Source organism: Oncorhynchus gorbuscha, linkage group LG16 (assembly GCF_021184085.1).
Source record: "Oncorhynchus gorbuscha isolate QuinsamMale2020 ecotype Even-year linkage group LG16, OgorEven_v1.0, whole genome shotgun sequence".
Classification (NCBI taxonomy): Eukaryota; Metazoa; Chordata; class Actinopteri; order Salmoniformes; family Salmonidae; genus Oncorhynchus; species Oncorhynchus gorbuscha.
In genome coordinates, this window is record NC_060188.1 from 82,005,688 (window position 1) to 82,077,776 (window position 72,089).

Here is a 72,089-nt window from a genome sequence, read left to right on the forward strand (position 1 = left end):
CTGCACCCGCATGCCCGACTAGCATCACCACCCTGGATGGTTCCGACCTTGAATATGTGGACATCTATAAGTACCTAGGTGTCTGGCTAGACTGCAAACTCTCCTTCCAGACTCACATCAAACATCTCCAATCGAAAATCAAATCAAGAGTCGGCTTTCTATTCCGCAACAAAGCCTCCTTCACTCACGCTGCCAAGCTTACCCTAGTAAAACTGACTATCCTACCGATCCTCGACTTCGGCGATGTCATCTACAAAATGGCTTCCAACACTCTACTCAGCAAACTGGATGCAGTCTATCACAGTGCCATCCGTTTTGTCACTAAAGCACCTTATACCACCCACCACTGCGACTTGTATGCTCTAGTCGGCTGGCCCTCACTACATATTCGTCGCCAGACCCACTGGCTCCAGGTCATCTACAAGTCCATGCTAGGTAAAGCTCCGCCTTATCTCAGTTCACTGGTCACGATGGCAACACCCATCCGTAGCATGCGCTCCAGCAGGTGTATCTCACTGATCATCCCTAAAGCCAACACCTCATTTGGCCGCCTTTCGTTCCAGTACTCTGCTGCCTGTGACTGGAACGAATTGCAAAAATCGCTGAAGTTGGAGACTTTTATCTCCCTCACCAACTTCAAACATCAGCTATCCGAGCAGCTAACCGATCGCTGCAGCTGTACATAGTCTATAGGAAAATAGCCCACCCATTTTCACTTACCTCATTCCCATACTGTTTTTATACTGTTTTTATTTATTTACTTTTCTGCTCTTTTGCACACCAATATCTCTACCTGTACATGACCATCTGATCATTTATCACTCCAGTGTTAATCTGCAAAATTGTATTATTCGCCTACCTCCTCATGCCTTTTGCACACATTGTATATAGACTGCCCATTTTTTCTACTGTGTTATTGACTTGTTAATGGTTTATTCCATGTGTAACTCTGTGTTGTCTGTTCACACTGCTATGCTTTATCTTGGCCAGGTCGCAGTTGCAAATGAGAACTTGTTCTCAACTAGCCTACCTGGTTAAATAAAGGTGAAATAAAAAAATAAAATAAAAATAAAATGTTAATAAGGGAACATCACAAGACAGAGAACACACCATGCTAACACTGGAACATCACAGGACAGAGAACCTACCATGTTAATAAGGGAACATCACAGGACAGAGAACACACCATGCTAACACTGGAACATCACTGCACAGAGAACACACTATGCTAACACTGGAACATCATAAGACAGAGAACACACTATGCTAACACTGGAACATTAGAGGACAGAGAACACACCATGTTAATAAGGGAACATCACAGGACAGAGAACACACCATGCTAACACTGGAACATCACAGGACAGAGAACACACCATGCTAACACTGGAACATCACAGGACAGAGAACACACCATGCTAACACTGGAACATCACTGAACAGAAAACACACTATGCTAACACTGGAACATCACAGGACAGAGAACCTACCATGTTAATAAGAGAACATCACAGGACAGAGAACACACCATGCTGACACTGGAACATCACAGGACAGAGAACACACTATGCTAACACTGAAACATCACAGGACAGAGAACACACCATGCTAACACTGGAACATCACTGGACAGAGAACACACCATGCTAACACTGGAACATCACAGGACAGAGGACATTCTATGCTAACACTGGAACATCACAGGACAGAGAACACACCATGTTAATAAAGGAATATCACAGGACAGAGAACACACCATGCTAACACTGGAACATCACAGGACAGAGAACCTACCATGTTAATAAGGGAACATCACAGGACAGAGAACACACCATGTTAATAAGGGAACATCACAGGACAGAGGACACACTATGCTAACACTGGAACATCACAGGACAGAGAACACACCATGCTAACACTGGAACATCACTGGACAGAGAACACACCATGCTAACACTGGAACATCACAGGACAGAGAACACACCATGCTAACACTGGAACATCACAGGACAGAGAATACACCATGCTAACACTGGAACATCACTGGACAGAGAACACACCATGCTAACACTGGAACATCACAGGACAGAGAACACACCATGTTAATAAGGGAACATCACAGGACAGAGAACACACCATGCTAACACTGGAACATCACTGGACAGAGAACACACTATGCTAACACTGGAACATAAGGGGACAGAGAACACACCATGATTATTAAATAACACTGGAAGAGTGATTATTCAGATTGCAGCTTCATACACCTCCCACATGTAGGACCTGCTAGTTAGAGGGGACTACAATTCAATTAAAGGCTAATTTACCTCAGAGCTTTGGTTGATAAGCTGTGTGTGTGTGTGTGTGTGTGTGTGTGTGTGTGTGTGTGTGTGTGTGTGTGTGTGTGTGTGTGTGTGTGTGTGTGTGTGTGTGTGTGTGTGTGTGTGTGTGTGTGTGTGTGTGTGTGTGTGTGTGTGTGTGTGTGTGTGTGTGTGTGTGTGTGTGTGTGTGTACTTACTTATACAAATATGGACGTCCTGTCCTTAAGCTCATCATCTTGTTTTTATTACATTAGAAGATAAATACAGAACACTACCATGCATTTGTTACAGAAAATCTCACATTGATATTTATAAATGATTTAAGTAAAAGTCAGAGTTCTACACTCTTATTTCAACTCAGAACCGGCCCTTTACCTGACCCAAGCTAAGAAAAAGGACTTTCGATTCTTATCGTACGTTAACTTTATTTTCTAATCGTAACCTTAAATTAAACCATATGACAATCATAAGGTTGACAGTAAAGTTGATTATATGACATTTTCCAAATGTAGTCCTAAATATCATATGAAAAGAGCAAAATGTCAGCATCCGTCGTTATCCATCCACTAGGGCTGCTAGAGGTCGTAGTTTGTCCGTTAGGGCTGCTAGAGGTCGTAGTTCGTCCACTAGAGTTGCAAGAGGTTGTAGTTGTCCACTAGGGGAGCTAGAGGTTGTAGTTCGTCCACTAGGGGGGCTAGAGGTTGTAGTCTGTCCACTAGGGATGCTAGAGGTTGTAGTTGTCCACTAGGGGAGCTAGAGGTTGTAATCTGTCCACTAGGGAGCTAGAGGTTGTAGTTCGTCCACTAGGGGGGCTAGAGGTTGTAGTCTGTCCACTAGGGATGCTAGAGGTTGTAGTTGTCCACTAGGGGAGCTAGAGGTTGTAGTCTGTCCACTAGGGAGCTAGAGGTTGTAGTCATCCACTAGGGATGCTAGAGGTTGTAGTTGTCCACTAGGGGAGCTAGAGGTTGTAGTCATCCACTAGGGATGCTAGAGGTTGTAGTCTGTCCACTAGGGAGCTAGAGGTTGTAGTTCATCCAGTAGGGGGGCTAGAGATGTAGTCTGCCCACTAGGGAGCTATAGGTTGTAGTCATCCACTAGGGATGCTAGAGGTTGTAGCTGTCCACTAGGGGAGCTAGAGGTTGTAGTTTGTCCACTAGGGGAGCTAGAGGTTGTATGTAGGAGGTCAAGAAGCCTTAGGGTTAGGATGTCCTTTGAGCATCAGCTGCCCTGCCCTTCTCTGACCATGGATGGTGGCCCATCTTTGCTTGCTGGCATGCTCTTCATGAGGGAAGGCAAACACTGTGCGTAGGAGCAATAATGAGCAAAGCCAAGCTGGCTGGGGAAGGCTTTCCTGTGAATACGGAAATGCTGATAGAGGAATGTGTCCGGAGTTTTCAATACCCACAGGGCAGGCGGCTAGGGCCATTACTGTGTTCTGAGTTTACTAATGACCTTCCACTGACCTTGTATAAAGCCTGTGTGCCTATGTATACTGATTACTAAACAGTATACACGTCGACTACGACAGTAAAGTAAATAACTGACACCCTTAACATTATAATGAGTATCTATCAATAGGCAGGTGCAAAATATTTCAAAAACGAAAAGCATCATTTTTGGGACAAATCACTCGCTCAACCCTAAACCTCCTCTGAATATATTATTGAATAATGTGGCGATTGAGCAAGTTGAGGAGACTATACTGCTGGGGGTAACCCGAGATAGCAAGCTGTCATGGTCAAAACATAAAGACTCAATAATTGCTACAATGGCAAGAGGTCTGTCCTGCTTTCTTGACATCTCTGCTTTCTTGACATCTCAGTCGACCAGACAGGTCTTAGAGGCCCTAGTTTTGTCGCACCTCGACTACTGACCTTGACTTCTGCCCAGCTGTGTGGTTATGTGCGGCAAAGAGGGACATACAGTTGAATTTGGTAGTTTACATACACCTTAGCCAAATACATTTCAACTCAGTTTTTCACAATTCCTGACATTTAATCCTAGTAAGAAATCCCTGTCTTAGGTCAGTTAGGATCACCACTTTATTTTAAGAATGTGAAATGTCAGAATAATAGTAGACAGAATGATTTATTTCAGCTTTTATTTCTTTCATCACATTCCCAGTGGGTCAGAAGTTTACATACACTCAATTAGCATTTGGTAGCATTGCCTTGAAATGGTTTAACTTGAGTTGGAAGAATTTTGTCCCATTCCTCCTGACAGAGCTGGTGTAACTGAGTCAGGTTTGTAGGCCTCCTTGCTCACACACACTTTTTCAGTTCGGTCCACAAATGTTTTACGAGATTGAGGTCAGGGCTTTGTGATGGCCACTCCAATACCTTGACTTTGTTGTCCTTAAGCCATTTTGCCACAACTTTGGAAGTATGCTTGGGGTCATTGTCCATTTGGATGACCCATTTGTGACCAAGCTTTAACTTCCTGACTGATGTCTTGAGATGTTGCTTCAATATATCCACATAATTTTCCTCCTTCATGACGCCATCTATTTTCTGTAGTGCACCAGTCCCTCCTGCAGCAAAGCACCCCCACAACATGATGCTGCCACCCCGTGCTTCACGGTTGGGATGGTGTTCTTCGGCTTGCAAGCGTCCCCCTTTTTCCTCCAAACATAACGATGGTCATTATAGCCAAACAGTTCTATTTTTGTTTCATCGGACCAGAGGACAATTCTCCAAAAAGTATGATCTTTGTCCCCATGTGTAGTTGCAAACCATAGTCTGGCTTTTTATGGCGGTTTTGGAGCAGTGGCTTCTTCCTTGCTGAGTGGCCTTTCAGGTTGTGTCGATATATGACTCGTTTTACTGTGGATATAGATATTTCTGTACCTATTTCCTCCAGAATCTTCACAAGTTCCTTTGCTGTTGTTCTGGGATTGATTTGCACTTTTCGCACCAAAGCGGTAGGACGGCTGCGTGGTCCCATGGTGTTTATACTTGCATACTATTGTTTGTACAGATCAACGTGGTACCTTCAGGCGTTTGGAAATTGCTCCCAAGGATGAACCAGACTTGTGGAGGTCTACAATATTTCTTCTGAGGTCTTGGCTGATTTCTTTTGATTTTCCCATGATGTCAAGCAAAGAGGCACTGAGTTTGAAGGTAGATAAAAACGAGTTTTAATGACTCCAACCCAAGTGCTTGTAAACTTCCGACTTCAATTGTCGGTAAATAGCAGTTGGTCCAGAACAAAGCAGCATGTATTGCACTTAGATGCACTCCTCAAAGTTGAAGAGAGATTACATTACTGTTGGTCTTTGTGAGAGGTGTTGATGTGTTAAAGGTACCAAACTGTCTGTTCAAGCAGTTGGCAACACAGTTCGGACATTCATCAGTACCACACAAGACATGCAATCAGAAGTCTCGTCACAGTCCCCAGGTCCAGAACAGAGGCTGGGAAATGCACAGTATTAATTAAAGCCATGAGTACATGGAACTCTCTGCCAGCCAAGGTTTCTCAAGATAACAATAAAACAGATAAAAGAACAGATCAAATAACACCTTATGGTACAACAGGAACTGCAAAGAGACACAGATATTTGATGTATTTTGTAGATAAGTGGCCTTGCACGAACCTTGGCCTGTGCAAGCTGGAACGGCTCATAAGGCAGGGGCCATTTGCTGTTTCTGAAGTGTGATGCAGAGGCAGGAGATGTAGTATTATGAAGTGTTATGTAGGAATATGAAAACTGAGTATACAAAACATTAGGAACACCTAACTAATATTGAGTTGCACCGTTTTTTCCCTTCAGAATTGCCTCCATTTGTTGGATCATGGACCTTACAAGGTGCCAACCCCGTTCAAAGGCACTTCAATCTGTGGTCTTGTCCGTTCACCCTCTGAATGGCACACATACACAATCCATATCTCAACTGTCTCAAGGCTTAGGAAACCTTCTTTAACATCTCTCCTCTCCTTCATCTACACTGGTTGAAGTGGATTTAACAGGTGACATCAATAAGGGATCATAGCTTTCACCTGGATTCACCTGGTCAGTCTGTCATGGAAATAGCAGGTGTTCTTAATGTTTTGTATATATATCATATAATGTTATAACATTCTTTATATTACTTTAGCTATGTTTTGTTTCATGTTTGGAACCCGGGAAGAGTAGCTGCTGCTGCCTTGGCAGAGGATAATTAGGGATCCTAATAAAATACTAAATACCAATTAGACTGTTATGTGAAATAAGTCAGCAGAAATGTGCAAACAGTCTGAGTCTACGGGCTATACAGTATCCACACAGAGTGTAGATTGTAGAACCTGTATCTGAGGCTTGTGGTCTGGGGCTGAGTCTGAAATTTGGGGTGGCAGGTAGCCTAGTGGTTAGAGTGTTGGGCCAGTAATTGAGAGGTTGTGGGTTCAAATACCTGAGCTGACAAAGTGACAAATCTATATATGTGCCCTTAAGCAAGGCACTTAATCCAAATGCACTGTACTACTACAGCTGACCTGTAAAACAACACATTTCACCTATCCAATGTAGATTATAATTGCACCCCTACATAGTGCACTATTTAACACCATAGGATCTGATCCAAAGTAGTGTGCTATATAGAGAATAGCATGCCATTGATGCAGCATGGGTCTTGGTACTACAGTACCACCCCAGAGGGATGTAACATGGGTCTAGGTACTACAGTACCACCCCAGAGTGATGTAGCATGGGTCTTAGTACTACAGTACCACCCCAGAGTGATGCAGCATGGGTCTTAGTACTACAGTACCACCCCAGAGTGATGTAGCATGGGTCTTGGTACTACAGTACCACCCCAGAGTGATGTAGCATGGGTCTTAGTACTACAGTACCACCCCAGAGTGATGTAGCTTGGGTCTTAGTACTACAGTACCACCCCAGAGTGATGTAGCATGGGTCTTAGTACTACAGTACCACCCCAGAGTGATGTAGCATGGGTCTTAGTACCACCTGTTACCCCAGAGTGATGTAACATGGGTCTTAGTACTACAGTACCACCCCAGAGTGATGTAGCATGGGTCTTAGTACTACAGTACCACCCCAGAGTGATGTAGCATGGGTCTTAGTACTACAGTACCACCCCAGAGTGATGTAGCATGGGTCTTAGTACTACAGTACCACCCCAGAGTGATGTAACATGGGTCTTAGTACCACCTGTTACCCCAGAGTGATGCAGCATGGGTCTTAGTACTACAGTACCACCCCAGAGTGATGCAGCATGGGTCTTAGTACTACAGTACCACCCCAGAGTGATGCAGCATGGGTCTTAGTACTACAGTACCACCCCAGAGTGATGCAGCATGGGTCTTAGTACTACAGTACCAACCCAGAGTGATGCAGCATGGGTCTCAGTACTACAGTACCACCCCAGAGTGATGCAGCATGGGTCTTACTACCACCTGTTACCCCAGAGTGATGCAGCATGGGTCTTAGTACTACAGTACCACCCCAGAGTGATGTAACATGGGTCTTAGTACCACCTGTTACCCCAGAGTGATGTAACATGGGTCTTAGTACTACAGTACCACCCCAGAGTGATGTAGCATGGGTCTTAGTACTACAGTACCACCCCAGAGTGATGTAACATGGGTCTTAGTACCACCTGTTACCCCAGAGTGATGCAGTATGGGTCTTAGTACTACAGTACCACCCCAGAGTGATGCAGCATGGGTCTTAGTACTACAGTACCACCCCAGAGTGATGCAGCATGGGTCTTAGTACTACAGTACCACCCCAGAGTGATGCAGCATGGGTCTTACTACCACCTGTTACCCCAGAGTGATGTAGCATGGGTCTTAGTACCACCTGTTACCCCAGAGTGATGCAGCATGGGTCTTAGTACCACCTGTTACCCCAGAGTGATGCAGTATGGGTCTTAGTACTACAGTACCACCCCAGAGTGATGCAGCATGGGTCTTAGTACCACCTGTTACCCCAGAGTGATGCAGCATGGGTCTTAGTACCACCTGTTACCCCAGAGTGATGCAGCATGGGTCTTACTACCACCTGTTACCCCAGAGTGATGTAGCATGGGTCTTAGTACCACCTGTTACCCCAGAGTGATGTAGCATGGGTCTTAGTACCACCTGTTACCCCAGAGTGATGCAGCATGGGTCTTAGTACCACCTGTTACCCCAGAGTGATGCAGCATGGGTCTTAGTACCACCTGTTACCCCAGAGTGATGCAGCATGGGTCTTAGTACCACCTGTTACCCCAGAGTGATGCAGCATGGGTCTTAGTACCACCTGTTACCCCAGAGTGATGCAGCATGGGTCTTAGTACTACAGTACCACCCCAGAGTGATGTAACATGGGTCTTAGTACCACCTGTTACCCCAGAGTGATGCAGTATGGGTCTTAGTACTACAGTACCACCCCAGAGTGATGCAGCATGGGTCTTACTACCACCTGTTACCCCAGAGTGATGTAGCATGGAAGGAGGCTGAGGGGTCGACCAACACAACAGTTTCAGTTTATTATTCTGTGATTGTGAGAAAAATAGTTATCTGATCTGTTTTGTCTTTAAAAAATGTAGTTTTTAGGTGAAATGCTGAAAACAAGTTTTATGAAATAATCAAAAGATACTGCATATTGATTCCCAAAGCAGAGGCTCTGTGTTGGGTGTGATTCTGCATGTCTATCTGGTAGATCATCCTGGTTTGACTGACAGGCTGGCAGGCTTGTGTGTATATGTCCCCTCTGTCCTATTCAGAGTGGGCACAATGGGGAGCTCTGTTGGCATATCTCCAGCAAGCAGTGTGTGTGTGTGTGTGTGTGTGTGTGTGTGTGTGTGTGTGTGTGTGTGTGTGTGTGTGTGTGTGTGTGTGTGTGTGTGTGTGTGTGTGTGTGTGTGTGTGTGTGTGTGTGTGTGTGTGTGTGTGTAGGGACATGAGTCCAGACAATGGGTGAGCGGAGCTGCCCCGTGTGTAGAGCACAGAGCCGACACACACAGTGTGCTGACATATAACCCTCTTCATGTACTGTAATACACACGGACAGGAGCTCAGAACAGGAACATAACATAACCCTCTTCATGTACTGTAATACACACAGACAGGAGCTCAGAACAGGAACATAACCCTCTTCATGTACTGTAATACACACAGACAGGAGCTCAGAACAGGAACATAACCCTCTTCATGTACTGTAATACACACTGACAGGAGCTCAGAACAGGAACATAACCCTCTTCGTGTACTGTAATACACACTGACAGGAGCTCAGAACAGGAACATAACATAACCCTCTTCATGTACTGTAATACACACTGACAGGAGCTCAGAACAGGAACATAACCCTCTTCATGTACTGTAATACACACTGACAGGAGCTCAGAACAGGAACATAACATAACCCTCTTCATGTACTGTAATACACACTGACAGGAGCTCAGAACAGGAACATAACATAACCCTCTTCATGTACTGTAATACACACTGACAGGAGCTCAGAACAGGAACATAACCCTCTTCATGTACTGTAATACACACTGACAGGAGCTCAGAACAGGAACATAACATAACCCTCTTCATGTACTGTAATACACACAGACAGGAGCTCAGAACAGGAACATAACCCTCTTCATGTACTGTAATACACACAGACAGGAGCTCAGAACAGGAACATAACCCTCTTCATGTACTGTAATACACACTGACAGGAGCTCAGAACAGGAACATAACCCTCTTCATGTACTGTAATACACACTGACAGGAGCTCAGAACAGGAACATAACATAACCCTCTTCATGTACTGTAATACACACTGACAGGAGCTCAGAACAGGAACATAACATAACCCTCTTCATGTACTGTAATACACACAGACAGGAGCTCAGAACAGGAACATAACCCTCTTCATGTACTGTAATACACACTGACAGGAGCTCAGAACAGGAACATAACCCTCTTCATGTACTGTAATACACACTGACAGGAGCTCAGAACAGGAACATAACATAACCCTCTTCATGTACTGTAATACACACAGACAGGAGCTCAGAACAGGAACATAACCCTCTTCATGTACTGTAATACACACAGACAGGAGCTCAGAACAGGAACATAACCCTCTTCATGTACTGTAATACACACTGACAGGAGCTCAGAACAGGAACATAACCCTCTTCATGTACTGTAATACACACTGACAGGAGCTCAGAACAGGAACATAACCCTCTTCATGTACTGTAATACACACTGACAGGAGCTCAGAACAGGAACATAACCCTCTTCATGTACTGTAATACACACTGACAGGAGCTCAGAACAGGAACATAACCCTCTTCATGTACTGTAATACACACTGACAGGAGCTCAGAACAGGAACATAACATAACCCTCTTCATGTACTGTAATACACACTGACAGGAGCTCAGAACAGGAACATAACCCTCTTCATGTACTGTAATACACACTGACAGGAGCTCAGAACAGGAACATAACTCTCTTCATGTACTGTAATACACACTGACAGGAGCTCAGAACAGGAACATAACTCTCTGCATGTACTGTAATCAAATTGTCACATACACCGAACACACCTTACAGTGAAATGCTTACTTACAAGCCCCTAACCAACAATGCAGTTAAGAAAAACAAGTTTTAAGAAAGTATTTACTAAAATAAACGTAAGTTTAAAAAAATACAAAAAACCATAAAGAGCAACAGTAAAATAACAATAACGGACCACATCATTATTGAGCAAGTCTCTGGTACTTGCAGCTTAAGTTTGTGCTTGTAAGCAGGAATCAGGAGGATATAATTATGGTCAGATTTTCCAAAAGGAGGGCGAGGGAGAGCTTTGTACGTGTCTCTGTGTGTGGAGTACAGGTGGTCTAGTTTTTATATTCTCTCTTATCGCTCATGTAATGTAGAAATTAGGTAAAAACAGATTTAAGTCTCCCTGCATTAAAGTCCCCGGCCATTAGGAGCGCTGTCTCTGGGTGAACATTTTTTTGTTTGCTTATGGCCTTATACAACTCATTGAGTGCGGTCTTAGTGCCAGCATCGGTTTGTGGTGGTAAATAGACAGCTACAAAATATGAGAGCTCTCTTGGTAAATACTGTGATCTACAGCTTATCATGAGATACTCAGGCAATCAAAACCTTGAGACGTCCTTAATATTAGATTCCGTGCACCAGCTGTTATTAACAAATAGACACAGACCACCACTTACTAGAGGCAGCTGTTCTATCTTGCTGACGCACTGAAAACCCAACCAGCTCTATGTTATCCATGTCGTCATTCAGCCACGACTCGGTGAAACATAAGATATTACAGTTAATGTTCTGTTGGTAGGATAGTCTAGTTCGCAGCTCATCCAGTTTATTATCCAGTGATTGTACGTTGGCTAATAGGATGGAAGGTAGAGGCGTGTTACCCACTCACCATCGGATTCTTACAACGCACCCGACCTACAACCCCTATATCTCCATCTCTTCTTCACGTGAATGATGAGGATTTGAGCATCGTCGGGTGTCTGAAGTAAATCCTTCACGTCAGACTTGTTCAAGAAAAAAATCTTTATCCAGTATGAGGTGAGTAATCGCTGTTCTGATATCCAGACGCTCTATTCAGTCATAAGAGATGGTGGGAGAAACATTATGTATAAAATAAGTTACAAATAATGAGATAAAACACAATAGCACAATTGGTTTGTAGCCCATGAAACCGGACACTGCATTCTGCAAGAGGATAAGATCCTGACAGAACACTTTAGTGGTAGTTCATTTGTGTGTCATAAAGAAGTGGATTATAGAAATGAACCATGAAACCAAGGAATTTAAAGGGTCCACAAGTTTACCCTCTACTGCAGGTGTAGTAATTAAAGAAACATAACTGAAAGTGTGTATGTGGATGTATGTGTGTGTCTGTGTGTAGCTGAAAGTCATTAAAGCCCACACAAGGCATGTTTTCAGAAAAAAGGTGAATTGATCATTCAGGTAATTGAAGAGAAACATGGAGCAAACATGCGCGCACACACACACACAATCTTTTGAAATATATTTTAATTGGCAGATGAGTCAATTCTACTCACTATTTTACCTTCCACACAAAGAGTAATCCACAACAAAACGTTAATAAACCTTCATTGAGGTCTCTGTGTGCAACCTGACAGCCCACCACGCAGCAGGGGTCTCAATACATATGAACTCTGTTTACATCACAGCTGCCGACAGCAGACGGAACCAACAGCTTCCTGCTAATAAACAGAATAAATAAATCATGTCTAAAATGGCCGTGTATCCACACTCACCGATCGAAAGCTGCAAATGAGCTCCAATTTCGCTGACTAGGATACAGAGTGAGTCAACCCAAAATCACACAAGGGTTATTCGAGGCTCAGTACTGCATTAGCCCAAGGCTTTCGGATTACTATATTACCCATAAATCATTGATAGTTATCAGTAAGTCTACAGACTCTATAAAGCATTCTCTCAGAGCATGTATGCGTCACTGTTTAGATATTGGGGTGGGGGGGGTAGAGGCGAAGATGTTCCGTAGGGTCAGAGAAACAACAGAGAGGAGGATGAGGGATGGGTTTGGATGAGAGCGGGCCAGAGAGGGTAGGAAAGAGAGAGAGAGAGAGAGGAAAAAAAAGAGGAAAAATGAAGATAGAGACACGGAGGTGGGTGGGGGTGTAGGAAGGAGAGGAGGTCAGGAGATGGAGAGAGACTGCCTGCACACACTGTCAAGACAGTTAATGTAAGGTGTGGAGATAAGGTCCTGCAGACAAACATTGACCAAATCAGCCATTTCAGCGTGCCAGCCTGAACTGCCAGTCACAATGAGAGACGGCGCAACAATCAGCACTCACACGCAGATAAGAGCTCTACTGGGGCGTGCAGGAAACAGCCAATCTACTGGCTGCCTGGCAAGGAGGGCGTTAGAGAGGTGAAGGAGAGAGGGGGAGAGAGAGAGAGAGAGAGAGAGAGAGAGAGAGAGAGAGAGAGAGAGAGAGAGAGAGAGAGAGAGAGAGAGAGAGAGACAGCGAGAGAGAAATGGGCAATAGACCTACAGAGAAGATGTGGACAAAGAATAAACAGCAAGGTGGAGTGAGAGAACAGTACCAGGGAGAGGGAGAGCGCAAGTGAGGATGGTAGAGAGAGAAGGCAATAAAATGATCTTTCCACCATCCTCACATCCACCCCCACCCCCCCAAAACTATCACACGGAAAGAGACAAGAGGGAAAAAACAGGAGTGGTGTGATATCAGCTCTTAAAATAGTTCCTCTCCCTGGTCTCTGTCACCTGGGAAAAGTTAGGAGAGAGAGAAAGAGCGAGTGTGTGCTCAGACAATGATCCTACAGTTGACTCGCTCATTCTCCAATGCTCTGTTTTCTTGTCTCACACAATAGCATAATTGTATTGCCTCAATTGATTAATGATGCATGCACTTGTGTGTGTGTGCACGCACGTGAGGGGAGGGATAACCCTTCCTATCCATTGATATTGTCTCCTAGGCCAAAGAAATCCACACAAAATAAAATAAGCACATTGGATGCCAGAGTGGATGCCTGAGGGAAGCCAAGCTAACTAACCACTGGGCTGTGATGTGGGACCTTGGAACCATGCTGGCCCCTTCTGGTCAGAGCATGCACTACAGCTGAGACCATCACAGCTGGTTGGGAAACACTGCTCGTCACTTACCTTTGTCAGACACTTCGACTCAGTCGAGCAAAACAGTGGGCAATAGCTAACGCTGGCTTGCTAAAACTATTGGTGTTCCCTTAGAGTCAGAATAGTGGGGGCCTCAGTGGTTGAATCACACAGCTAATATATTCTATTTTTCTGTCCACTGATAATAGTGTGAGTAATTAACACATTGATGTTACTACCATCATGGATGCCTGTGTGTGTGTGTATACGTCTGGGCATGTGTGTATAGAGAGGTAGGTGAAAGGGTTAAGTCCCATGCAGCTTTCCCTTTCTGTGTCAAGCCCCATTAAACCAGCTACACCACAGCAATATGGGGCCATCAATTATACACGTCACACCATCAATGGAGAGAGGGAGAGGGGGAAGAGGGGTAGAGGAGAGGCAGGAACACATAAACAGGACAAACGGCTACATAAAAGACCTGCAGCCTGGCTCGCACACACACACACACACATCCCTCTCGTTGCTGCACCCTAGACAGCTGACGATAAGGCTCTGCTGGGCTTATCTGACGGCAAGCACACACAGACAGATAGAAGGCTGTGCTCCAGTGGGGAATATGACAGGCTGTGTGGAGAGGCAACGGAGTTGAGATCACCTAGAGAGATGTCCCTGTAGTGACGGAAGCACAAGGCAGATCTGGAGCACGTGCCTTTCTACAAGGTTCACGTGATATACAGATATAACCAAATCAATGGCCGGTGGTGGGCGGAGCTATAGGAGGATGGGCTCAGTGTAAAGGCTGAGATGGAATTAATGGGATGGAGTCAACAAACCCACAACAAACCCACGTTTGACTCTGTTCTGTTAATTCCATCCCAATGATCTAATAAAATAGGATTTTAAAAAGGAAAGGGAAAGGTAAGCTGAGGGTTTTACTGTCAGTCCTCTCAGGCTGCTAGACACCAAATAAATACAAAGTGTAATTCCAGAAAAAAATTGTTTATTAACTACAAGGAATTCATAGGCTGAAAGACGTTCAGTAAGATATATTAAGATAAACAGTAGTCCATATTAAAACAGCTGACAAACCAATAGTAAATGTCCAGTAACATCACAAGATGCAGGAATTAGTTTAAATCTACTATAACTCAGTGAATTCAGGTGATTTGAAATTATACTTATTAGTTCAAGTTCAACACGGAAAACAAGGTCCCTAACACAGGCAGGGATCATTAAATAAAAAGGCACACATTTTTCTTTCTTTGAAAATCATAGGAAAGTAATCACTCAATTCATTTAATTTCATCTAGATTCGTCTCCTGAATTGATCGATTTGAAACCGAATCAGTCCCTGAAATGAAACCACTCCCATAGCAGATGTCTTACATTGGTGTCAACACAAACTGTCCATCTCTCCAACCACAAAGTGATCACTGAAAACATTCAACAGAACAAACGTAAGTGTATCCTACATGGCACCCAGTTCCCTTTATAGTGCACCATTTATTTATTTTGTTGGCGCAGCGGTCTAAGGAGCTGCATATCAGTGCTAGAGGCATCACTATAGACCCTGGTTCGATTCCAGGCTTTATTATACAACCAGCTGTGATTGGGAGTGACATATGGCGTTGCACAATTGGCCCAGTGTCGTTAGGGTAAGGCCGGGGTAGGCCGTCATTCTAAATAAGATGTGTTCTTAACTGACTTGCCTAGTTAAATAAAAGGTTATAGTGGACTATATAGGGAATAATTTGCCATTTGGAACAGACACACTAAAGCCTGCAATATTCTGGCTATTGGTTGTGAATGAGGTCAATAAGATTTAGAGTATTAGGGTACGTTCAGGAAGGTGCCACGTTCTGAACATTGCAGACAGGATTGTCTTGTGCCCAGCTAACAGAATCTCTTTCCATCTTAACCTTCTGTAACATTGGATGCCACTGAACACAGCCCTGGGGTAAGCCTGTAGATATCTAGGAAGTCAGGATAAAACCACCCTAGACACAGAAGACAGTGGGAACCGCAGCAACCAAGGCAGAATATGAGCACCACCAAGAGGTGACTTCTATAATCAACCTGAATCTGAAAACGCTAGTAGAGGCCATGCTAAACTAAATGCAGCTCAATGACTCGTCCTCTGGCTCCCTCCGCTGTTGCTTTAGATCCAGGACACATTCAAACTGAAAACAACCAGAACTAACATGGCTGTGTAACATTCCGTACATCCAAGATAACTAAGCCTTTATTCACATTTTGGGGGACCGGGGTCAGAGTATTAACAGGTGGATGACAGCAACACACGTAAAGGAATCAACCCACAAGTGTAGTGGTGGTTGAAACTGATTGTCCACAATCAACACATGGGGTGCATACAGTGGCATCCTCTCCTCGTCTCCTTCACTGATCTGGAAGTGGTGGAAAATCCACACTTATCTCTAGTTGTTTTCAGATCAGTGCAGGAGAGCTAAGGAGACAAAACACCTGTAGACTATTGAGATCCACCAGGTGTTTTACAATGTAGCTTTTACATGACCAGCCTGGACACAGCTATAGCTAACAAACAGCAGTCATACTAATAGAGAAACACTTTGCCTAAAACCTTCTTTAGTTTGGTGCTTAGTGAATATGACCCAGGTGTAGGGTCTATATACACTGTTCAAAAAAAATTAAGGGAACACTTAAACAACACAATGTAACTAAGTCAATCACACTTATGTGAAATCAAACTGTCCACATAGGAAGCAACACTGATTGACAATAAATTTCACATGCTGCTGTGCAAATGGAATAGACAACAGGTGGAAATTATAGGCAATTAGCAAGACACCCCCAATAAAGGAGTGGTTCCGCAGGTGGTGACCACAGACCACTTCTCAGTTCCTATGCTTCCTGGCTGATGTTTTGGTCATTTTTGAATGCTGGCGGTGCTTTCACTCTAGTGGTAGCATGAGACGGAGTCTACAACCCACACAAGTGGCTCAGGTAGTGCAGCTCATCCAGGATGGCACATCAATGCGAGCTGTGGCAAGAAGGTTTGCTGTGTCTGTCAGCGTAGTGTCCAGAGCATGGAGGCGCTACCAGGAGACAGGCCAGTACATCAGGAGACGTGGAGGAGGCCGTAGGGGGGCAACAACCCAGCAGTAGGACCGCTACCTCCGCCTTTGTGCAAGGAGGAGCAGGAGGAGCACTGCCAGAGCCCTGCAAAATGACCTCCAGCAGGCCACAAATGTGCATGTGTTTGCTCAAATGGTCAGAAACAGACTCCATGAGGGTCGTATGAGGGCCCGACGTCCACAGGTGGGGGTTGTGCCTACAGCCCAACACCGTGCAGGACGTTTGGCATTTGCCAGAGACCAAGATTGGCAAATTCGCCACTGGCACACTGTGCTCTTCACAGATTAAATCAGGTTCACACTGAGCACATGTGACAGACGTGACAGTCTGGAGACGCCGTAGGAGAACGTTCTGCTGCCTGCAACATCCTCCAGCATGACCGGTTTGGCGGTGGGTCAATCATGGTGTGGGGTGGAATTTCTTTGGGGGGCCGCACAGCCCTCCATGTGGTCGCCAGAGGTAGCCTGACTGCCATTAGGTACCGAGATGAGATCCTCAGACCCCTTGTGAGATCATATGCTGGTGCGGTTGGCCCTGGGTTCCTCCTAATGCAAGACAATGCTAGACCTCATGTGGCTGGAGTGTGTCAGCAGTTCCTACAAGAGGAAGGCATTGATGCTATGGACTGGCCCGCCCGTTCCCCAGACCTGAGTCCAATTGAGCACATCTGGGACATCATGTCTCGCTCCATCCACCCACAGACTGTCCAGGAGTTGGCAGATGCTTTAGTCCAAGTCTGGGAGGAGATCCCTCAGGAGACCATCCGCCACCTCATCAGGAGCATGCCCAGGTGTTGTAGGGAGGTCATACAGGCACATGGAGGACACACACACTACTGAGCCTCATTCTGACATCCAAATCCAGACCTCCATGGGTTGATAAATTTGATTTCCATTGATAATTTGTGTGATTTTGTTGTCAGCACATTCAGATCTAGGATGTGTTATTTTAGTGTTCCCTTTATTTTTTTGAGCACTATATTAACCCATAGCCATGGAACATAAACAGCCCACTGACAGATTCTGCTTTATCTTTGCCTCAACGTGCCTTTACCAGTGAAGCGACATGGTCAATGACAGCATCAAATTCACGCAGAAATAGCTCAACTTGTGTAGCAAATTTGTGTTTCTAAACAGTGAATGTTGTGCCATTATACAACAGTGTATATAACAAAAATATCACTGGTATATAGAGTCACATCCACTTCAATTCTGCTATTATCTACTTACTGTAATATACATATTTTACCCTTAAAATCAATACACTTGCAATTAAACATGCTATTAGATATAAGATAAAGTTTAAATTATAATCTTGAATTATACTTGGTCAAGAACAATAATAACCAAATCTATTTTTCCTATTCTAATTTCAGTTACTGGATATATTCACAAATTACTATATTTGTGTATATACATGTAATATATATCAATGTGCATGTGTGCGTCTGTGCCGTGCAACTTACATATTAGAATTGACGTTCATTCACAGCGTTTTCGTAAATAAAAAAGTATTTCAGCACATCTGAAGAGATCAGACAACATGGAGAAAACCCCAGGTATTTTTAGAACATTTCATTCCTTAATATAAGTGACTGGTCATAAAACAGGGGGTGTAGGAAAACCTGGTCTTCAAGAGCAACTGGGTCGGCTGGCTTTCATTGGAACAGAACTTCAATGACTGTTTTTATCAAATAACTCCAACATCTCCAAACTAAGAAGGTGCATTTCAACCCAAACTATTTAAATACTGTAAATAGTATAAATGTAACAACCACAGACTCAGTGTAGGACGAGGCTATTGGATTTTTTTTTTACTGAGCTAAATAATTAAAATCATTCATCTTCAAACTACCACATCAGGCCTGTGAAACTCAATCTCAGTCAGTACCGAAAGAGCAAGGCAATAAAAACAAGAATAAAATCAATTCTGAACCTTAAAAAGACTTCACATTGACTTATTGCAACAGAGTATTGAGTATTCATGTACTTAAACCTTTCATAAAACGACCTAAAGTAAAAATCTAAACAACATTGTACAGAGATAATACATGTTAACTTTAGATGCCTTACAAACCCTAAAACCAGGTAGAAAACATCCCTTACTGCACACCTCTAAATATGTGTTTTGTGTGCGTTTTTATATATGCAACATCTGCTGTGTTTAGATCTTGCTGCGTCGTTTCCCTTTGGCTTTCTTTGGAGCCTGGACCTGTCGGCTCTTCCTCCTCAATGCTCTCTGGTCAATCACTGGTGGATGCTCCTCTTCCTCCACCTCTTCCTCAGCCAAGCTCTTCTTTACAGCCCCCTCTTCCTCCTCTGTCGTTCTAGCTTCCTCCTCCTCCTCTTCCTCCGTGACCTCCGGCTGCTCTGTGCCCTGCTCCTCGGGCTCCATGACCACTCTGCTCAGTCTCTTAGATTTATGTTTAGGCACCGCCGCTTGGCCACTGCCTCTCCTCCAAAGGACCTTACCGTCGCCACCATCGTCTGAGCTCTCACTCTCTCCCTCCTCTTTCTCATCCTCTGTGGTTGTAACGTTCTCCATCTCTTCTACCTCTTTCTTTTCATCCCCTTTGACCTCTTCTTTTGCCTCTTCCTCTTTGAGAGGCTGGTTCTCTCCTTCCTCCGGAGGCTGGTAGGACAGGTCTGCTACCCCTATCTGGACCACTGTTTCCTGGCTACTGCTGTCCACTGTGATGGCCGCCTCCATGGATTTCTCCTCTTCCTTCACTGCTTTCTCCGCCCCCTCCTTTTCTCCCTCTACCTCCTCTCCTTCCATGGGTGTAGCTGCGGCCTCGCCTGCCTCCTCAATCACCTCCCCAGAGAGGGAGGGCTCTGCTGGGGCTGGCTCTGCAGGCGGAGGGGACTTCTCTGTAGCAGAGGCTGGTTCTTCTAACAGGAGAGGAGCCTCCTTCTCCACCATAGCTTCGGTCTCAGCCAATTCCTCTGATGCCACAGGAGCTGTATCTACGGTGTCCTGCAGAGGACAAAGAGAAAAAAGTAGTGGCGAAAAACATATTCCTCAATTCCCTTTCTAACACATACTGTAGAAACATGTCCACAGTACAAATAGGAACTTTCCAACATCGAAAGGATCCTATTGTCTCATCTCTGAACCCCTTTCTCCAATAATAGCCCCATCTCACACATTCCAACTGAGGCATTGAAACACATACTTTAGCCTCAATGTAATCTTCCTCCTTTGTATCCTGCTCTTCCATTTCCTCTGTCGTTCTGTTCTCCAGCACAGCATCAGGCTCCTGTGTGGCAACCTCTTCCTCCTCTCCCTGGTCATCAGTCAGTTCTCCTTTGACCTCAGCCTCCTGAGGATAGAAAAGCCACAACCAATAGTCAACGCCTCCTTTTCCTGATTAACCATACACTCTGTATGTAATGGCACTCTACTAACTATGAAGTGCACTACTTTTGACCAGGGCCCATAAGGAATAGGGTACAATTTCTGGCGCAACAAGTGCGAAATACGCTATGATAGTGGCTGGTTATTCACTAACAACAACCATAGTAACATAAAACAACGAAGACAAGCAACCCAGAACAGCCAAATTAACTATTGTTGCCTAATGATGTATTCATCCTAATCACGTCCGTCATCCTCTCACCTGAGCTTTGGCCTCCTCTATAGGGGACAGAGCAGCCTCTGCTTCTCCAGTCTCTGTCTCATCCCCCCCGCTTCCTTCCTCCTCCTTCCCCTCTACAGATGTAGTGGTGGGCTCTGCCTCCTCCTCCTCCAGAGCTGTAGTGGTGGGCTCTGCCTCCTCCTCCTCCTCCAGAGCTGTAGTGGTGGGCTCTGCCTCCTCCTCCTCCTCCTCTACAGATGTAGTGGTGGGCTCTGCCTCCTCCTCCTCCTCCTCCTCCAGAGCTGTAGTGGTGGGCTCTGCCTCCTCCTCCTCCTCCTCCTCCACAGCTGTAGTGGTGGGCTCTGCCGCCTCCAATCTGAATACAGTAAACCAGAGGTATTGTGATTTTCAGCCAATGGGAAGCTTTCATGAATACTTTGATGGATGTTGCCATTTCACTGAGACTCCTTGTCTAACCTGTTCATCTTCAGAGGCTGGCTCTCCTCCTCAGAGTCTTCCATCTCTTCTCTGCCACGCTTTTTAGGTCCACTTGTCCAGGTATGTGTTGACACTGGTGTGCCCTCCAGGGCTAGAGAGTAACCATTTTCATTCCAATGTGTATTCACACAAAAGACAGCATTTTATGTACTCAGAAACACCAACATCTTTCTCATAGTTATTTATTTCAGGACTCAAGACTTCTCTGAGCTACTTACCTTCTATTAACTTGAGGGGCTTATTCAGCACCAAAACACCCTCCTAAAAAACAAGACCATATTAAATCCTCATTACTTGATTATATTGTCCCTACACAACTTAAAATCTGACGTTTGAGGATATTCTTAAACTATAAACAACAAATACATCCACATAGCTCTTCAGGAGGCGAGAGACTGAGGAAACCCAACAAACAAACAAAAAAAATGTAAAGACAAACAAAAACAAAGTTGGAAAGAAGAGAGAGAGAGAGAGAGAGAGAGAGAGAGAGAGAGAGAGAGAGAGAGAGAGAGAGAGAGAGAGAGAGAGAGAGAGACAGAGAGACAGAGAGACAGAGAGAGAGACAGAGAGAGAGACAGAGAGACAGAGAGAGAGACAGAGAGAGAGACAGAGAGACAGAGAGACAGAGAGACAGAGAGACAGAGAGAGAGACAGAGTGACAGAGGACAGAGAGACAGAGGGACAGAGAGACAGAGAGAGAGACAGAGAGAGAGAGAGACAGACAGAGAGAGACAGAGAGAGACAGACAGAGAGACAAGAGAGACAGAGAGAGAGAGAGACAGAGAGAGAGAGAGATGGCATAGCAGTAAGTCGTCCTGTCGTATCGTCTCTCTGTAAATATCGTCTCTTTTTCGTTTTAGATATTTTTCTTCGCATATCTTTAAAAACATTTTGCTAAACCTAAGCTTCCAAATACTTTCCTGCAATCCGCCTCACCCAATGTAATAATATAATAATGTATCTACTTTTCCTAAAGTATTTATATTTACTTCGGAACCGGAACCCCTCAACTGAAGCTAGCCAGCTAACCACCAGCTATGCTAGCGGTCTTCAGCTAACCGGTCATCAGCTAACCTTTAGCTCGGAAAGCTCTCGCCAGTTCGAACAACGCAACGCTAACCAGAGCATAACAGACCTATTTATTTTTTATCCCCGGATTCCCTCTGCAAACGGAACATTTTTTTTAGCTGGATCTTCACAACTAGCTATCGAGCTAAACCGCAACCCTGGTTGTTTACTCCTGGCTAGCGTTTCCACCCACGTAGCTTGAAGCTAGCCCGGCAAGAGCTCCTGTGTTCCTAGCATACTCCTGGGCTTCTATACCCGGATCCACGACCGGTCTATCGATGTCACTGCATGAAGAGGAATAAACAGACTCACCCCATCGCGACGTCCTCCAAAGGCTAACTCTCTAGCCCTCGCTATCTCCTTGCTTGCTAATTCGGCATGCTAACTGCTAGCTTGTTTAGCCCAGGTCCGCTAACTACTACCTTGTTTACCCCGGCCTGCTAATCTGTTAGCTTGTTAGCACAGGCCTGCTAACCGTCTGCATCGCAGTGGCCCATATGTACTTTCTATCTCTTCCCAAATTTTTAAATTTGTTTATACCTTCCGGAAACCTGCCTCACCCAATGTGATACGGAATCGCTATTATTTTTAAAACACACTCAAGAACCTCCAGAAGCGAACCAGCTAACTAGCTACAAGCTACTAAGTCATTGTTAGTTTCTTTTTAACCTGGATAACACTCGCCAGTCCAGCCCCCCTGCCCCATCCACCACTGCCCCTGGACTCTGATCACTTGGCTACATAGCTGATGCACGCTGGACTGTCCATTAATCACGGTACTCCATTCTGCTTGTTTGATTTATCTGTCGGCCCCGTTGCCTAGTCAATGCCATTTTACCTGCTGTTGTTATGCTAGCTGATTAGCTGTTGTCTCACCCACTGTTTTAGCTAGCTTTCCCAATTCAACAGCTGTGATTACTGTATGCCTCGCTGTATGTCTCTCTCAAATGTCAATATGCCTTGTATACTGTTGCTCAGGTTAGTTATCATTGTTTTAGTTCACAATGGAGCCCCTAGTCCCACTCCTCATACCCCTGATACCTCCTTTGTCCCACCTCCCACATATGCGGTGACCTCACCCATTACAACCAGCATGTCCAGAGATAAAACCTCTCTCATCATCACCCAGTGCCTGGGCTTACCTCCGCCGTACCCGCACCCCACCATACCCGTCTGCGAATTATGCCCTGAATATATTCTACCATGCCTAGAAACCTGCTCCTCTTATTCTCTGTCCCCAACGCTCTAGGCGACCAGTTTTGATAGCCTTTAGACGCACCCTCATATTACTCCTTCTCTGTTCTGCGGGTGATGTGGAGGTAAACCCAGGCCCTGCATGTCCCCAGGCACCCTCATTTGTTGACTTCTGTGATCGAAAAAGCCTTGGTTTCATGCATGTCAACATCAGAAGCCTCCTCCCTAAGTTTGTTTTACTCACTGCTTCAGCACACTCTGCTAACCCTGATGTCCTTGCAGTGTCTGAATCCTGGCTCAGGAAGGCCACCAAAAATTCAGAGATTTCCATACCCAACTATAACATCTTCCGTCAAGATAGAAATGCCAAAGGGGGAGGAGTTGCAGTCTACTGCAGAGATAGCCTGCAAAGTAATGTCATACTTTCCAGGTCCATACCCAAACAGTTCGAACTACTAATTCTGAAAATGACTCTCTCCAGAAATAAGTCTCTCACTGTTGCTGCCTGCTTACCGACCCCCCTCAGCTCCCAGCTGTGCCCTGGACACCATTTGTGAATTGATTGCCCCCATCTAGCTTCAGAGTTTGTTCTGTTAGGTGACCGAAACTGGGATATGCTTAACACCCCGGCAGTCCTACAATCTAAGCTAGATGCCCTCAATCTCACACAAATCATCAAGGAACCCACCAGGTACAACCCTAACTTTGTAAGCAATGGCACCCTCATAGACGTCATCCTGACCAACTGGCCCTCCAAATACACCTCCGCTGTCTTCAACCAGGATCTCAGCGACCACTGCCTCATTGCCTGTATCCGCTACGGTGCCGCAGTCAAACGACCACGACCACCCAAACGACCACTCATCCCTGTCAAACGTTCCCAAAAACACTTCTGTGAGCAGGCCTTTCTAATCGACCTGGCCCGGGTATCCTGGAAGGACATTGACCTCATCCCGTCAGTTGAGGATGCCTGGTCATTCTTTAAGAGTAACTTCCTCACCATTTTAGATAAGCATGCTCCGTTCAAAAAATGCAGACAGATACAGCCCTTGGTTCACTCCAGACCTGACTGCCCTCGACCAGCACAAAAACATCCTGTGGCGGACTGCAATAGCATCGAACGGTCCCCGCGATATGCAACTGTTCAGGGAAGTCAGGAACCAATACACGCAGTCAGTCAGGAAAGCTAAGGCCAGCTTCTTCAGGCAGAAGTTTGCATCCTGTAGCTCCAACTCCAAAAAGTTCTGGGACACTGTGAAGTCCATGGAGGACAAGAGCACCTCCTCCCAGCTGCCCACTGCACTGAGGCTAGGGAACACGGTCACCACCGACAAATCCATGATTATCGAAAACTTCAACAAGCATTTCTCAACGGCTGGCCATGCCTTCCGCCTGGCCACTCCTACCTCGGCCAACAGCTCCGGCCGCCCCGCAGCTCCTCGCCCAAGCCTCTCCAGGTTCTCCTTTACCCAAATCCAGATAACAGATGTTCTGAAAGAGCTGCAAAACCGTATAAATCAGCTGGGCTTGACAACCTGGACGCTCTATTTCTGAAACTATCCGCCGCCATTGTCGCAACCCCTATTACCAGTCTGTTCAACCGCTCTTTCATATCGTCTCAGATCCCCAAGGATTGGAAAGCTGCTGCAGTAACCCCCTCTTCAAAGCGGGAGACACCCTGGACCCAAACTGTTACAGACCTATATCCATCCTGCCCTGCCTATCTAAGGTCTTCGAAAGCCAAGTCAACAAACAGGTCACTGACCATCTCGAATCCCACCGTACCTTCTCCGCTATGCAATCTGGTTTCCGAGCCGGTCACGGGTGCACCTCAGCCACACTCAAGGTACTAAACGACATCATAACCGCCATCGATAAAAGACAGTACTGTGCAGCCGCCTTCATCGACCTTGCCAAGGCTTTCGACTCTGTCAATCACCAGATTCTTATCGGCAGACTCAGTAGCCTCGGTTTTTCGGATGACTGCCTTGCCTGGTTCACCAATTACTTTGCAGACAGAGTTCAGTGTGTCAAATCGGAGGGCATGCTGTCCGGTCCTTTGGCAGTCTCTATGGGGGTGCCACAGGGTTCAATTCTCGGGCCGACTCTTTTCTCTGTATATATCAATGATGTTGGTCTTGCTGCGGGCGATTCCCTGATCAACCTCTACGCAGACGACACCATTCTATATACTTTCGGCCCGTCATTGGACACTGTGCTATCTAACCTCCAAACGAGCTTCAATGCCATACAACACTCCTTCCGTGGCCTCCAACTGCTCTTAAACGCTAGTAAAACCAAATGCATGCTTTTCAACCGATCGCTGCCTGCACCCGCATGCCCGACTAGCATCACCACACTGGATGGTTCCGACCTTGAATATGTGGACACCTTTAAGTACCTAGGTGTCTGGCTAGACTGCAAACTCTCCTTCCAGACACATATCAAACATCTCCAATCGAAAATCAAATCAAGAGTCGGCTTTCTATTCCGCAACAAAGCCTCCTTCACTCACGCTGCCAAGCTTACCCTAGTAAAACTGACTATCCTACCGATCCTCGACTTCGGCGATGTCATCTACAAAATCGCTTCCAACACTCTACTCAGCAAACTGGAAGCAGTTTATCACAGTGCCATCTGTTTTGTCAATAAAGCACCTTATACTACCCACCACTGCGACTTGTATGCTCTAGTCGGCTGGCCCTCACTACATATTCGTCGCCAGACCCACTGGCTCCAGGTCATCTACAAGGCCATGCTAGGTAAAGCTCCGCCTTATCTCAGTTCACTGGTCACGATGGCAACACCCATCCGTAGCACGCGCTCCAGCAGGTGTATCTCACTGATCGTCCCTAAAGCCAACACCTCATTCGGCCTTCTTTCGTTCCAGTACTCTGCTGCCTGTGACTGGAACGAATTGCAAAAATCGCTGAAGTTGGAGACTTTTATCTCCCTCACCAACTTCAAACATCAGCTATCTGAGCAGCTAACCGATCGCTGCAGCTGTACATAATCTATTGGTAAATAGCCCACCCATTTTCACCTACCTCATCCCCACAGTTTGTACATGATCATCTGATCATTTATCACTCCAGTATTAATCTGCAATATTGTAATTATTCGCCTACCTCCTCATGCCTTTTGCACACATTGTATATAGACTCCCCTTTTTTTCTACTGTGTTATTGACTTGTTAATTGTTTACTCCATGTGTAACTCTGTGTTGTCTGTTCACACTGCTATGCTTTATCTTGGCCAGGTCGCAGTTGCAAATGAGAACTTGTTCTCAACTAGCCTACCTGGTTAAATAAAGGTGAAATAAAAAAAAAAAAATTTAAAAAACAGACAGAGAGACAGACAGAGAGAGAGAGACAGACAGAGAGACAGAGAGAGACAGAGAGAGAGACAGACAGACAGAGAGACAGAGAGAGAGAGACAGAGAGAGAAAGAGACAGAGAGAGACAGACAGAGAGAGAGACAGACAGAGAGACAGAGAGACCGAGGCGTACGGTGATGTCCAGACAGTTGTCTGAGCCCTCTTCCATGTTGATGTCTGTGCTGTCCAGAGAGGCTGCTTGGTGATCTCCATTAGCAGTGACCGCGGGAAGCACCACTTTATGGGAATCAGCACAACAATCAGAAGGCAATTAGTTACCAGTCATGTGAGTCTGGCCACTGTGTCTGACATCACCAAGTCCCTACAGCACAGCTAATCGGGACTGCTATCATCCTGCTAAGGTCCAGATGGATCAGTTAGGTCACAGAACGTTAGAAATGTTATGAATTGAGCTGCCGTCACGTTTCCTACTCTTCATGACAGACAATCATATAGGTTCTACTTAACACATTTCTATCTGAAGGTACTGTAAACATCACATCCTCCTTGACAGGCCCTTGGGTGTTAGATCTCCTTCTGTGTCCGTACCCTTCAGTGTTTTGATCTTGTTGGCCACTCTCTCTCTCTGGTAGGGTCCTCCCACTCCCTCTACCACCCACAGCAGGTCCTGGTCAGCTGGGTACCGACACAGATACTGGCCACACACTGCAGGTCAGGGAGAGATGGTACACTTTGATTGGCCGATTTATTTATTTTGGGCCTGCAAAGTTGTACAGTTATAGAATACAGTAGAGAGGGGCAGAGAGAGAGAGAGAGAGAGAGAGAGAGCAAACTACTACTAACCTTCACACACACACCGAGCGCCTATACAGTTCTTCAATAACTCACAATACCAAAAACTATAAAGAAGGTGTCAATTCGGCTACTCAAAACATCAAGTGCATACTCCAAAAAGCAGCATCAAAAGCACATTTGAGAAAACCAAAAAATTGCAACAGAAACAAAAAACTAAAATGTTTCTGAAATATGGTTTTATAACGAATGTAAAACAATTAGAAAACACCTGAGACACATGTGAAATATAGGAAGCAAAACAACCCAGGGCTATGCTATGAATATTTACACTGAAACGCAATAAATTGATTTATACAAACAAGACACGATGAAATTGAAACACAATTGACCAAAATCAGTTCTGGGACGTGTGGAACATTTTAAGCATGACAAAGCCACAATAATTAAAACATACAAAGATGAAGGAATTTGGAAAACTTATTTTGATAATCTATACAAAATCATCCCACAAAAAAACAGAATCAATTAGAAATTCCATTTTTTTTTAATCAATCATTAAAAACAACCAAAATCCATTAAATTACCCAATAACCCAACAAGAACTAAATGAAAAGCTCATATCTATAAAATCAAAGAAGGCTAATGGTCAACAGAACAGCAGAAATGAAATGCTGAAGAACAGCACAACTGAGTTGCAAAATGCTGCGCTTAATCTGCTTTCCTGACGTCTGGAACCAGGGGCTCATCTCCCCGATCCACAAAAGTAGAGACAAATCAGACCCCAATAATTACAAGGAAATCTGTGTAAACAGCAACTTAGAAAAGGTTTTCTGTAGCATTTTGAACTCAAGAATTCAAAACTTCCGTTAAGAAAAAAAAAAGTAATAAGTAAAATGTCAAATTGGCTTTCTCCCCAACACACATTAATAAACACCACCTCACTACTGACCACATATACACCTTACACTCATTAATAAACACCACCTCACTACTGACCACATATACACCTTACACTCATTAATAAACACCACCTCACTACTGACCACATATACACCTTACACTCATTAATAAACACCACCTCACTACTGACCATATATACACCTTACACTCATTAATAAACACCACCTCACTACTGACCACATATACACCTTACACTCATTAATAAACACCACCTCACTACTGACCACATATACACCTTACACTCATTAATAAACACCACCTCACTACTGACCACATATACACCTTACACTCATTAATAAACACCACCTCACTACTGACCATATATACACCTTACACTCATTAATAAACACCACCTCACTACTGACCACATATACACCTTACACTCATTAATAAACACCACCTCACTACTGACCATATATACACCTTACACTCATTAATAAACACCACCTCACTACTGACCACATATACACCTTACACTCATTAATAAACACCACCTCACTACTGACCACATATACACCTTACACTCATTAATAAACACCACCTCACTACTGACCACATATACACCTTACACTCATTAATAAACACCACCTCACTACTGACCACATATACACCTTACACTCATTAATAAACACCACCTCACTACTGACCATATATACACCTTACACTCATTAATAAACACCACCTCACTACTGACCACATATACACCTTACACTCATTAATAAACACCACCTCACTACTGACCATATATACACCTTACACTCATTAATAAACACCACCTCACTACTGACCACATATACACCTTACACTCATTAATAAACACCACCTCACTACTGACCACATATACACCTTACACACATTAATAAACACCACCTCACTACTGACCACATATACACCTTACACTCATTAATAAACACCACCTCACTACTGACCACATATACACCTTACACTCATTAATAAACACCACCTCACTACTGACCACATATACACCTTACACTCATTAATAAACACCACCTCACTACTGACCACATATACACCTTACACTCATTAATAAACACCACCTCACTACTGACCACATATACACCTTACACACATTAATAAACACCACCTCACTACTGACCATATATACACCTTACACTCATTAATAAACACCACCTCACTACTGACCACATATACACCTTACACTCATTAATAAACACCACCTCACTACTGACCACATATACACCTTACACTCATTAATAAACACCACCTCACTACTGACCACATATACACCTTACACTCATTAATAAACACCACCTCACTACTGACCACATATACACCTTACACTCATTAATAAACACCACCTCACTACTGACCACATATACACCTTACACACATTAATAAACACCACCTCACTACTGACCATATATACACCTTACACTCATTAATAAACACCACCTCACTACTGACCACATATACACCTTACACTCATTAATAAACACCACCTCACTACTGACCACATATACACCTTACACTCATTAATAAACACCACCTCACTACTGACCATATATACACCTTACACTCATTAATAAACACCACCTCACTACTGACCACATATACACCTTACACTCATTAATAAACACCACCTCACTACTGACCACATATACACCTTACACTCATTAATAAACACCACCTCACTACTGACCACATATACACCTTACACTCATTAATAAACACCACCTCACTACTGACCACATATACACCTTACACTCATTAATAAACACCACCTCACTACTGACCATATATACACCTTACACACATTAATAAACACCACCTCACTACTGACCACATATACACCTTACACTCATTAATAAACACCACCTCACTACTGACCACATATACACCTTACACTCATTAATAAACACCACCTCACTACTGACCACATATACACCTTACACTCATTAATAAACACCACCTCACTACTGACCACATATACACCTTACACTCATTAATAAACACCACCTCACTACTGACCATATATACACACACACTAATTAATAAACACCACCTCACTACTGACCACATATACACCTTACACTCATTAATAAACACCACCTCACTACTGACCATATATACACACACACTAATTAATAAACACCACCTCACTACTGACCATATATACACACACACTAATTAATAAACACCACCTCACTACTGACCATATATACACACACACTAATTAATAAACACCACCTCACTACTGACCATATATACACCTTACACTCATTAATAAACACCACCTCACTACTGACCACATATACACCTTACACTCATTAATAAACACCACCTCACTACTGACCACATATACACCTTACACTCATTAATAAACACCACAACACTACTGACCACATATACACCTTACACTCATTAATAAACACCACCTCACTACTGACCACATATACACCTTACACTCATTAATAAACACCACCTCACTACTGACCACATATACACCTTACACTCATTAATAAACACCACAACACTACTGACCACATATACACCTTACACTCATTAATAAACACCACCTCACTACTGACCACATATACACCTTACACTCATTAATAAACACCACCTCACTACTGACCACATATACACCTTACACTCATTAATAAACACCACCTCACTACTGACCACATATACACCTTACACTCATTAATAAACACCACCTCACTACTGACCACATATACACCTTACACTCATTAATAAACACCACCTCACTACTGACCACATATACACCTTACACTCATTAATAAACACCACCTCACTACTGACCACATATACACCTTACACTCATTAATAAACACCACCTCACTACTGACCACGTATACATCTTGTACTAATTAATAAACACCACAACACTACTGACCATATATACACCTTACACTCATTAATAAACACCACAACACTACTGACCACACATACACCTTACACCCAATAATAAACACCACCTCACTACTGTCCATATATACACACACTCATTAATAAACACCACAACACTACTGACCATATATACACCTTACACTCATTAATAAACACCACAACACTACTGACCACATATACACCTTACACTCATTAATAAACACCACCTCACTACTGTCCATATATACACACACTCATTAATAAACACCACCTCACTACTGACCATATATACATCTTGTACTAATTAATAAACACCACAACACTCATTAATAAACACCACCTCACTACTGACCACATGTACACACACTAATTAATAAACACCACCTCACTACTGACCATATATACACACACTAATTAATAAACACCACCGCTGTCACGCCCTGGTCGAGGTATTTTGTGTTTATCTTCATTTATTTGGTCAGGCCAGGGTGTGGCATGGGGTTTTTGTATGTGGTGTGTTGGTATTGGGATTGTAGCTTAGTGGGGTGTTCTAGTTAAGTCTATGGCTGTTTGAAGTGGTTCTCAATCAGAGGCAGGTGTTTATCGTTGTCTCTGATTGGGAACCATATTTAGGCAGCCATATTCTTTGTGTGTTTCGTGGGTGATTGTCCTTAGTATCCTTGTTCCTGTCTCTGTGTTAGTTTACACAAGTATAGGCTGTTTCGGTTTTTGTTACATTCATTACGTTCTTTGTTTTGTAGTGTTTGTAATTGAATCGTGTTTTACGTTTGTTTATTAAACATGGATCGCAATCTACACACTGCATTTTGGTCCGACTCTCCTTCACCACAAGAGAACCGTTACAGAATCACCCACCACAAGACCAAGCAGCGTGTCAACAGGCAGGAACCACAGGAGAAGCAACAAAGGCAACAACAGCGGGGCAATGAGGATTGGACATGGGACGATATATTGGATGGCAAGGGTTCCTACACATGGGAGGAGATCCTGGCGGGAAGGGTTCGCCTTCCATGGGAACAGGTGGAGGCAGCGAGGAGAGCAGAGGCAGCCGGAGAGAGGTGCCGGCTATATGAGGGAACACGGTTGGCAAGGAAGACCGGGAGTCAGCCCCAAAAATGTATTGGGGGGAGGCTCACAGGGAGTATGGCTACGCCAGGTAGGAGACCTGCGCAAACTCCCTGTGCTTACCGGGGTGTCCCCATTGCGGGTGCATAGCCTGGTGCGGTATATTCCAGCTCCTCGTATCAGCCGGGCTAGAGTGGGCATCGAGCCAGGTAAGGTTGGGCAGGCTCGGTGCTCAAGAGCTCCAGTGCGCCTGCACGGTCCGGTCTATCCAGTACCACCTTCACACACCAGCCCTCCGGTGGCAGCTCCCCGCACCAGGCTTCCTGTGCGTGTTCTCGGTCCAGTACCACCAGTGCCAGCACCACGCATCAGGCCTACAGTGCGCCTCGCCTCTCCAGCGCTGCCGGAGCTTTTCTCCTCTCCTGCGCTGTCGGAGTCTCCCGCCTGTTCAGTGCAGCCAGAGCTGCCAGTCTGCATGGAGCAGCCAGAGCTGCCAGTCTGCATGGAGCAGCCAGAGCTGCAAGTCTGCAGGAAGCCGCCAGAGCTGTCAGTCTGCACGGAGCCGCCAGAGCCGTCAGCCTACGTGGAGCCGCCAGAGCCGTCAGCCTACGTGGAGCCGCCAGAGCCGTCAGCCTACGTGGAGCAGCAAGAGCCGCCAGTTAGCGTGGAGCAGCCAGACTCTTCCAGATCCGCCAGACTCTTCCAGATCCGCCAGACTCTTCCAGATCCGCCAGACTCTTCCAGATCCGCCAGACTCTTCCAGATCCGCCAGACTCTTCCAGATCCGCCAGACACTTCCAGATCCGCCAGACACTTCCAGATCCGCCAGACTCTTCCAGATCCGCCAGACTCTTCCAGATCCGCCAGACTCTTCCAGATCCGCCAGACTCTTCCAGATCCGCCAGACTCTTCCAGATCCGCCAGACTCTTCCAGATCCGCCAGACTCTTCCAGATCCGCCAGACTCTTCCAGATCCGCCAGTCAACCAGGATCTGCCAGAAGCGCCAGCCAGCCAGGATTTGCCGGATTCAGCTACCTGCCTGAGCCTCCTCTCGGTGCCGAGCTTCCCCTCGGTCCCGAGCTGCCCCTTAGTCCCGATCTGCTCCTCAGTCCAGTGGGGTTCTGGGTGAGGACTACTAGGCCATAGTCGGCGGCGAGGGTGGACTATCCAAGGACGCGAGGAGGAGGGACTAAGACGGTGATTGAGTGGGGTCCACGTCCCGCGCCGGAGCCGCCGCCATGGACAGACGCCCACCCGGACCCTCCCTATTGTTTTGAGGTGCATCCGGGAGTCCGCACCTTAGGGGGGGGGTGGTTCTGTCACGCCCTGGTCGAGGTATTTTGTGTTTATCTTCATTTATTTGGTCAGACCAGGGTATGGCATGGGGTTTTTGTATGTGGTGTGTTGGTATTGGGATTGTAGCTTAGTGGGATGTTCTAGTTAAGTCTATGGCTGTCTGAAGTGGTTCTCAATCAGAGGCAGGTGTTTATCGTTGTCTCTGATTGGGAACCATATTTAGGCAGCCATATTCTTTGTTTCGTGGGTGATTGTCCTTAGTGTCCTTGTTCCTGTCTCTGTGTTAGTTTACACAAGTATAGGCTGTTTCGGTTTTTGTTACGTTCATTACGTTCTTTGTTTTGTAGTGTTTGTAATTGATTCGTGTTTTACGTTTGTTTATTAAACATGGATCGCAATCTACACGCTGCATTTTGGTCCGACTCTCCTTCACCACAAGAGAACCGTTACAACCGCACTACTGAACATATATACACACACTAATTAATAAACACCACCGCACTACTGAACATATATACATACAATCATTAATAAACACCACCGCACTACTGAACATATATACACACAAATTAATAAACAAGTCCTTTCAACAAATCTTTTCAACATTTATATCAATTAATTAGCAAACATGTTGGTCCAGTCTCCAGCGCCAGGACTCACACTATTTCACACAAAGGTAAAAATGCCTGCTATATGCTGATGATTTGGTACTTCTATCACCAACCAAAGAAGGTCTTCAACAGAACCTTAACATTCTAGAGCAATATTGCCATAAATTGGGCCCTGGCAGTAAATACATTTAAAAAATGAAAATCAGGATGCCAGAAACAGAAATATAAATTTACCCTGAACAACACAATAATTGAACACACTAAAAATGACTCGTAACTTGGTCTGACCATATCTGCATCGGGAGACTTTAATATGGCAGTAAATGCATTCAAAGAAAAAGCAGACACAGCGCATTGTACGCAATAAAAATGAAATTACTCAAAATCAACATCCCAATTAGAATTTGGACCAAAATATTTGACAGTGTAATCCTACAAATAGCTCTTTACGGAAGTGAGGTTTGGGGCCCACTCAATAAACTGGACTTTAAAATGTGGGACAAACATCCAATTGAATCCCTACATGCAGAATTCTGGCGGAAAATTCTACAAGTCCAGAGAAATACACCAACTAATGCGTGTCGGGCAGAACTGGGCCGCTTTCCAGTGGTAATGAAAATACAGAAAATATCACATTTTTGGGCTACATCTAAATTCAAGTCCAAATTCAAGTCTGCAATTTAAAAGCACTTCAAACCCAAACTGATCCACAAAGAATTGGAAAACATCCCCGATTTTGATAAGCTCCCATATCAACTGGGTGAAATACAACAGTGTGCCATCACAGCAGCAAGATTTATGACCTGTTGCCACAAGAAAAGGGCAACCAGTGAAGAACAAACACCATTGTAAATACAACCCATATTTATGTTTGTTTATTTTCCATTTTGTACTTTAATCATTTGCACATCGTTATAACACCGTATACATACACAAATGACATCTGTAATGTCTTTATTCTTTTGGAACTTCTATGAGTGTAATGTTTACTGTTCATTTCACTTTTGTATATTATTCTACTTCACTTGCTTTGGCAATGTTAACACGTTTCCCATGCCAATAAAACCCATTGAATTGAATAGATAGACTACTACAACTACCACTAACCTTTATACATGGTTAGAGAGAGAGGGTACTTCAGGCCGAGTTGGTCATCTTTGAAAGAGTCCACAAAGTCCTCCAGCATCTGCAGACCATGACGGTTTCCACGATGACACTTCCTGACAAAGATGGAGTCCATAACAGGCAGCTGGTAGCGTTGGGTTACAAAGCCATTACACAAGCTGTCTGGAGAGAGAGGAAGAGATTCTGTTAGTTCATGTCTTGAAAGTAGAGGTCAACTGATCAATCGGAATGGCTGATTAATTAGGGCCGATTTCAATAACAATCGGAAATGGGTATTTTTGGTCACAGATTTTGCAGATTTATTTTTAGCGCCTTTATTGATCCTTTATTTAACTAGGCAAGTCAGTTAAGAACACATTCTAATTTACTATGACGGCCTTGGAACGGTGGGTTAGCTGCCTTGGTCAGGGGCAGAACGACAGAGTTTTACCATGTCAGCTCGGGGGATCCAATCTTGCAACCTTACAGTTAACTAGTCCAACGCAATAACGACCGTTGCACTCCACAGGGAGACTGACTGCCTGTTACACGAATGCAGTAAGCCAAGGTAAGTTGCTAGCTAGCATTACATTTCTTATAAAAAACAATCATAATGACTAGTTAATTACACATGGTTGATGATATTACTAGATATTATCGAGCGTGTCCTGCGTTGCGTATAATCTGACTAGGCATACAAGCATACAAGTATCTAAGTATCTGACTGAGCGGTGGTAGGCAGAAGCAGGCGTGAAACATTCATTCAAACAGCACTTTCGTTGTACATCATGCATTGCGCTGTTTATGACTTCATGCCTATCAACTTCGGAGATTAGGCTGGTGTAACCGATGTGAAATGGCTGGCTAGTTAGCGAGCGCTAATAGTGTTTCAAACGTCACTCGCTCTGAGCCTTGGGGTGGTTGTTTCCCTTGCTCTGCATGGGTAATGCTGCTTCGAGGGTGGCTGTTGTCGTTGTGTTCCTGGTTCGAGCCCAGGGAGGAGCGAGGAGTGACAGAAGCTATACTGTTACACTGGCAATACTAAAGTGCCTAGAAGAACATCCAATAGTCAAAAGTTAATGAAATACAAATGGTATAGAGGGAAATAGTCCTATAATTCCTATAATAACTACAACCTAAAACTTCTTACCTGGGAATATTGAAGACTCATGTTAAAAGGAACCACCAGCTTTCATGTTCTCATGTTCTGAGCAAGGAACTGAAACGTTAGCTTTCTTACATGGCACATATTGCACTTTTACTTTCTTCTCCAACAATTTGTTTTTACATTATTTAAACCAAATTGTTTCATTATTTATTGGAGGCTAAATTGATTTTATTGATGTATTATATTAAGTTAAAATAAGTGTTAATTCAGTATTGTTGTAAATGTCATTATTACAAAAAAAATAAAAATAATAAAAATCAGCCTATTAATCGGTATCGGCTTTTTTGGTTCTCCAATATCCGGTATCTGTGTTGAAAAATCATAATCGGTCAACCTCTACTTGAAAGTATGCTATAATTGATTGAGACATGATTGACTAATGCTATGTATAAAGTCTGTCATTATAGTAATCATCTTCAGGAGGTTATGGGTCACGGACAGCCTTGTGTAAGTTAAGGGTACTGTCCAGTGCCAACCCTCCAGCTAACTTCACCTATCAAATAAGACCAGTATGGTTTGAAACCAAAGATGATCGCTACCAGTGACAGTTTGACCAGACAAAAACCTTTGGTTTTGACAGAGTAGAAACCGACAGCGTGTCCATCCTTCCAAAGGAGCTTGGCGAAGTGGTTCTGTCCGTGGCACAGGAAGGGCACCTCAGGTTTGTCTATCTCACCCACGCGGTACACGATACGGTTCAGAATGTACAGGACGATCCGCTCACCAAGACTCCTCACCTGGGACACACACACAGATAAAGACTGTCACTTAATGAAATGTTAAGGTAACACACACACACACACACACAACTCTCCTCTGAAGTTTTTACATGAAACACACTGAACACACTTTCCTCTCTGCTCAATTGACATCCACTCTAGTAGGACACACGTGAATCAGAAGTACCTTAGCTCAGTACATGGCATAAGTAGTCTTTCACCTCCCACGTAAATGTTGGAAGTGACTGTTTTTACAGCTCTGTAGCTGCCAAACAGAAGAGAACTGACATTTAACTGTGGGTTTGGATCATGACCCTGAACACTGCTCCTAGTTTTATACCACCGTAACACACTTCCCACCATTATGTGTGTCTGTCTGTACATGTGCACACTGTGTGTTTCTCTATTGTTCGATGCTAATCAGAACCATTTGCTGGGCAAACTGACAGAAACACACACACAGGCAACACATGCAGAAGTTGAGATTCTGTTCAAAACAATGTCATTATGCATATCATTGGGTTGATAAACATGCCAGGTTAGTTTGTGTCTGTGTGCGCTCAGTCATGTTGTTGTAGGATCCTGTGTGTCCTCCCTCATATCCCGTCAGACTGAGCCTCTCCTCACACCAGATAGACAAACCCAATATCCTACCTCTACAGAGTCGGTTTGTGACACCTTGTGTTTGTGTGTTTCAATGTGCTAGCTTTATGTTTCTCGATGTGTCAACTCAACAATCATCTCGTGTTGTATGTGTTGCAGTTTGTGAACCTTGAGGAGGCCAGTTCTGGAGGGGTCGGAGGTTCTGAGGATGTCCTCGACAGACCACCACTGACCCGCCAGAAACAAAGCTACCGCTGGAGAGAGAGAGAGAAAGAGAGAGAATTAGAGTTAGATGAGTATGACATCTGGTTAGAATCCAAACGTATCTCTGTAAAATATAAACCCCCAGACATTATGAAACTTTTCGATCTGATGTGTGTGAGCTTGTAGCTTTAAATAAAATGCTTACATCCATCTATGTGGTGGAAACGACCAGCTTTACACTGTGACTGTATCAACGGACAGACAAGAGGCTAGACACTCGTTCTGTGCTGAGGGAGGGATGTACCTGTGAGCTGGTCCTCTGGGGCGAACAGGGCCAGAATCTTATGCTTCAGGTCTCCTCCATAGATGGGAACTAAACCAACGTTACACAGACTGATACAGATCTGAGGGAGCCAGAGAGACATGGGGTTAGAGTCAATTAAACAAACCATGCATGTAGTACTGTAGGTGTGTTTGTGTGACTACCATTCTGTGGCTGGGCAGGGTAAAGCTCTCGGCCTTGTCGGGGATGATGTATCGTAGCTGGGTCATGTAGCCCTCTGCTGCCTGCTCCTCCTCCTCATGTCTCACTGATCCCAAGACGTCCACAGGGAACTCCATCCCTACAGGGCAGGGGTCACATGTCAGTGGTCAGAGTCACTCAACATGCCAAACAAAATACACAAGTCTATCACGTCTATCACTAACACACAGGGAATGATTCCTTTTACACAAGCTACACTTGGTACCTGTATTCTGTTTTCCTCTAGGCCCAATGCCTTGTCCTCATTATTCCCAAAATAAACCCAATCAATCCAAATGGAATTACACAATGTCCAATCAGACAAGGACTGCACAATAAAAACCATGCTATTCTGATGTTACTATGAAATCAACACTTCAGTGACACTTTCAATGCTGCCCTCCCTGGAAGAAACAAACTGACTTATAAAACACCTATGGGTGTCTTAAATTCACGGTGTGCCAGAGTGTGTTCAGAGCTTGGTTAGATTGTCCCGTTTGTAATGTCAGAGCAGCTCTTGGAGCGTTGGGTTCATCTGAGCATTTTGACCTCATAACAACAGTCAAGCTCCCAAGCTAAGTGGCTAAAAGTTGGCTAGCTTACCAGCATTTCCAGACACAAATGAGAAAACACCTCACTCTGACCATTTTACTCGCCCTAGCAGAGCTAGACGGGAGGTTATGTTATTTAGAGCATTGGTGACCAACTGTGCTGCTGACTGACGTTTTGGAAACGTTTACTGCCACCGGTCATATTCAGGGTATTGCACATTTGTAAATGCATCTATTATTCTGAGCTCTGGCACACTCAGATGAGAGTGCTCTGAAAATCAGAGTAGATAGCCAGAGTGAATTTACAAACGCACCCTACATATAAAACCCTCCATGGACTACAAATAGGACATGCCACTTCCATCCGTGGTCCTCCGTAGATCAGTCGGTAGAGCTCGGCACTTGTGGGTTCAATACCCGGGACCACCCATTGTAAAAATGTATGCACGCATGACTGTAAGTAAGTCACTTTGGATAAAAGCGTCTGCTAAATGTCATATACATGGTCCCTAGCTGTGTGTTGCCACTTTTCATGTTGTCTGTAGCGTGTGAGGTGTGGAAACACTTAGTTGCTTTTATGAATTTTGTCTTGCTGCTTTTTGTTCTATGTTGCTCTGTCTGTATGCTATGTCTTGCTTGTCCTATGCTGCTCTGTCTGTATGCTATGTCTTGCTTGTCCTATGTTGCTCTGTCTGTATGCTATGTCTTGCTTGTCCTATGTTGCTATATCTTGCTTGTTCTATGTTGCTATTGTCTATATTGTAATTGTTTTTAATAACCTGCCCAGGGACTGCGGTTGAAAATTAGCCGGCTGGCTAAAACCGGCACTTTTACTGAAACGTTGATTAATGTGTACTGTCCCTGTAAAAATAAAAAAATTAACTGAAACTCAAATGCAGTGTATTCATAAACTATTCAGACCGTGATTTTATCCACATTTTTCTTCTAAAATGTATTAAAATGGTTTCCCCCCCCCTCAATCTACACACAATACCCCGTAATGACAAAGCAAAAACATGGTTTGTTATTTTTAATACATTTGCAAAAATGTCTACAAACTGAAATATCACATTTTATAAGTATTCAGAACCTTTACTCAGTACTTTGTTGAAGCACATATGGCAATGATTACAGCCTCCAGTCTTCTTGGGTATGAGGCTACAAGCTTGGCAAACCTGTATTTGGGGGTTTCTCCCATTCTTCTCTGCAAATCCTCTCAAGCTCTGTCAGGTTAGATGGGGAGCATTGCTGCACAGCTATTTTCAGGTCTCTCCAGAGATGTTAGATTGGATTCAAGTCTGGGCTCTGGCTGGGCCACTCAAGGACATTCAGAAACTTTTCCCGAAGCCACTCCTGCATTGTCTTCGATGTGTGTTTAGGGTCGGTGTCCTGTTGGAAGGTGAACCTTTGCCCCAGTCCAAGGTCCTGAGCTCGCTGGGGCAGGTTTTCAATGTCTCTGTACTTTGCTCTGTTCATCTTTGCCTCGATCCTGACTAGTCTCTGAGTCGCTGCTGCTGTAAAACATACCCACAGCATGATGATGCCACTACCATGCATCACTGTAGGGATGGTGCCAAGTTTCTTCCAGACCTGACACTTGGCATTCAGGCCACAGCGTTCAATCTTGGTTTCATCATACCAGAGAATAATGTTTCTCATTGTCAGAGTCCTTTAGGTGCCTCTTGACAAACTCCAAGCAGGAGTTGTACCTTTTAATTATTATTATTTTTCATGTTTAAAAAGGTACTCCTCCCCACATCTGTGCCTCAAAACAATCCAGTCTCTGAGCTCTACGGACAATTCTTTCGACCTCATGGCTTGGTTTTTGCTCTGACATGCACTATCAACTGTGGGACCTTATATAGACAGGTGTGTGCCTTTCCAAATCATGTCCAATCAATTGAATTTGCCACAGGTGGGCTCCAATCAAGTTGTAGAAACATCTCAACGATGATCAAATGGAAAAGACCGGGCTCTGGCTAGGCTACTCAAGGACATTCAGAGACTTGTCCCGAAGCCACTCCTGTGTTGTCTTGGCAGTGTGCTTAAGGTCGTTGTCATGTTGGAAGGTGAACCTTCACCCCAGTCTGAGGTCCTGAGCACTCTGGAGCAGGTTTTCATCATGGATCTCTCTGTACTTTGGTCCATTGATCTTTCCCTCGATCCTGACTAGTCTATTCCTCCAAGGGGTTAGAAAGCAGACTAACTGCTTCTCGCTCTCTGAATGAGTCTCCAAACCGGCAGTTGGGGAGGATTACAATTAGAGAGAAGACTTGACTATCTACTGCCAATGTGCCCTTAAGCAAGTGTTCCTCTGCGGTTCACCCAGTGCTCTATCTGTGTATGTGACAGGAGCTAGAATATGGGACGTTGGTGGTAACCATAGTAATAGATAAACGTTCTCTCAGAAAACAGATCTTTTGGATGTTACTGTGCTTCATGACATTACTGTGTAAACGTTAGTTACTTTGGGTGAGTGTCTTTTTCCCTATAGGCCGACTTGAGGCAGCCTTGAGCCCCCACTACCTTTCTAGGACCCTAATAAAATCTGTGATGCGGAGAACGTGGACGTAATCATGCAATACAGACATTAAAATGGAATTCAACAAAATTCATAATTGCATTGAACTTAGTAGGGAATCAACTAAAAGTATTTAAAATTACATTTTGAATGATTCTGCACACTATACTTTCTTGTTTTGTCACAAACTGAAATTAGACTAATCAGAATTTTAGCAACCAGGAAATGACAGAGCGATATCTGCATAGTGCATCTAACTACAAAAAGTAGCCTATGCTTACCTGGCAGAATGATAGGATTATTTGCATCAGTCCAATGTATATTTGTTTTGCAAATTCTACCATCACCTGTGCACTACAAAAACACTACTAAACTACAGCCTTTTGCTGGTGCACACCGGAATTAAAATGGGTACTACACACAGACCTCAAAATTGGTTTCCTGATGTGGTTTAAAGGGATAAGTCTGTATTTTGGGTAATTCTCTACTTGCCCAGAGTCAGACGGACTCATGGATACCATTTTTATGTCTCATCATGCAGTTTGAAGGAAGTTAAAAAAGGTAGCATATTGTTATCTTAGCTGGAAGTCTGTGGGTATCTACTAGCCAGCTCCCCTCAAAAGCAGGGAAAAAAGACCTAACTACTAAAAAGCTGGGGGGTTAGCACTTGGTACTCTAAGTATTCTTTACAAGTATATATGAAATTAGAATATTTTGATTATAGTTGTTGGAAAAACATTTATATTTGGAACTATTTTCTCAGAACTAAGCATTTCATTAATGCAATGTGATAGCTGGCACAAGGATAGGCTGTGCGCAAGTGTCAACACAGCTGGACAGTTTTGAATGAGTTTGCTAGATATCAAGTAAGCAAAGTTTGAGAAGAATACATCAATGATAAACCCCACAGAAGAAGAGTTAAGACTGCCATTGCTTATCCAAAGCAATATTTTTACCTTGCAGCTGTGACTTTCACAAACTTCAAGATTTCCACAGATCTAATGTCCATTGCTTGTGTTTCTTGGCCCAAGCAAGTCTTCTTACTTTGGTGTCCTTTAGTAGTGGTTTCTTTGCACATTTCGACCATGGCCTGATTCACGCAGTCTCCTCTAAACAGTTGATGTTGAGATGTGTCTGTTACTTGAACTCTGAAGCATTTATTTGGGCTGCAATTTCTGAGGCTGGTAACTAATGAGTTTATCCTCTGCAGCAGAGGTAACGCTGGGTCTTCCGTTCTAGTGGCGGTCCTCATGAGAGCCAGTTTCATCATAGCGCTCGATGGTTTTTGCGACTGCACTTGAAGTTTAAAGTTCTTGACATTTTCCAGATTAAGACATGAAGGTCAGTCAAAGTAATGATGGACTGTCATTTCTCTTTGCTTATTTGAGCTGTTCTTGCCATAATATTGACTTGGTCTTTTATCAAATAGGGTTATCTTCTGTATACAAACCTTACCTTGTCACAACATCAACTGATTGGCTCAAACACATTTTAGGAAATAAATTCCACAAATTAACAAGGCACACCTGTTAATTGAAATGCATTCCAGGTGACTACCTCATGAAGCTGGTTGAGAGAATGTCAAGAGTGTGCAAAGCTGTCAAGGCAAAGGGTGGCTATTTGAAGAATCTCAAATATATTTTGATTTATTTAACACTTTTTGGGTTACTACGTGATTCTGTGTGTGTTATTTCATAGTTAATGTCTTCACTATTATTCCACAATGTAGAAAATAGTAAAAATAAAGAAAAACCCTTGAATGAGTTGGTGTGTCTAAACTTTTGACTGGTACTGGAACTCAGTAAAATCTTTGTTGCATTTATATTCAATGAAGTTTGCTCAGAGTTTTTTTTTTACCCAGAGACTATTATGAGAGCATAAAATTGCCAAGCCAAGATGGGATGTTTCCTGCGGGATATAGCAGTCCCATCAATGGGCATTCAATGCACAACAGCACAAAGTGCAATGGGGGAAAGATGATAATATAACATTATCTGATGATTGAATTGTAGCTAGCTTTTCTCATGATAATCCACGAGTAAATGTACAGGCCTGTCATCCATTACCTCCTTTTGAATGCACTCCTCAAATCCTAAGAATAGCAGGACTACAACAAAATGGCTAATAATGCTCTAAAAACTATGCTGTTCTTTTTTCATTATTCAAAATTGAGTGGTGCCATTATGTCTTTATTCAGCTTCATTCAACTACTTTCCTAAATAATTGTACAATTTCCATATGCTTGAGAAACTAATAATTTGACTTGACTTAGTTTTACCTATGTAATAGAGAACAGCATGCCACTAAAACAGAACAGCTATTATGACCTTCAAGTGTGTTCTCCTTTGTTTATTTCAAATGAATAAACATTTCCTGGTCGCCTTTTCCTTGACTTCTCACACAGGTTGAGATGGGAGATGTGCCTGCTGTGGACAGTCCACAAGGAAGGGACTCCATGTCTGCTGGAGTAAAAATCACATTCAGAACCAGAATAGAGGACAAGCCTCAGCCGTTGCTGGCAAGTACTCAAAATATGCCATCAATGTTCTGGTTTACACTTGTTGTCATGGGATGCAATCATTGACCTGTCCAGACATCTATACTAACAAAAGGACAGGTAGCCTAATTGCCACTCCAGGATAGTTTGCCTGACTTGGGGAAAGTGTGTGTGTGTGTGTGTGTGTGTGTGGGGGGGTCTTTGGAGGATGGTGTTCCCTTTCAAGTGATTTTAAGAGCCAAAACCAGAAGAAAAAAAACTGGGGGAAACAGATACCTGGAAAAACAGAACAGTGAGGATGAATTTTGGGAATCAGGGGAAAAAAAGAATAGTGTCCTACCTTCCCTGCAGCTAGCTGGCTCTACAAGTCTGCACTCTATCCCCCAAGCTCTTTTCTTGATCAGAATAATTTGGTTGCAACCAGTTTGAGCTGGCATGTGTCACTACTGCCTATTGCCTCGGAGGGCTCAGCGCCCCGCCTATATGATCCAAGTTTGAGGTAAACATGTTGATCTCGCACACACACACATAACCCAACCCCAACATCAGAAACACCAAACAACCCCACACTCACTCTCTCTGAACAGCACCCCACCCACAGAACATTACCACGGCATTCCAGCCTGGGAATTCCAGACCTTTGCTGTATGTTCAGTTAGGGCAGGTTTTAACACCCCGGCCTGTGGTCCATTAGAACAGGGTGGAGGAGGGGTGTTAAAACCTGCCGTGTGTTCCTTTAGGTGTCCCCATGCTTCACATCTGACACAGTTTGTGCATATATCATGATGCCACTGATATGTTTGTTCATTTTGAACTCCGGTAAGGATATTTGTCATTTGTCTTCGGCTGTTCGTGCACACAATTTTCTTCCCAAGGCAAACCAAATGTTGGTACCTGAATTCTAATCCTCTTCATCAAATCAAAGTATATTTGTCACGTGCGCCAAATACAGCAGGTGTAAATCTTACAGTGAAATGCTTACTTACAGGCTCTAACCAATGGTGCAGGGGAAAAAAGTATGTGTGTGTGTGTGTAGGTAAGTAAAGAAATAAAACAACAGTTGACATTTGAAAAAAAGAGTAGCAAGGCTATATACAGACACTTGTTAGTCAGGCTGATTGAGGTAGTATGTACATGTAGGTGTCGTATCGGCCTGGGGATAAAAACTGTTGAGAAGCCTTTTTGTTCTAGACTTGGCAGTCCGGTACTGCTTGCCATGCGGTAGTAGAGAGAACAGTCTATGACTGGGGTGGCTGGGGTCATTGACAATTTTTAGGGCTTTCCTCTGACACCGCCTGGTGTAGAGGTCCTGGATGGCAGGCAGCTTAGCCCCAGTGATGTACTGGGCTGTACGCACTACCCTCTGAAGTGCCTTGCGATCGGAGGCCGAGCAATTGCCGTACCAGGCAGTGATGCAACCGGTCAGGATGCTCTCGATGTTGCAGCTGTAGAACCTTTTGAGGATCTCAGGACCCATGCCAAATCTTTTTAGTTTCCTGTGGGGAAATAGGCTTTGTTCGGCCCTCTTCACGGCTGTCTCGTTCATTGGTCAACAGTACTTCCATGAAGTGAGTGTTTGTCGTCATTCAACGATAGATGACCGCAAATGTTTTCACTTGAGAAATACTGCACCAAACATCTTAGTTCGAAGTAAAATTGCACGACTGAGATCCTTGGCAAAAACGTCAAAACTGTCATGAATAGTCGGAATGAATTATCTTACATTCATTCCGACTATTGAGGAAGTATATACAGGCTACAACATCTCAAGACGGACAAACCGTACTACTGTGTTTTTGTTTCAAGCTAAGGTCTTTTAAGGGTGTATACGTTCGGTTCAGTAACATGAGTTGGGCTTGGCACCAGCCGAACCAAAACATGCAGAAGCCTTTAGGCCAGGGTGGCGGTGTGGTGTTAACAACTGCCCTGCTGACATATTGTATTGCTCCTGGTTTCTACCATGTTACACACTACTGTCACACCAGCGAAATGGGGAGTTAGGCAGAGTTTATATCCCTCTTGTTAACTATAGTAGGTTCTTCTTTTCTCAATACAACCTACCGTTGTTATTGTATGGAACTGGACGCCAAAATGGGGAAGAACTGTGTGTAAGTGATTGTATGCAGTGTAGTATGTGAACTCATGAGACTTTCATCTTCATATCAGGAGAGACCAAAATAACGCCACACTAATGACACAATCCAAATTGGCCATCAGGAACATCCAAATAGAAAAGAAAGCTCAGAGAATGCCTATCAAATGCACAAACTGTACATACATTGCCTTCGGAAAGTATTCAGACCCCTTGACTTTTTGTTACGTTACAGCCGAATTCTAAAATTGATGAAATAAACAAAAAACATCCTCTGCAATCCACACACAATACCCCATAATAACACAGCAAAAACAGGTTGAGAAATGTTACGCAAATGTATAAAAAATGCTAAATCTGAAATACCTTATTTACTTAAGTATTCAGACCCTTTGATATGAGACACGAAATTCTCACACTCCCCTTCTTTGGGAGATAGATAGTTGATAACCGTGTGTTTTCAATCACTCGTGTTTTTTATTTTATTTTAATTTAACATTTATTTAACCGTCATGTTTGACAAAGCGTAATATTCTTCATCCAAACCTTTACCCTCCACTCCCTCGCGGGTCTCACCTCTACCCCACATACAGCCTCCTCTGGCTGGGTAGTGGTAGGGCCAGCTCAACCCTATGGGTCTTCCCTCTACCCCACATACAGCCTCCTCTGGCTGGGTAGTGGTAGGGCCAGCCAGCTCAGCCTCCTCTGGCTGGGGTCTTCCCTCTACCCCACATACAGCCTCCTCTGGCTGGGTAGTGGTAGGGCCAGCTCTACCCCACATACAGCCTCCTCTGGCTGGGTAGTGGTAGGGCCAGCTCAACCCCACATACAGCCTCCTCTGGCTGGGTAGTGGTAGGGCCAGCTCAACCCCACATACAGCCTCCTCTGGCTGGGTAGTGGTAGGGCCAGCTCAACCCCACATACAGCCTCCTCTGGCTGGGTAGTGGTAGGGCCAGCTCAACCCCACATACAGCCTCCTCTGGCTGGGTAGTGGTAGGGCCAGCTCTACCCCACATACAGCCTCCTCTGGCTGGGTAGTGGTAGGGCCAGCTCAACCCCCTACAGCCTCCTCTGGGTCTTCCCTCTACCCCACATACAGCCTCCTCTGGCTGGGTAGTGGTAGGGCCAGCCATGGGCTCTACCCCACATACAGCCTCCTCTGGCTGGGTACAGCTGGTAGTGGTAGGGCCAGCTCAACCCCACATACAGCCTCCTCTGGCTGGGTAGTGGTAGGGCCAGCTCAACCCCACATACAGCCTCCTCTGGCTGGGTAGTGGTAGGGCCAGCTCAACCCCACATACAGCCTCCTCTGGCTGGGTAGTGGTAGGGCCAGCTCAACCCCACATACAGCCTCCTCTGGCTGGGTAGTGGTAGGGCCAGCTCAACCCCACATACAGCCTCCTCTGGCTGGGTAGTGGTAGGGCCAGCTCAACCCCACATACAGCCTCCTCTGGCTGGGTAGTGGTAGGGCCAGCTCTACCCCACATACAGCCTCCTCTGGCTGGGTAGTGGTAGGGCCAGCTCAACCCCACATACAGCCTCCTCTGGCTGGGTAGTGGTAGGGCCAGCTCTACCCCACATACAGCCTCCTCTGGCTGGGTAGTGGTAGGGCCAGCTCAACCCCACATACAGCCTCCTCTGGCTGGGTAGTGGTAGGGCCAGCTCAACCCCACATACAGCCTCCTCTGGCTGGGTAGTGGTAGGGCCAGCTCAACCCCACATACAGCCTCCTCTGGCTGGGTAGTGGTAGGGCCAGCTCAACCCCACATACAGCCTCCTCTGGCTGGGTAGTGGTAGGGCCAGCTCAACCCCACATACAGCCTCCTCTGGCTGGGTAGTGGTAGGGCCAGCTCAACCCCACATACAGCCTCCTCTGGCTGGGTAGTGGTAGGGCCAGCTCTACCCCACATACAGCCTCCTCTGGCTGGGTAGTGGTAGGGCCAGCTCAACCCCACATACAGCCTCCTCTGGCTGGGTAGTGGTAGGGCCAGCTCTACCCCACATACAGCCTCCTCTGGCTGGGTAGTGGTAGGGCCAGCTCAACCCCACATACAGCCTCCTCTGGCTGGGTAGTGGTAGGGCCAGCTCAACCCCACATACAGTCTCCTCTGGCTGGGTAGTGGTAGGGCCAGCTCTACCCCACATACAGCCTCCTCTGGCTGGGTAGTGGTAGGGCCAGCTCAACCCTATGGGTCTTCCCTCTACCCCACATACAGTCTCCTCTGGCTGGGTAGTGGTAGGGCCAGCTCAACCCTATGGGTCTTCCCTCTACCCCACATACAGTCTCCTCTGGCTGGGTAGTGGTAGGGCCAGCTCAACCCTATGGGTCTTCCCTCTACCCCACATACAGCCTCCTCTGGCTGGGTAGTGGTAGGGCCAGCTCAACCCTATGGGTCTTCCCATTACCCCACATACAGCCTCCTCTGGCTGGGTAGTGGTAGGGCCAGCTCAACCCTATGGGTCTTCCCTCTACCCCACATACAGCCTCCTCTGGCTGGGTAGTGGTAGGGCCAGCTCTACCCCACATACAGCCTCCTCTGGCTGGGTAGTGGTAGGGCCAGCTCAACCCTATGGGTCTTCCCTCCCACCCATAGAGACGCTGGGCTATACGTTATAATATTACATAGATATAAGCAACATACTAATGTGTTTGTCTGTTCTGACCGCCAGTAGACAGGTTTGGTTTAAACAGGACATTCACTGCCTACCTCATGTCAGAGAAGCATGATGGCCCCATCTGCCCTCACAAACCCAAACACCACCAATCAGGCAGCATCACCAGCGACGTGGAAGGCATCTCGGTTTTGGAAACCCACAAAAACATTCAGTCTTTCCACCTCTCTCAGTCTTCACAGACAAATAACCAGACAATACTACCTATACCCATATTGCTACACCACTGTAACCTACTGTGAACTACTGCAAACAGTGCAACGAAGTAAACAATATTTTAATGTCAAGAAATAAGATGGTCTTGTCGAGGTCCTTAAATAAAGGTTAAATAAATGTTTTAAAAAGTCGAACCTAATAACGCACAAACACATCAACTGTACGATCTCTAATAAAGTAGGTTACATGTACAAGAGTAGGAGGGGGCGTGGCGGTATAGGGCATACTCAGCAAAAACTTGCCACTACATATATCTAAGTTCATCAAGCAAACACTATGCGAAATGGAATATTTCCTAGTAACCCAGGTGAGGTGAACAATAACTTTGTATAAAATGTTAAGAGAATCCTCATTCCCCACAGCACACCTCACCCTGATACTCAATATTTAATTCCCAAATTCCTGACCGTGCTCTTGGATGCCGCCGCTAGTGAAAACACAGGCCCTATCCAAACATATTTGACCAAACAAATGTTTAACAGAAACAACACCTACATGTAAATAAAAGAGAATGTAAGCTGTTCTTAGCAAGCCTTCCTGTAATCCTGTCCAAAGTGATGCTTACTCATCAGCAGGGCCGAACCAGCACCGAACATCCATCCCACGCAGCGTGTTTCAGGGCTCCAATCACTCCGGCAATCTCCAATATAAAATACACTTGTGCACGTGAAATGATAGAAAACTCACCTAATCCTGCTGATGACACGTAGGCTGTTTCTTTGACTTCTTTTGGATAAACTATAGGTTTTATTACTTGAATGTTTTGAAACGCACACACGCCTCCGTTGCTAGCTTGTCCTAGCCTGTGAACACTGCGTACGCTCTCTGTGTGTGCATTGCCTGCTGGGACAGAGAGTTTGCGGTATCGCGCAAGGCAAACGTTCTACCAACATAACCAACCAGGGACCACAGTAAGACAGGCCTACTCAAATATTTATTTAGAACATTATGAGAGCAAAGTACATGATTATAGGTATTTATAGGCTTATATCTCTTGATATATAACTTGATTTGCAATCACTCTGATATCCTAAAAACATTTATTTTAAGTAATCCCAGGCTACATATCGTTTATTCACATACATGTGTGTGTGTGTGTGTGTGTGTGTGTGTTATGCTGGTGCTTTATAAATCCACAAAGCATTGAACAGTATATAGAGTCAAAGCGGTAAGAAACGTCTTCTCTTCCGTTTTCAGACGAGCAACAAAGGTAGCCTTTAGGCTAGGCTACAAGGTATGGAGCCTTACATCAAAGTGGTCTGTCCTGTGTCCCACGGGGTTAAGGAGTACAGTAAATGGTTGCATACACATATTTTGCAGTTGTTATCCCGAGTGTAGCGAAATGCTTATGTTCCAGCTCCAGCTGTGCAGCAATACCTAACAATACAAAACAATACATGCAAATCCCAAAATTAAGAAATATACAAAATATTAGAATGAGCAATGTCAGAGTGCGGAATATATATATATATATATATATATATATATATATATATGTATATATATGTATATGATGGTGTGCATAGACATAACGGCCAGTATACGAATAGAACTACAGCAGTAGTTACAGTATACAGGATGAACCTTGACTAGAATACAGTACATACATATGAAGTGGGTAAAATAGTATGTAAACATGATTAAAGTGACATAATCTGAATACAAAAAAATGTAATCAGTTACTTTACCAGCAAAATATTGTAATCAGATTACAGATACTTTTGAAAAACTAGATTACCTCTTGGATTACGTTTAAATTCTGAAAGGATGTTTGCTAAAAAAATACATTTTCTGTTTTCTCAATTACATTCAATTCAGCATTGAAAAAAGGCGGAAGTTTAAGTTTGTTTCACATGAGTCAGAGACCACTATGATGACACACCAAATGTGTTCGATGGCTCCTTTTTGTCTTCTTCTAACGCCTCTTTTGGGGAAAGTAATCCAAAAGTAATCAGATTCTTACTGAGTTTGGGCACAGGATAAAGATTAAATAATCTGCTGCTGCTACCCAACGCCAAGGGATACTGAAGTTCCTGAAAAGGTTTGTCCAATAATGTTCCATGGTATATTATTTTATTTACAAAGTTACATTACTACTAACAATTTTGGACAGGTAACTAGTAACTGTAACCTACCCAACTCTGCCAATATGGTACAGGTAGCCTAGGTGTGGTGCGCTTTCACTGTTATTGGTTGCTTGCTGGTTCAGTTCCCAGACTGACTATACCCCATTGATTCCTGGGTCATTCTTGAATTGTGGTGGAATTTGCCTTTGCAACCATGAAAAACATTTTAAAATGACAAATAGTGGCCCTCGCTTCATACTCGTCACCAAACCCACTGGCTCCATGTCATCTACAAGACCCTGCTAGGTAAAGTCCCCCCTTATCTCAGCTCGCTGGTCACCATAGCATCTCCCACCTGTAGCACACACTCCAGCAGATATATCTAGTCACCCCCAAAACCAATTCTTTCTTTGGCCGCCTCTCCTTCCAGTTCTCTGCTGCCAATGACTGGAACGAACTACAAAAATCTCTGAAACTGAACACGCTTATCTCCCTCACTAGCTTTAAGCACCAACTGTCAGAGCAGCTCACATATTACTGCACCTGTACATAGCCCACCTATAATTTAGCCCAAACAACTACCTCTTTCCCAACTGTATTTAATTTATGTATTTATTTAGCTCCTTTGCACCCCATTATTTTTATTTCTACTTTGCACATTCTTCCATTGCAAAACTACCATTCCAGTGTTTTACTTGCTATATTGTATTTACTTTGCCACCATGGCCTTTTTTGCCTTTACCTCCCTTCTCACCTCATTTGCTCACATTGTATATAGACTTGTTTATACTGTATTATTGACTGTATGTTTGTTTTACTCCATGTGTAACTCTGTGTCGTTGTATCTGTCAAACTGCTTTGCTTTATCTTTGCCAGGTCGCAATTGTAAATGAGAACTTGTTCTCAACTTGCCTACCTGGTTAAATAAAGGTGAAATAAAAAAATAAAAAATAAAATAGTTACACATCATACATGTTTCTGTTTATATTGAACTGTTTATCAATGATAAAACATAATGCAAGTCCTTTATACGGCATACCTTTATGTTTATGCATTGATTAATGTACTTAGGGTAAGCAAATTGGCTTGTCCCAGTAGTGACGTGTAGAGTTGTAGTGACATGTTTTGGGTATTGAGAGATATCTATTATTTTGAATGCTAAAAAGTGAATAAAAGTATTTAATGTATTGTATTGATCAATAAAAACAAAGGCAATTCAAATACATATTTTCTACTAGTATAATGTGTGTCCTTAGGTTTGTTATTGGTGTTACTGCGTTGAAATATCAGTCACTACACAGATTTACAAGGACCTTCAGCATGCTCTCCAGGGACCAGCTTTTATCGGGGAGGAGTCTATTTTAAAGGAAATCATTAGCTAATGACAACCTTTTAGTATCCCATTCATTTGAGGTTTCCATTGATAATTTGGTGTCTTCAATAAAAAGTGTCACGTGGTGCTACTCAATTTAAATAAAGGAAGTAACATTCAGCAAAATAGTTAATGATATCACTCTAGTAAATGATATCACTCTAGTTAATGATATCACTCTAGTAAATGATATCACTCTAGTTAATGATATCACTCTAGTAAATGATATCACTCTAGTTAATGATATCACTCTAGTAAATGATATCACTCTAGTTAATGATATCACTCTAGTAAATGATATCACTCTAGTTAATGATATCACTCTAGTTAATGATATCTAGTAAATTATTTGACTAAAGTGATAGAGATCCACTGCAGACGTTTTTATATCAATATCAAACCATTTGTTGGTAACAATGAAATACAGTTTTGTAATTGTTTTCAATTAAAATGAAATAAATACATGCTTCTTAGCAAAGAGCACATTTTTTTTAAACAGTTGAGTTGATGTCGGCGCCCCCCGGAAACTTTATTATCACGATAAAAAAGTCCCCATATTATCTGTCACTTTTAAACTAGAGATATATCTTTTTTTGCATTGGGGGCGTTCTGTCCAGTGTCTGTGTTCTTTTGCCTGTCTTAATCTTAAATGTTTATTGGCCAGTCTGAGATATGGCTTTTTCTTTGCAACTCTGTCTAGAAGGCCAGCATCCGGGAGTCGCCTCTTCACTGTTGACGTTGAGACTGGTGTTTTGCGAGTACTATTTAATGAAGCTGCCAGTTGAGGACTTGTGAGGCATCTGTTTCTCAAACTAGACACTGTAATGTACTTGTCCTCTTGCTCAGTTGTGCACCGGGGCCTCCCACTCATCTTTCTATTTTGATTAGAGCCAGTTTGCTCTCTTCTGTGAAGGGAGTGGTACACAGCGTTGTATGAGATCTTCAGTTTCTTGGCAATTTCTCGCATGGAATAGCCTTCATTTCTCAGAACAAGAATAGACTGACGAGTTTCAGAAGAAAGTTATTTGTTTCTAGCCATTTTGAGCCTGTAATCGAACCCACAAATACTGATGCTCCAGATACTAAACTAGTCTAAAGGCCAGTTGTATTGCTTCTTTAATTAGAACAACAGTTTTCAGCTGCAAAAGGGGTTTTCTAATGATCAATTAGCCTTTTTAAAATTATTATTGGTGAGAGAGAGGTCTCAAATATGACATTCATTTGCATACAGTATACTGTATACACTGTATATATGAATCACAGAAAAGTTTGTTCCTGTTTCAGTCGTGGGTCAAACAAAAACAGCCTAATGATTAGTTGACGATAGAGCCTCCCACAATGCAGGAGATGGCTGCAGGAAGAAGTCAGTGAGAAGCCAGTTCATACAGTTGACATGAATGTTCAAGTCGGAACAATTTTTATCCCCATAATGCAACACAGTTTTGAAAGGTGATGACCAACATGGTCACCGAAATGACAAAACTGATCCGCTCAAACGCATCCACTATCCACATCTTTCTTGCTCTCTCTAACACACACACACACACACACACACACACACACACACACACACACACACACACACACACACACACACACACACACACACACACACACACACACACACACACACACACACACACACACACACACACACACACACACACACACACACACACACACACACACACACACACACACACACACACAGTTTAGGCACCTGTTAAGTGTTGTACTTCCTAACAGCCTGTAGATGGGGTTATTTAACAAGCATTCATCCAGTCTGCTCAGGTGTGAATAACCCTCAGAGGATGCATGGAATGGGTTTAGCTGACTCAAACTGAACAGTGAAATTATTTACATAACTTTATTTCTATGTTTCATTGTTTATTATGAAATAACAGGTGCTATAGGATGGAAGGCACACACACAGTCTAGTTTTACTAACCTTGTGGGGACACACAATTGATTCCCATTCAAAATCCTATTTTCCCTAAACCCTAACTCTTAACCTAAACCTAACCCTTAACCCTAACCTAACCTTAACTCCTAACTGTAACCCTAAACCTAACATTAAACCCCTAACAGTAACCTTAACACACTTAGAAATAGCCCTTTTCCCACAAATTTGTGTTAATTTTTCTATTCCATAAAGTAGTAAAAGAGACCGGACCAAATCTGAACCAAACATAGACGTCTATGATTGGTACGAACCGGACCAAATCTGAACCAAACATAGACGTCTATGATTGACCAAATCGAACCAAACATAGACGGACAAATCTGAACCAAACATAGACGTCTATGATTGGTACGAACCGGACCAAATCTGAACCAAACATAGACGTCTATGATTGGTACGAACCGGACCAAATCTGAACCAAACATAGACGTCTATGATTGGTCCGACCGGACAAATCTGAACCAAACATAGACTAAATCTGACCAAACCAAACATAGACGTCTATGATTGGTACGAACCGGACCAAATCTGAACCAAACATAGACGTCTATGATTGATCCGGACCGGACCAAATCTGAACCAAACATAGACGTCTATGATTGGTACGAACCGGACCAAATCTGAACCAAACATAGACGTCTATGATTGGTCCGGACCGGACCAAAAATCAAAGTCCGTTGAAATCAAGTCCGGGCTGTACCAAAAACATTTTGTCCAAAAGACTTTGAACTGATAACCACACTGAAACCAACAGAGCAAATGTGTGTACAATTCCTGTTTATAAATGTGCGGAATGCGGAAGAATCCTGGCCAGATAGAATCTGTTTCACACTGCTAGAACAGGTTTTAAAGCCCAAAGAAACAGGAACAAAACTATCATTTGCATACTGTAAATGTTTAGCCTGCCAGACCAGGTTTTGTATTTACAAAAATCAAAGTGCCATATTGGTTGAAACAGAAATCATCATCTGCACATCTATCACTCCAGTGTTAATTTGTTCTGTAATTACCAAACATTTATTGCCTTACTTCCTTACTTCATCTGCACACACTGTATATAGATTTTTCTATTGTGTTATTGACTGTACGGTTGTTTATTCCATGTGTAACTCTGTGTTGTTGTTTTTTGTCGCACTGCTTTGCTTTATCATGGCCAGGTCGCAGTTGTAAATGAGAACTTGTTCTCAACCGACCTAACTGCTTAAGTAAAGGTGAAATAAATAAATAATTGTTTTACATACTTTGAGTGACAGCATATCTTTGTCTCTCTCATTAATAGTTAGCTGTCTCACATTGTTCTGGTCTAGTTATAGCCTGCTAATCTGTTTGTTGTGGCGGTAGTTATAGCCTGGTTATCTGTTTGTTGTGGCCTAGTTATAGCCTGGTTATATGTTTGTTGTGGTCTAGTTATAGCCTGGTTATCTGTTTGTTGTGGCCTAGTTATAGCCTGGTTATCTGTTTGTTGTGGCCTAGTTATAGCCTGGTTATCTGTTTGTTGTGGCCTAGTTATAGCCTGCTAATCTGTTTGTTGTGGTCTAGTTATAGCCTGGTTATCTGTTTGTTGTGGCCTAGTTATAGCCTGGTTATCTGTTTGTTGTGGCCTAGTTATAGCCTGGTTATCTGTTTGTTGTGGCCTAGTTATAGCCTGGTTATCTGTTTGTTGTGGCCTAGTTATAGCCTGGTTATCTGTTTGTTGTGGTCTAGTTATAGCCTGGTTATCTGTTTGTTGTGGCGGTAGTTATAGCCTGGTTATCTGTTTGTTGTGGCCTAGTTATAGCCTGGTTATCTGTTTGTTGTGGCCTAGTTATAGCCTGGTTATCTGTTTGTTGTGGCCTAGTTATAGCCTGGTTATCTGTTTGTTGTGGCGGTAGTTATAGCCTGGTTATCTGTTTGTTGTTTAGTTTGCCTGGTTATCTGTTTGTTGTTAGTTATAGCCTGGTTATCTGTTTGTTGTGGTCTAGTTATAGCCTGGTTATCTGTTTGTTGTGGCCTAGTTATAGCCTGGTTATCTGTTTGTTGTGGTCTAGTTATAGCCTGGTTATCTGTTTGTTGTGGCCTAGTTATAGCCTGGTTATCTGTTAATTGTGGTCTAGTTATTGCCTGGTTATATGTTTGTTGTGGCGGTAGTTATAGCCTGGTTATCTGTTTGTTGTGGCCTAGTTATAGCCTGGTTATCTGTTTGTTCTGGCCTAGTTATAGCCTGGTTATCTGTTTGTTGTGGTCTAGTTATAGCCTGGTTATCTGTTTGTTGTGGTCTAGTTATAGCCTGGTAATATGTTTGTTGTGGCGGTAGTTATAGCCTGGTTATCTGTTTGTTGTGGCCTAGTTATAGCCTGGTTATCTGTTTGTTGTGGCCTAGTTATAGCCTGGTTATCTGTTTGTTGTGGTCTAGTTATAGCCTGGTTATCTGTTTGTTGTGGTCTAGTTATAGCCTGGTAATATGTTTGTTGTGGCGGTAGTTATAGCCTGGTTATCTGTTTGTTGTGGCCTAGTTATAGCTCGGTTACCTGTTTGCTTCTACCCCCAGGGTCCATAGCTTGTCCAGGTAGCATGTGGACAGGTCGGTTCATCCTAGAGGCTGTTCAAACAATATGAGGCAGATTGGGTTTTCCAGATCGGATCAGGACAAGGCAGTGTCTTCTCGGATTGTAGCCTCTACATTACACCAATGGTTCTCAAACTTCTCCTTGAGGACCCCCAGCCGTTCCATGTATTTGAACTACTCCACAGCTAGCACACCTGATTCAACTGGTCAACTAATCAACATGCCCTTGATTAGTGAATTAGGTGAGCAAATTCAGGGCTACAACAACATGATGAAACGTCTGGGGGTCCCAGAAGGAAGGTTTGGGAACCACTGCATTACATATCATAGACTTGTACACATTCTAAATAAGCCACTCATAGTATACACATAATACTTGTTATAGATGAATGACCTCTGACTAAATAAATTGTTATGCAGGTGAGTGAGGACCCAAAAGCGACTTAACAGAAACAGAGTTTATTCAAGTCCAAACAGAAAACGACAAATCCTGAATCCTTAACAGGAATGTCCAAACGGGGAATAACTGAAATCCTCTAGTCTGTAGAGGGGAATAACAGGAGAAGCGGCCACAGACTGCAGGTCGCTTCGGGTAGGCGCAGGCCGTAGCTGACAGAGACACCTGCTCACTCGCAGCATCTGATGAAGGCAAAAACACGACAGGACGGAACAAGAACACAGCACAGCAAACAAGGATCCGACAAGGACAGAAGCGGAAACAGAGAGAGAAATAGGGACTTAATCAGAGGGAAAAATAGGGGACAGGTGTGAAAGAGTAAACGAGGTAGTTAGGAGAATGAGGAACAGCTGGGAGCAGGAACGGAATGATAGAGAGAGAGAGAGGGAAAGAGAGAGGGAAAGAACCTAATAAGACCAGCAGGGGGAAACGAATAGAAGAGAAAGCACAGGGACAAGACATGACAATCTATGACAAAACATGACAGTACCCCCCCACTCACCGAGCGCCTCCTGGCGCACTCGAGGAGGAACCCTGGCGGCAACGGAGGAAATCATCGATCAGCGAACGGTCCAGCACGTCCGGAGATGGAACCCAACTCCTCTCCTCAGGACCGTACCCCTCCCAATCCACTAAGTACTGGTGACCACGTCCCCGAGAACGCATGTCCATGATCTTCCGTACCCTGTAGATAGGTGCGCCCTCGACAAGGACGGGGGGGGGAGACGAACGGGGGCGCGAAGAAAAGGCTTGACACAGGAGACATGGAAGACTGGGTGGACGTGACGAAGATGTCGCGGAAGAAGAAGTCGCACTGCGACAGGATTAACGACCTGAGAAATACGGAACGGACCAATGAACCGCGGAGTCAACTTGCGAGAAGCTGTCGTAAGGGGAAGGTTACGAGTGGAAAGCCATACTCTCTGACCGCGACAATAGCTAGGACTCTTAATCCTACGTTTATTGGCGGCTCTCACAGTCTGCGCCCTATAACGGCAAAGTGCAGACCTGACCCTCCTCCAGATGCGCTCACAACGTTGGACAAAAGCCTGAGCGGAGGGAACGCTGGACTCGGCGAGCTGGGACGAGAACAGAGGGGGCTGGTACCCAAGGCTACTCTGAAAAGGAGATAGCCCGGTTGCAGACGAAGGAAGCGAGTTGTGAGCGTATTCTGCCCAGGGGAGCTGTTCTGCCCAAGACGCAGGGTTTCGAAAAGAAAGACTGCGTAAGATGCGACCAATCATCTGATTGGCCCGTTCTGCTTGACCGTTAGACTGGGGATGAAAACCGGAAGAGAGACTGACGGAAGCACCAATCAAACGACAAAACTCCCTCCAAAACTGAGACGTGAATTGTGGACCTCTGTCCGAAACGGCGTCTAACGGAAGCCATGAATTCTGAACACATTCTCAATGATGATTTGTGCCGTCTCCTTAGCGGAAGGAAGCTTAGCGAGCGCCGGGGTGGGGAATAAAATGAGCCGCCTTAGAGAACCTATCGACAACCGTTAGAATAACAGTCTTCCCCGCTGACGGGATAAAGAAGGCAGACCGGTAATAAAGTCTAAGGCGATGTGAGACCATAGTCGAGAAGGAATGGGAAGCGGTCTGAGACGACCGGCAGGAGGAGAGTTACCTGACTTAGTCTGCGCGCAGTCCGAACAAGCAGCCACGAAACGGCGCGTGTCACGCTCCTGAGTAGGCCACCAAAACCGCTGGCGAATAGAAGCAAGCGTACCCCGAACGCCGGGGTGGCCAGCTAACTTGGCAGAGTGAGCCCACTGAAGAACGGCCAGACGTTCAGCATGTCTCTCAGTACATCATTCACCTGAAAACAGCTGGAGCATTAATCGAGAAACAGGAACACGCCCCCCTTCAGGGAGAATCCCTCGGGTCGGTAGAGGCTACTGAAGAACTGAAGAGTAGAAACAGGAACGGATGTAAAACGCTTCTTGAGGAGATCAAAAAAAGAAGGTTACTAGGACAAGCGGAAATAACAGAACCGAGAAATGTGACGGAGGAGACATGAAAAGCGCACTTCTCAGCTAAAAGGCGCTGGAGAACACGTCGAACGTGCTGAACATGAATCTGGAGTGACGGTGAAAAAATCGGTGACGGAGTGTGAGTGAGTGCTAGGGGAAGCGGATAACGATTCTTAACCGTTATGTCATTCAGCTCCACGCAGGGCGCAGGGTACCGGGAGAGGAAGAAGGCACTACGGTACCGGCGTCGAGAGAAACAGACAGATAATCTTCGAGAGCCTTACGTTCGGGAGCCGACAGAGAGTATAGTCTACCCCGGGGGGGAGTGGTCCCCGGAAGGAGATCAATACTACAATCATACGACCGGTGAGGAGGAAGGGAGGTGGCTCTGGACCGACTGAAGACCGTGCGCAGATCATGATATTCCTCCGGCACCCCTGTCAAATCACCAGGTTCCTCCTGTGAAGGGGGGACAGAAGAAACAGGAGGGATAGCAGACATTAAACATTTCACATGACAAGAAACGTTCCAGGATAGGATAGAATTACTAGACCAATTAATAGAAGGATTATGACACACTAGCCAGGGATGACCCAAAACAACAGGTGTAAAAGGTGAACGAAAAATCAAAAAATAAATGGTCTCACTGTGGTTACCAGATACTGTGAGGGTTAAAGGTAGTGTTTCACATAATATACTGGGGAGGGGACTACCATCCAAGGCGAACATGGGCGTGGACTCCCCTAACTGTCTGAGAGGAATGTCATGTTTCCGAGCCCATGCTTCGTCCATAAAACAGCCCTCAGCCCCAGAGTCTATCAAGGTACTGCAGGAAGCTGCCGAACCGGTCCAGCGTAGATGGACCGACAAGGTAGTACAGGATCTTGATGGAGAGACCTGAGTAGTAGCGCTCACCAGTAGCCCTCCGCTTACTGATGAGCTCTGGCTTTTACTGGACATGAAATGACAAAATGTCCAGCAGAACCGCAATAGAGACAGAGGCGGTTGGTGATTCTCCGTTCCCTCTCCTTAGTCGAGATGTGAATACCTCCCAGCTGCATGGGCTCAACACCTGAGCCAGTGGGGGGAGATGGTAGTGATGCGGAGAGGGGGGACACCGTTAACGCGAGCTCTCTTCCACGAGCTCGGTGACGAAGATCTACCCGTCGTTCTATGCGGATGGCGGGTTCAATCAAAGAATCCACGCTGGAAGGAACCTCCCGGGAGAGAATCTCATCCTTAACCTCAGCGTGGAGTCCCTCCAGAAAACGAGCGAGCAACGCCGGCTCGTTCCAGTCACTGGAGGCAGCAAGAGTGCGAAACTCTATAGAGTAATCCGTTATGGATCGATCACCTTGACATAGGGAAGCCAGGGCCCTGGAAGCCTCCTTCCCAAAAACTGAACGATCAAAAACCCGTATCATCTCCTCTTTAAAGTTCTGATACTCGTTAGTACACTCAGCCCTTGCCTCCCAGATAGCCGTGCCCCACTCACGAGCCCGTCCAGTAAGGAGAGATATGACGTAGGCGATACGAGCTCTATCCCTTGAGTATGTGTTGGGCTGGAGAGAAAACACAATATCACACTGGGTGAGAAAGGAGCGGCATTCAGTGGGCTGCCCAGAGTAACACGGTGGGTCAGGACTGAGAGGAAGCTCAGGACTGAGAGGAAGCTCAGGCAGGTTGATGGCTCTGGCAGATCCTGGCTGACTGGTGGCTCTGGCAGATCCTGGCTGACCGGTGGCTATGGCAGATCCTGGCTGACTGGCGGCTCTGGCAGATCCTGGCTGACTGGCTGCACTGGCAGATCCTGGCTGACTGGCGGATCCTGGCTGAATGGTGGATCCTGGCTGAATGGCGGATCCTGGCTGACTGGCGGATCCTGGCTGACTGGCAGCACTGGCAGATCCTGGCAGACTGGCAGCTCTGGCGGATCCTGGCTGACTGGCGGCTCTGGCGGATCCTGGCTTACTGGCGGCTCTGGCTGCTCCCTGCTGACCGGCGGCTCTGGCAGATCCTGGCTGACTGGCGGCTCTGGCAGATCCTGGCTGACTGGCTGCTCTGGCAGATCCTGGCTGACTGGCGGATCCTGGCTGAATGGCGGATCCTGGCTGAATGGCGGATCCTGGCTGACTGGCGGATCCTGGCTGACTGGCAGCACTGGCAGATCCTGGCAGACTGGCAGCTCTGGTGGATCCTGGCTGACTGGCGGCTCTGGCGGATCCTGGCTTACTGGCAGCTCTGGCTGCTCCCTGCTGACTGGCGGCTCTGGCTGCTCCCTGCTGACTGGCGGCTCTGGCTGTTCCATGCTGACTGGCGGCTCTGGCTGCTCCATGCTGACTGGTGGCTCTCATGACAGACGGGAGACTCTGACGGCTCATGACAGACGGGAGACTCTGGCGGCTCATGACAGACGGGAGACTCTGGCGGCTCATGACAGACGGGAGACTCTGGTGGCTCATGACAGACGGGAGACTCTGGCAGCGCTGGACAGGTGGGAGACTCCTGCTGCGCTGGCGAGGAGGGAGGCTCCGGCAGCGCTGGACAGACGGAAGACTCCGGCAGCGCTGGACAGGCGGGAGACTCTGGCAGCGCTGGAGAGGCGAGGCGCACTGTAGGCCTGGTGCGTGGTGCCGGCACTGGTTGTACTCGGACGAGGACACGCACCTCAGGGCGAGAGCGGGGAGCTGCCACCGGAGGGGTGATGCGTGGAGCTGGTCCCGGATAGACGCACTGGCGCACTGGAGCTCTTGAGCACCGAGCCTGCCCAACCTTACCTGGTTGAATGCTCCCGGTTTGCCCTGCCAGTATGGCGAGGTGGAATAGCCCGCACTGGGCTATGCAGGCGAACCGGGGACACCGTGCGCAAGGCTGGTGCCATGTAAGCCGGCCCAAGGAGACGCACTGGAGACCAGATGCGTAGAGCCGGCTTCATGGCACTTGGCTCGATGCCCACTCTAGCCCGGCTGATACGCGGAGCTGGTATGTACCGCACCAGGCTATACACCCGCACTGGAGACACCGTGCGCTCCACAGCATAACACGGTGGCTACCCACTCTCTCTAGCCCCCCGGTCGCCATACTCCCTGTGTGCCTCCGCCCAATACATTTTTGGGGCTGACTCTCGGGCTTCCATCGACGCCGCCGTGCTGCCTCCTCATACCAGCGCCTCTCCGCCTTTGCAGCTTCCAGCTCTTCTTTGGGGCGGCGATATTCTCCTGGCTGTGCCCAGGGTCCTTTTCCGTCCAAGATTTCCTCCCAAGTCCAGAAATCTTGATTTCGCTGCTCCTGCTGCCGCTGCCTGTCATGCCGCTTGGTCCTGTTGTGGTGTTGTGGTGATTCTGTTACGGTTTTCTTCTGGTGAAAGAGACGAGGACCAAAATGCAACGTGGTTATCTTTATACATCTTTAATGAAAGATGAAAAATGAACAATATACAAAACATGAAACGTGAAAAATCGAAACAGCTCTATCTGGTGCAACAAACACAGAGACAAGAACAATCACCCACAAAATACCCCAAATAATCAAGAACACACAAAATACTAAGGCCAGGGCGTGACAGGGAAACAGAGGGTTAAATACACAACATGTAATGATGGGATTGGAACCAGGTGTGAAAGAAGACAAGACAAAACCAATGAAAAATGGATCAGTGATGGCTAGAAGGTCGGTGACGTCGACCGCCGAACACCGCCTGAACAAGGAGAGGGACCAACTTTGGCCGAAGTCGTGACAGTCAATTCATTTCTGGGTCACATCCTGACTGATAGCAGCCCATTCTTGCATAATCAATGCTTGGAGTTTGTCAGAATTTGTGGGGTTTTGTTTGTCCACCCGCCTCTTGAGGATTGACCACACGTTCTCAATGGGATTAAGGTCTGGGGAGTTTCCTGGCCATGGACCCAAAATATCGAGCCACTTAATTATCACTTTTTCCTTATGGCAAGGTGCTCCATCATGCTGGAAAAGGCATTGTTTCGTCACCAAACTGTTCCTGGATGGTTGGGAGAAGTTGCTCTCGGAGGATGTGTTGGTACCATTATTTATTAATGGCTGTGTTCTTAGGCAAAATTGTGAGTGAGCCCACTCCCTTGGCTGAGAAGCAACCCCAAACATGAATGGTCTCATGATGCTTTACTGTTGGCATGACACAGGACTGATGGTAGCGCTCACCTTGTCTTCCCCGGACAAGCTTTTTTTTCCGGATGCCCCAAACAATCGGAAAGGGGATTCATCAGAGAAAATGACCTCAGCAGTCCAATCCCTGTACCTTTTGTAGGATATCAGTCTGTCCCTGATGTTTTTCCTGGAGAGAAGTGGCTTCTTTGCTGCCCTTCTTGACACCAGGCCATCCTCAAAAAGTCTTTGCCTCACTGTGCGTGCAGATGCACTCACACCTGCCTGCTGCCATTCCTGAGCAAGCTCTGTACTGGTGCTGCTCTGATCCCGCAGCTGAATCAATTTTAGGAGATGGTCCTGGCGCTTGCTTGACTTTCTTGGGCACCCTGAAGCCTTCTTCACAACAATTGAACCGCTCTCCTTGAAGCTCTTGATGATCCGATAAATGGTTGATTTAAGTGCAATCTTACTGGCAGCAATATCCTTGCCTGTGAAGCCCTTTTTGTGCAGAGCAATGATGACGGCACGTGTTTCCTTGCAGGTTACCATGGTTTACAGAGGAAGAACAATGACTCCAAGCACCACCCTCCTTTTGAAGCTCTGTTATTCGAACTCAATCAGCATGACAGAGTGATCTCCAGCCTTGTCCTTGTCAACACTCACACCTGTGTTAAAGAGTTACCATCTCCCGAATTAAACTAAAGGATCATAAAACAGTCAACGTATTAATCATAACCTCGTATCATATCATTTTGCACAGTCGTAACCTCCTGCATTTGCAAATACTCCAGCCTTACTTAGTACTACGCAGATTGGGTTAATTATCTATTTACTAGTTAACTAAATGATAACACAGGATAAACATGCACGCATACTACACTAGAAACAGGTCCCTTGTGGACTGACACAATATTGCGGCTTGTTGCAAAAGAGATGAGGAGGGAGAGAGAGAGAGGTACAGAGACATAAATACTTTGGTACATTTAGAAACTACTCTCATAGTAATCATATATTTTGCACATGAACCGCCACCTGTTTGGAGTAAGAAATGATGAATGTATATACATGTAAATGTCTTGGTTCGTTGCGTAGTCCTGAACAGAACTACAGAGTTGATTTCCCTTCCATTCGCTCCTGAAACTGCCTCTTTGAAGATAGGTTAGCTAGCCGTGTCGATGGTTCCCATTGGGTGATAAGAGTAGCATACTACAGTGATTTAAGAAGAGTAGTAGAATGGTCCCAATTTACTTAAGACAGCTAATCAGCCGAACTAGTGATTGTCTGGGAGGTGAGCTTCTCGCCTCTACCTCATGTTGATATTCAGAGTTCAAACCACTTTGGACATGAGCTGCAGCTACACACATCTCTGGTCTAATATGTTCATTCTTAGCCCCTCATTGTATACATTTCTTCAAAAGGGGTGGTTCGTCAAGCTGACACACTCTCTGACCTCACTCAAGTGGGCGGTGACTACTCACTTGCACAAAGTTATAGAACAATTTCCTCTTATAGTTTATAAGATCACATATCCTCTCCATTAATATAAAACACCTCCCCTGTGGGTGAGAAGGAGTCTGGCCGAAGTGATCCACTGCAAAGCTGATCCAACCCATCTGGATCTTCATGGGACAGTCATGACAGTATTGAGCGAGTCACTGGTACTTCCTGCTTTAGTTTTTTCTTGTAAGCAGGGATCAGCAGGATAGAGTTATGGTCAGATTTGCCAGATGGAGGGTGAGGGAGAGCTTTGTGCGTGTCTCTGTGTGTGGAGGAAAGGAGGTTAGAGTTTTTTTCCCTCTGGTTGCACATGTAACATGCTGGTAGAAATGAGGTAAAATTGATTTAAAGTCCCTGGCCACTACATTGAGCATTTTCTTGTTTGCTTATGTCCTTATACAGCTCATTGAGTGCCGTCTTAGTGCCAGCATCGGTTTGTGGTAGTAAATAGACAGCTACGAAAAATATAGATGAAAACTCTCTTGGTAAATAGTGTGGTCTACAGTCGTGGCCAAAAGTTTTGAGAATGACACAAATATTACATTTCACAAAGTCTGCTGCCTCAGCTTGTATGATGGCAATTTGCATAACCTCCAGAATGTTATGAAGAGTGATCGGATGAATTGCAATTAACCTCTTGCAGCTCCCCCCATACTTTCCGCCTGCAATTTCCGCCTGCAAAGTTACAGAATGATAACTTCCAAAATGAGTGTGCTACATGACATTTATCATGAAATCACCCAGGTGTCCCACACAAGTAGCCCAAATGTACCCAAGTGGCCAAATTGGTGAAGGTATACATTTTGAAACAAATAACTATATACAAAATACCAAAATTGTATTCTTACACCCCCCCCCAAAACAAAATGGAGGGAAAAAAACTGAGAAAAAAAAGAAGAAAAATAATAATAATTTATTGATTTAAAATATATGAAAACATATATATATATACATTTACAAAATAACATGGGTAACTATTTACACACTTTCAATATTTGGAAGACACTCAGTCCTCTATCAAATCAAATCTATTTATATAGCCCCAGCCTAAAACCCCAAACAGCAAGCAATGCAGGTGTAGAAGCACGGTGGCTAGGAAAAACTCCCTAGAAAGGCAAAAACCTAGGAAGAAACCTAGAGAGGAACCAGGCTATGAGGGGTGGCCAGTCCTCTTCTGGCTGTGCCGGGTGGAGATCACAGTGGTTGTAGAGGGTGCAACAGGACAGCACCTCAAGAGTAAAAATGAACAGTTTAGGGTTCCATAGCCGCAGGCAGAACAGTTGATACTGGAACAGCGGCAAGGCCAGGTGGACTGGGGACAGCAAGGAGTCATCATGCCAGGTAGTCCTGACGCATGGTCCTAGGGCTCAGGTCCTCCGAGAGAGAGAAAGAGAGAATTAGAGAGAGCATACTTAAATTCACACAGGACACCGGATAAGACTCCCATTCGGAGTCAGTGTCACTGTGAAAGAAAATGTTCAGTTAGAATAGTTTCACATATGAGCCCTGTATCGACAGGTATAATAAACATATATATATAGAGAGAGTTGAAGGTTGAATATATTAGGTTGAATATATCATTATATTATTATTACCTGCTAGATCTACTGATTCTATTATATTACGACATTTCAGCTAGATCTACTGTCTCTATTATATTATGACATTTAGCTAGATCTACTGTCTCTATTATATTATGACATTTCAGCTAGATCTACTGTCTCTATTATATTATTATTACCTGCTAGATCTACTGTCTCTATTATATTATTATTACCTGCTAGATCTACTGTCTCTATTATATTATGACATTTCAGCTAGATCTACTGTCTCTATTATATTATGACATTCCAGCTAGATCTACTGTCTCTATTATATTATGACATTTCAGCTAGATCTACTGTCTCTATTATATTATGACATTCCAGCTAGATCTACTGTCTCTATTATATTATGACATTTCAGCTAGATCTACTGTCTCTATTATATTATGACATTCCAGCTAGATCTACGGTCTCTATTATATTGTGACATTCCAGCTAGATCTACTGTCTCTATTATATTATTTTTACCTGCTAGATCTACTGTCTCTATTATATTATTATTACCTGCTAGATATACTGTCTCTATTATATTATTATTACCTGCTAGGTCTACTGTCTCTATTATATTATGACATTCCAGCTAGATCTACTGTCTATATTATATTATTATTGCCTGCTAGATCTACTGTCTCTATTATATCTTGACATTCCAGCTAGATCTACTGTCTCTATTATATTATTTTTACCTGCTAGATATACTGTCTCTATTATATTATTATTACCTGCTAGGTCTACTGTCTCTATTATATTATGACATTCCAGCTAGATCTACTGTCTATATTATATTATTATTGCCTGCTAGATCTACTGTCTCTATTATATTATGACATTCCAGCTAGATCTACTGTCTCTATTATATTATGACATTCCAGCTAGATATACTGTCTCTATTATATTATTTTTACCTGCTAGATCTACTGTCTCTATTATATTGACATTTCAGCTAGATCTACTGTCTCTATTATATTATGACATTTCAGCTAGATCTACTGTCTCTATTATATTGTGACATTCCAGCTAGATATACTGTCTTTATTATATTATTATTACCTGCTAGATCTACTGTCTCTATTATATTGTGACATTCCAGCTAGATCTACTGTCTCTATTATATTATTTTTACCTGCTAGATCTACTGTCTCTATTATATTATTATTACCTGCTAGATCTACTGTCTCTATTATATTATTATTACCTGCTAGATCTACTGTCTCTATTATATTATGACATTCCAGCTAGATCTACTGTCTCTATCATATTATGACATTCCAGCTAGATCTACTGTCTCTATTATATTATGACATTCCAGCTAGATCTACTGTCTCTATTATATTATGACATTCCAGCTAGATCTACTGTCTCTATTATATTATTTTTACCTGCTAGATCTACTGTCTCTATTATATTATGACATTTCAGCTAGATCTACTGTCTCTATTATATTATGACATTTCAGCTAGATCTACTGTCTCTATCATATTATGACATTCCAGCTAGATCTACTGTCTCTATTATATTATGACATTCCAGCTAGATCTACTGTCTCTATTATATTATGACATTCCAGCTAGATCTACTGTCTCTATTATATTATTTTTACCTGCTAGATCTACTGTCTCTATTATATTATGACATTTCAGCTAGATCTACTGTCTCTATTATATTATGACATTTCAGCTAGATCTACTGTCTCTATTATATTATTATTGCCTGCTAGATCTACTGTCTCTATTATATTATGACATTCCAGCTAGATATACTGTCTTTATTATATTATTATTACCTGCTAGATCTACTGTCTCTATTATATTATGACATTTCAGCTAGATCTACTGTCTCTATTATATTATGACATTCCAGCTAGATCTACTGTCTCTATTATATTATTATTACCTGCTAGATCTACTGATTCTATTATATTATGACATTTCAGCTAGATCTACTGTCTCTATTATATTATGACATTCCAGCTAGATCTACTGTCTCTATTATATTATTATTACCTGCTAGATCTACTGATTCTATTATATTATGACATTTCAGCTAGATCTACTGTCTCTATTATATTATGACATTTCAGCTAGATCTACTGTCTCTATTATATTATGACATTTCAGCTAGATCTACTGTCTCTATTATATTATTATTACCTGCTAGATCTACTGTCTCTATTATATTATGACATTTCAGCTAGATCTACTGTCTCTATTATATTATGACATTCAGCTAGATCTACTGTCTTTATTATATTACAACAGACCAGCTGTATCTACTGTCTCCATTTCACTTTGGCCATTGATGTGGTCCTGCCCTCTCCTCAACAGCCTCAAATAGGCTATTTCATGTGGGTTGGGGTGGGGCGGCAGACACATGCATCTCACATTTCATGACATTACATGTTTATATATTGCTTCTAAATAAAATAAAAAAATCACAAATAATATTTTATATGATTCATTTCAAACAAGGGCATTAGCATGATAAGAACATACCAGTCCAAAACGATGTCCTCTCCCATTCTAAAAATATTCCTCCACAATCGCTAAATGAAGCGTCCTACAACAATCTCTGTCTCACCTTCCCAATCAATTTATTCTAACATTGTATGTACATCTGTATATCTAGATTTAGATTTAGCTTTCCCTGACTTAGTCGCCATAATGATTGATATACAAACAGCTGAATCTGCGCATTCACCAAACAATGCGTGCGTTATATGCGTAGCTCCTTCCGGTATGAAACTTCAATAGCGAATGACTCACTTTACGCTGAAGCTTACTACATGGGTTGGTCTTGCAACACATAAACATGGCGTATTGCCGTTTAGCTCAGCTCATTGGCTATCTACCCAGCTAGATTTCAAGACGATCAATGGTCATTGGGTTAAAAGACAGTCAATCAACGAAACAGCGGGCAAATCATTGGTGCGCAATGATGTCATGACTTGTTGTCTTCAAACAACAAGTCATGGCCCATCAGGTTTGATTGTGTTACAAACAAACCAGTTGATTGCAGTGAAATCAAACATGACTGGAAAAGTCACGTTCTGTGTGGGTTATTTACCTGGAATGTGTCATCGAAAATGGAATGAGACGGAATTCACGACACAAGCGGTTCACAAAACTATAAAAACGGATTTTATCAAACAAAAGATCATTCATTGTCTAACAATGAGCATTGGAATTGCAAACAGACGAAGATCATCAAAGGTAAACTATTTATTTTAATGCAGTTTGTGATAATGTTACACCTGTGCTGGTTAAAATTGTTTGTTTTTATGGGGCTCTATGCTCAGATAATCGCATCGTATTCTTTCGCAGTAAATCCTTTTTTAAATCTGACAACGCAGTTGGATTAGCAAGATTCTAGGCTTTCGATACATGTGAGACACTTGTATTTTCATGAATGTTTAATATGACTATTCATGTAGCGATCACCGTATGTTGTGGAATTTCAGCCCGCTGGAGGGTTCCAGGCGCAGAGAGGTTAAACAACCGTTCCTGTGGTGCCTCAAATTCCTAATGAGTTAATTGCTACATGATTAATATCAATCGGGTAACAATTAAACATACTGTAGTTAATTGATTGGATAAATAACAGTCATCAGATTATTGAATGTAAAGTCAGGACAATACGGAAGTGGTCCAATGACGCAGATGCACGGCTACAGGACTGTTTTTCTAGCAAAGACTGGGATATGTTCCGGGATTCTTCCGATGGCATTGAGGAGTACACCACATCAGTCACTGGTGTAACGGCTCTCTTCTATCTCCTCCTCTGACGAAGAGGTAGAACAAGGATCGGACCAAAATGCAGCGTGATGATGATTCGTGATATATATTTTAATGAAGGAAAAACAATACAAGCGGAAACTACAAAATAAATTAAAAGTGAAAAACCGAATCAGAATCTGGTGCAAACACAAAGACAGGAACAATCACCCATAAAAACACTCACAGAATATGGCTGCCTAAATATGGTTCCCAATCAGAGACAACGATAAATCACCTGACTCTGATTGAGAACCGCCTCAGGCAGCCATAGACTAATTAGACACCCCACAAAACCCCAAGACAAAAAACACACCACAATAACCCATGTCGCACCCTGGCCTGACCAAATAAAGAAAGAAAACACAAAATACTAAGACCAAGGCGTGACAACTGGCTTCATAATGAGTGCATCGATGAAATCATCCCCACAGTGACTGTACGTACATAGCCCAACCAGAAGCCATGGATTACAGGCAATATCCGCACTGAGCTAAAGGGTAGAGCTGCCGCTTTCATGTAGGGGAATTCTGACCTGGCCGCTTATAAGAAATCCCGTTATGTCATCAGACGAGCCATCAAACAGGCAAGAATCAATACAGGACTAAGATTGAATCTTACTACACTGGCTCCGACGCACATCGGATGTGGCACGGTTTGCAAACTATTACGGACAACTAAGGGAAGCACAGCCGCGAGCTGCCCAGTGATACTGCCCTTTCCCATCTGGACAGAAGGAACACCTATGTTAGAATGCTATTCATTAACTACAGGCCAGTGTTCAACACCATAGTGCCCTCAAAACTAAGCTAAGGACCCTGAGACTAAACACTGCAACTGATCCTGGACTTCCTGACAGGCCGCCCCCAGGTGGTAAGGGTAGCAACGCATATTCCATGCTGATCCTCAACACGTGGGCCCCTCAGGGGTGCGTGATCAGTCCCCTCCTGTACTCCCTTTTCACGCATGTCTGCACGGCCAAGCACGACTCGAACACCATCATTAAGTTTGCCAACGACCCAACAGTAGGCCTGATCACTGACAACGATGAGAGCCTATAGGGAGGTCAGAGACATGGCAGTGTGGTGCCAGGACAACAACCTCTCCCTCAATGTGATCAAGACAAAGGAGATGATCATGGACTACAGGAAAGGGAGGGCCGAGCACGCCCCCATTGTCACGCCCTGGTCGAAGTATTTTGTGTTTATCTTCATGTATTGGGTCAGGCCAGGGTGTGGCATGGGGTTTGTGTATTGTGGTGTGTTTTGTCTTGGGGGTTTGGTGTGTATGTATTGGGATTGTAGCTAGTGGGGTGATCTAGCAAAGTCTATGGCTGTCTGGAGTGGTTCTCAATCAGAGGCAGGTGTTTATCGTTGTCCCTGATTGGGAACCATATTTAGGCAGCCATATTCTGTGAGTGTTTTTATGGGTGATTGTTCCTGTCTGTGTTAGTTTTCACTAGTATAGGCTGTTTTCGGTTTTCGTTACGTTC

At 44.2% G+C, this 72,089-nt stretch overlaps 1 protein-coding gene across 1 annotated transcript; it reads right to left on the minus strand.

Annotated features, from left to right (window-relative positions):
- Positions 1–18,832: 18,832 nt before the first annotated feature.
- LOC123999845 (soluble lamin-associated protein of 75 kDa-like) lies at positions 18,833–49,892 on the minus strand. The gene is made up of 13 exons (XM_046305857.1): positions 49,786–49,892; positions 38,634–38,770; positions 38,452–38,551; positions 38,112–38,197; positions 37,187–37,358; positions 35,457–35,636; positions 27,297–27,413; positions 26,881–26,984; positions 21,328–21,370; positions 21,089–21,200; positions 20,654–20,987; positions 20,210–20,356; positions 18,833–20,010 (listed from the first exon to the last, which is right to left on the minus strand). Exons 1-13 carry the CDS (start codon positions 49,814–49,816, stop codon positions 19,198–19,200), a joined length of 2,376 nt encoding a protein of 791 aa, XP_046161813.1. The 5' UTR covers positions 49,817–49,892; the 3' UTR covers positions 18,833–19,197.
- Between the last annotated feature and the right edge of the window lie 22,197 nt (positions 49,893–72,089).

Excerpts from the sequence above, each read along its gene's own strand:
- LOC123999845 (XM_046305857.1), bottom strand. The coding sequence starts at position 49,816 with ATGTTCGGTGCTGGTTCGGCCCTGCTGATGA. Across the intron at positions 38,552-38,633 it reads CCCTGCCCAGCCACAGAATG|ATCTGTATCAGTCTGTGTAA; the intron begins GTAGTCACACAA and ends TGGCTCCCTCAG. Across the intron at positions 27,414-35,456 it reads CTCTCTAACCATGTATAAAG|TGTGTGGCCAGTATCTGTGT; the intron begins GTTAGTGGTAGT and ends CCTGACCTGCAG.